Below are 71,755 nucleotides of genomic sequence, written 5' to 3'. Positions count from 1 at the left end.
TCTTAAATTAACCTTTATTAGTTGTAGCTTCATTATGCAATGTGACTAAGACCTCAGAAAGAATTCTTAGATTGGCTATTGCTGTTATACTTCTCTTGAGTAGTACCAAAGAGTGTAAGTCATCTGGTAGATGTCTAGTTTAAAATTTTAGTGATAAGCAGAGTGTTTGTTCTCACTTTCAAAGTTACTTTATCTATGTTAAAAAAAAGTCTCACTGTTTTATGAAAACTGTTTTCTGTGTGTTTGCTTTTCTAGCCCAGTCCATCACAGCAGATAAATCTTGGCCCATCATCCAACCCACATGCCAAGCCATCAGACTTTCATTTCTTAAAAGTTATTGGAAAAGGAAGCTTTGGAAAGGTAAGCATAACTTCTTTTTACTGTAATTGAATTGCTCTTCAGCTCATGTATGTGGTGATGCATATGGGCTGTGTTTGTGCTGCCTTTGGTGAATGGCAGTCATTTAGAGCAGATATGGGCAGTGCTGCTGCCCAGTGCCTGGCTCTTCTGGGCTGCAGGGAAGGGAAGCAGGGTGCTGCATTTCTGTGAGTCACAGTAGAGCAAGGGAGAGAGTAGGCAGGGGTGGGGGTTCTTCAGCTCAGGAGGGTATGTGTTTCCCTTCTGGAAGGGGAGGCCACTAACAGTAAAAACTAGATTTATCTGTGGGAGTGCTGACAGCTTTAGGCACTGTCAGCACAGAGCTTGCATGCTGAGCCAGAGAAGTGGAGCAGTGTTCAGCCGTTAACAGAAGGGATTGTTTTCTGTTGTGTTTACTCTGTTTTGTAGTTTAGCATTTCTCACTTCTGGGAATCTGTCTTCTTTCAGGTTCTTCTTGCACGGCATAAGGCAGAAGAGCAGTTTTATGCTGTTAAAGTCCTACAGAAAAAAGCGATCCTGAAGAAGAAGGAGGTGAGCTGCTTCTTAGTGTTTTTGTTGTGATGTTTGTCAGGTTGATTTTTACTGCTGTTGCTCAGCAAATACTGTTGCTGAACATTGATTTCCGTGTGTTCAGGAAAAGCACATCATGTCAGAGCGCAATGTCCTGCTGAAAAATGTGAAACACCCCTTCCTGGTCGGACTTCACTTCTCCTTCCAAACTGCAGACAAACTGTATTTTGTCCTGGACTACATCAATGGTGGAGAGGTAAGCAGTAAGAAAATCAGGTAGTATTTCCTATCATGTGTGCAGTAATAGGGTAGATTTTTTTTTTTTTCACCCTTCCTTTTAAATAAAAATTGCTCCAAGGGGAAAAAAACATGGGGAAAAGTTACTAGAATTAATGTTTCCGGCCTGCCAAGTTTTGGACTACCAAAGGATCGTTAGGCCATTTCCTGCCATTGTTCTCCCTGGCTATATATGTTGAGTCTAATTAAGCTCATTGTTAACAGGCTCTGGCGCCGCTTTACAGAACTTTGTTCTTTCTGTCTCCTGCAGTTGTTCTACCATCTCCAGAGGGAGCGTTGCTTCCTGGAGCCAAGGGCCCGATTTTATGCTGCTGAAATTGCCAGTGCGCTGGGCTACCTGCACTCCTTGAACATTGTCTATCGGTAAGCAATGTTGTTGGACTAAAACAAACCATGCCCTTTGTTTAATAAGCATTAAAAAGTTTACATCAATATTAGCCTAGAGTTTATCATTTTCTATGACTTAATGAGTAAACAATCTTCTGACTCCAGCTCTTCTAATGAACGTCTTTTGTTTTATCTTTTCCTACAGTGACTTGAAGCCGGAGAATATTCTGCTTGATTCGCAGGGGCACATTGTCTTGACTGACTTTGGACTCTGCAAGGAAAACATAGAGCACAATGGCACAACCTCCACCTTCTGTGGCACACCTGAGGTACGTCCAGTCCTCAACCTGCGGTCACAGCTCATCATTCCCATGTGCTTTTCTTGTGGGTGGGACACGTGGGGGTTAGGATGGGTCTTGTGATATCAGACTGCGAGGACCTGTGACAGCTTGTTGATGAGGGGAGAGTGGCTATCAAGCCCACTGCTGTTTTTAAAAGTACTTGCATCTTCTTGGTAGCTTAGATACTGCTGGGATTCAGTGAGGTGTTTTCAATCAGAAATGGGGGGGGGACTGTACTAACTAAACAGATCCCTTTTACTAATGTGCTTCTTTTCCTTCTCTTCCACAGTATCTTGCTCCTGAAGTTCTTCACAAGCAGCCCTACGACAGGACTGTGGACTGGTGGTGCCTTGGAGCAGTCTTGTACGAGATGCTTTATGGACTGGTAAGCAGTGTATCCTCACTGACAGATCAAACAAGCTCACTGTTGCGCTCTCAGAAGGCGCATACTCATGAGTCAGCCCCGTAACCTTGATCTCTCCATTGCTGTTCCCGCAGCCGCCTTTCTACAGCAGGAACACGGCAGAAATGTATGATAACATCTTGAACAAACCATTGCAGCTGAAGCCAAATATTACCAACTCTGCCAGACATCTCTTGGAAGGCCTTCTGCAGAAAGACAGGACAAAGAGGCTTGGTGCCAAGGAAGACTTTGTAAGTGCCAAACGAGCAGTTCTTCCTGTGTGCGCTACAGGAAGATGACTAGGTCATATTACTTACATTAGCTGGGGTCTGAATTAATCTATTTTTTTTTTCTCTCCCTAACAGACGGAGATTAAGAATCACATCTTCTTCTCCCCAATTAACTGGGATGATCTCATTAATAAGAAGATTACCCCCCCTTTTAACCCAAATGTGGTACGTATCACTTCTAATTATAGAATGTGTAAGGAAGTGTCTTCCCACATCTTCATGGGGTGCCCAGAAGCTAGAGGAAACTGGCCACATGGAGGTGTGGTTGGGCAGCACAGCTTTCCTTATGGCCATCCAGACAAGATTAAAAATAAGCAGTAGCTGACTTTTTGCTGATGGATTTTCTAAATTTAGATGGTTTTTTTTTTGGGGGGGGGGGCGCCCGGGGCTCTCTGACAAATAAGTACTTAATTCGTGTGGCTATTTTAATCTAATCCCCATGTTACCAAAGGGGAAGGTAAGGTGCAGAAAGTTGGTAGATTCCCATGCATAGAGCAAAATTTGGCTTGTCAGCTAGTAACTAAGTGCAGGCATCTGGTTGTGAAGGTGGTTCTCTTTTACTGTTTGAGCATTTATTTTTCTCTAGAAAATAGGAAGGTCTGGTCTAAATAGTGTGTTTTTCCTTTTGTCTCCTTCACCAGAGTGGCCCCAATGACCTGCGGCACTTTGATCCTGAATTTACAGATGAGCCAGTCCCCAACTCTATTGGCCAGTCTCCAGACAGCATCCTCATCACCGCCAGCGTCAAAGAAGCTGCTGAGGCTTTTTTAGGCTTCTCATATGCCCCACCTGTGGACTCTTTCTTGTGAACATTTTTTCTTTCTTTCTTTCTTTATAATAATAATAACTATTATTTTTATTTTTGTTTGGCCTTCTGGTGGAATTGCCAGTTGACCGGTCACCTTGAAACAGAATTTGCACATTTCCACCATGGCAGCTTTGCAGCCTTAATTTCAACTACACTGTTTGCTGGAAGCTTTTTTGAAGAGCACATCACTCTCTGAATGAGCTTTGCAGGCTTTTCATTTCCATTTTTTTTTTTCTTCCCCCAAAGTGGTGCTGTCTCCTTGGGAAAGAAAAACAAAAGTGACTGCTGCGATAGACTGCTATGGCAGATTGTAGAGTAAGAATGAGCAGTTTTGAAATCGAGCTCTGAAAAGCCTTGCCTGAAGATCTTTCTGAATGTGATAAGGATTTTATGAAATGTGCCTTTTTCTGATGAGATCTTGTTAGCTCCAAAGCTTTCCCTGTTGCAGAGTGTGTTTCTCAGTTCATTTATGTGGGTTTACTATGTGAACAAATGGTATGCGTGTGGTCTGCGTATTACAGATGGACTTAGTGTAATGCATCAATGTGACACTTGCAGGATACCACAATGTGGGGCACTGTTTGTTTCTTCCATATTTGGAAGATAAATTAAGTGTAATTTTGAAATTTTCTTTTTGTAAATCTATACAGTCAACTGAAATTATTGAAATGGGCTCTCAATTACTTGTATCCAAATGCTTGAAGAAAGCATTGCTGCTATGAACAGATTTCTATTTTTAGAAAGGGTTTTTATGGACCAAAATGCCCCAGCTGCAGTCAGTCGAAGCTGTTGGTTTCTCTTTCTTTTTTTTTTCTTGTTTAAAAGATGTCATCTGTAAAATGGGCATTATTTATGGTTTTGGGGGTTTTTCATTCCTGGTTGTATGTATTGTAAAAAATATCTGTACATTCAGTTGTAACTCTAGATGTATATTTAAACTTAAAGACTTAACTTGTAATGTATACCATCATTGTTATGTAATATAATTAACATGGTTATATGTATCATATTTTTTTGTGACCAAACCCATTGGTTTGCAGTAAAATATTGAAAAAATACATCCCTGAGTTGGTCTCTGATGTAGACAAAGCATACCTACACTTCAAGAACTAAGTCACTAAGCCAATTGCATAGTAAAGACTAGATTTATTTTGCCACTGTGCTGCAGTTGTATGCTAACGCAGATTTTACTGAGGCCAGTGGAAATTCCTTATCTGGGCATCTGTCTTGGAGCATCAAACACTGCTGCAGAGTATGGTAGGGTGCAAGGTGCCTTGAGCTTGTCAGTGGTGACAAAAGCTACCACAAGGGCAGATTTCACAAACTGACTATATGCTTACTTGAATGGGGTATATCTGAATTTAAAACAGGTGTTAAATACTAACTTTTATTACTGACTACTGCTGGGTGGCTTGCAAGAGGGACCTGCTGTCAACTTTCAGCTAAGAATGAAGATAGCTTTTGGAGTGATCCCATTCAATTTCTTTTTTTTCTGGATGGATTGAGTGCTTGCACCTTGTTTACAGTTTCTATTTCCTCTGGTTACTGCAGCTGGTGTTCCTTGCAATTTGAATAATCAAAATAAGCAGTTGCTTGGAAAAACCTGGATAGAGTCTGCTGCAGCTCAGGTCATTGCAATAGTTTCACAGGGGTGATATTTCTGTTCACTATGTTCCTGAGATACAAGTGTGCAGTAACTTCCCATCTTTCATTATTGGATATAGGAGAGAAAACAGTGTGTTGCTTCAGCTATGAACTGTGTGTTTGGGAGATCACACTCAAAAGTTGAAAATGCTAATTTATATCAGCCAGGAAACCCCTCTCCTTTCAGAGCATGTTAAGACAGGAAAGGGATGCAGCCACCTTCCCCCTTAAATTCAACAACCCTTGAATTCATGTCATCAGTAATTCTTTGAATAGTGTTCTGATGGGCCTTGCAAAGTTTCCACAGCTATATAGTGTGCCTGAGACATCTTTTGTGTTGATGGCTCCTAGGCCTCTTGAAAGACCAAGAGAAAATGAAACTGGACTTGCTAAGCCATGAAATTGTGATATGTTCTATCTTTGCCTTCCGTTTCCGTCTCACTGGCAAGGTGCTGCATGTAGATATGCAAGCAGAGAAGTGCAGCCCAAATGTAACAACACAAAATATACTTTCTACTGTATTCAAGAAAAAAAAAAACAAACCACTGGAGGCATTAATAATGAAGAAACGGAACTTCAGTGACTCAGAGATGTACACTGTGTGCATTTAATCTTTGCCAAGTACATAGTATAATTTTAATGGGTTACATTTTAAAAATGGTCTGATTGTAATTTTAAGTAATCTACCATGTATAAACTTGTTACATTGCTACTGCTTTGTGCAAAAGTCTGTGACTGTTAGCAATGAATATTCAACGCACCACCTCCATTTTTTAGCGTAGGAAGGGTGAGTAATTTGCCTGTGTTTTCAATCTGCCTGAATCTAACATACTAAAGGCATGCCTGAAAGGAGATAGTCTACTGGAGTCAGCTGTGCTACAACTGCCATCGGCTTGGGAAGCTTTAGTTAGCAGGGCAATTGAGAGAAATAACCTGAAACAAAATATCATATTATATCCCAAGTAGTGAGCATGGTAGGATCCTTCTACACTCATTGGACAGTGTGTACTGATGGTAATACAAACATAAAAATGCACAGGTTCAGATATTTTACACAGTCCTTTCTGTATGATTTGTCCCAATGCATTACAAGCCTTGCTTCATTTCATGAACCTTAGGGAGTTAATTGAAACTTATTGGTGATGAGGGCGTTCTTCGTATACTCTCTCTGCAATCAGCAGAGTGGCAGGCACTTCTGCAGAGCTATCTGTATCTTAAGTTAAAGCAGGAGATGCCTCTACATGTTTCAAATGCTGTTATAAAGTAGCTTATAACCATCTGCCATTCACTTATTTTAAAGATCTTCCAGAAAATAATTAAGAACAAGACTTTTGTATAGCTTTGTACCTGAAGTGAAAAATTTTTACAAACACTAGAAAAAAAATGGAGGGACATGGCTCAGAAAAGAGATTTGATGGTGGTCCTAATTAGGCTGGGGTACTTAAAGCATGATGACGTGGATCAGGGCCCATCTGCAGTATTCAACATTACTCTCCTATTTTGCTGTAGCACTAGCTCTACAGATACTTTTGTGATACCATGTGAACAGTTTTCCCCAGTAGAGACAGTAAAATAGTTTATGTTAATTGCGGTTTCTGACACTCCCCACACCTATTATTTTTTTTATGTCAAAGCCAATACATAAAGATTGGGATAAAATTTTCCATGTTGGCTGGGACTATCTCTGGAAAGTTTTCATGGAAATGCTTCCAAAACTTTTCTTTCTTTCTTTTTTTTTTTTTTTAAAAAAAAAAAAAGCAGATAAGTGCCGCACATAAGTTTTGAATTAGAGGCAATCTGGTCAGCAGATTCTTTTATTGTCAGGTAAGGCATTAGATAAAAGTTTTTTTTCTTCAAGAGATTGAAGCTTAGTAATTTATTTCCTCACTGTAAAGGTAGGGTAGGTACTCTACAGTACTCTTATACAATGACTACAAATTTCCACTCGATCACCTGCAGCTGTGAAATAAGTTTTCCAGCTTTGCTCTTTGGAAACCCAGAAGAGAGATGGGGTCTATTGTTTATTCAGGAGTTTCCTCCCATGTGTTTGAATATATAAAAGTGATGAGAGGGAAAAAAAGAAGAGTGAACCTCTGTTGTTCTCTACAGAGTAAGCACAGCCTAAAGAACCCAACCTGCTCTCACCTTGTGCTGCACTGCGAAACGGCCTTTGCACGAATATCAAAGGGCCATAGCCATGTCTGGAGAAGGCAGTCAGCATCCACATCCATTCAGTCTCTGGTCTTTGTACATGGTACCATGAGAACGGTGATGGTGGAACTTTCTTGTGTAAGTGCTTAGCTGTACCTCAATGGGAAATCCTTTGAATTATCTCACCACTTATGCCAATATTTGCTTCTGCACACAGCTGGAGGCCTCTCTTCAAGCCATGCTGCCCTGCTATGGGCTCTTTTGGGTCTCGGTGCAGGGAGGTGGTCTGGGCTCAACATAAGTCTGGACCAAGGGTGACATCGTGTGGTCAGGTCGTGTAGTGTCTAGCTTCTGAGTGGCCGTAAGCACTCGGTAGTACAAATATCTGTTAGCTTGTCTATCTCGAGATAGCTGTCATTCTGCACCTGGCTCATCAATTGCTTTAACTTGCTATTAAGAGATGAGAGTGGTCTCAGAACTCCAGACCTTGTTCCACACGGGCTTCATCTTCTGATGACAGACTGTTTTCTTTCCTGAAGCTGGGCAGGCTGCAGTCTGCCCAGACAAACCCCTCCCTCAATCAGGTGCCGTCCCCTCTGTAATACCTAATACCCCTCTCTAGATCCACCAGCCTTTGAGATGCTCCCATCTGACACAAGTGTTCCCTCCATTTATTTAATTACTCACAAGTGTTTCCCGCATTTTAGTGTTTTGGTACATAGAATGTCAACTGCTACAAAAACTGTTTATTTATTGCCTCCCTCCCTGTCCTCTAGCAGGTAGGCCCAAGCTGTGACAGCAAAACAACATGCACTATGCCAATGGACTCCTTCAGCAGCTCCTGTGTGGGACAACTGAACTGTTCAGTGAATGGGCTGTAGCCTGCACTGGTTTGTTCAGGGAGGATCTGTTCACTGTTTTGGTCCTCTCCGCTGTGCAGGGGAATATGAGGAACCCAGTGGTTTATGCAAGGCCTCTCATTTATGAAGAGAAGATATCTCACTGCTCAGACTATCTCTTATGAATGTAATGTATGAAACACATGAATAAGTTGTTATTAGGATAAGGCCTAAGACTACTTCAACTTTATCCTTTTTTTTCGGTACTCATAAACATCCTCCTTGATACTGAGATTTTCTGGTCTTTTGAGTTTGAAAACACAGAATTAACATTAGTATATTGGAGATGTAGTACAGAGATCAAACTGTTTCAAAAATATATTCTAAGTCAGTTACTTTTTTGCTGTTCCCAAGGAGATCAGTTCATTAGTTCAGGTAAATGAATATGTTGCTGTGATGACAGCTGAGTAGATATCTCCAAGTACAAAGTATACGCTATTCAGTGAAGTTTCCTGCTGAGAACTGTGCTGTATCAATTGCATTGTATATGCCAAAAATAGCCTTTAAGTGGATTTGAACAGAAGTAATAGATGCCATACAGCCATAGTTGAAGACTGACTGTAAAATAGCCTTTAAGTGGATTTGAACAGAAGTAATAGATGCCATACAGCCATAGTTGAAGACTGACTGTACTAAGGCACACTGAAATAAGAAATAGAGCCTATGTGTGAGTATATAGGGACTCAGCTTTTCCAAAGGGACAAAATAACATGCTGACTTCTTTTAATCAACAGTCACACAACATGCTATGGGAGATGCTTCAATGAATAATGGTAAAGAGGGTCTCAGATGTGACATGTTTCCAAATTTGGGCACAAAGTTGCTCAGTGCTCCAGGATCACTTGGCATCAGGGTTAGGAGCACACTGCGTATCCTGGGGTAGATGTCATCCTTAAACTCAACAACCAGAAGAGGGTGGTATAGTTATAAGCAATTCACCCGCTATCATTGGTGACTAGAAGCTATAGAGGTATATTGATATAAAAAAGATGCAGGACTGGAAATCATGAAACTCACTAGGGAGCTGAAGTATTTTACCATTTCAGTTGCTTGCAAGTCTTGTAAGTCATTGAAACAAAATTAACAAAGAAAAGCTACATTTATTTAAAACATCACTGCAAGCCAGTAGAAGTCGCATCAAATGTGACTATGAACATACTGGAAAAGCATGGGTTTTTAAATTCTGGTTTATAGGTAACTAGTAATATATTACTCCTTATTCCATGGTCACTAAAATGAAATGTCAGCAGCTGAGAACCAGGAGAGAAGGGGAACAAGTGTTCTATAAAATGAAAAGTGCTGGAGAACAAGAAATATGAAAACACGGGGAAAACATATTTTTGAACTTTCTAAAGCACGTTAGCTGCCTGCCCTGAAATATATGTGATAAATCAAAAATTAATCACATGACACTACATCTTTTAGCATGTTTCCATCATGGAAAATATTGTGACAGATAATGGTGGAGTGCTGGAAATAGGTAAGATGCTGGAAATAAATAAGATACTGCAACACTCCATTAGAAAATCATTTGCAGAGCTTTCCATGGAGAAGTGAAATTATGTCCAAAAGTGTGTGCAAACATTTAAACTTCTTCCTGCTACTTTTTTCATACAACATAACAGTGTTGTTAGAGAAGCCATACTGCTAACACCAATCAAACTAATCAAACCAAACATTTGATGAGGGCATGTTATTACCATCTGGGTCAAAAATAAATTACCAGCTGTTCTTAATAAAATGCTTGAGTAATTACTACTAGCCAAATTATAGAGGTTGCCAATATATCACGCACACAAAACACTCACTCCAGTTCTACCTTTGGTGTCAGTGAAGCTGTTTACATGAACAGAAGTTAACATCAGTGAGTACTTGCTCCATCACTGAACATTTGATAGCTCTGGCTGATGTATTCAAATAACCTTTTTTCGTGTGTGATTCAATGTTTTTCTGCATTCCATCTCAACTATGTGTGATAATGGATAAGCTGGACAACCATTGATTTTCATGTCACTTTGATTGCAACTGTCTGAAAGGAAACATTTGATGACAGAACTTGCGAACTACCTTGCCTTAATTAAGTATTGCCTATCAAAAGAGCTGTGGTAACCTACACTCTGTCTTGCCAGAAGCTGCATGGTGAACGTTAGAGGGTTCTTTAACAGTTCATTTAACCAAAATGGGAGGGCTCCTGTAAGTCCTCCTTTCTGTCATACCCTGGGGCCAGCATAGAGGTGGGGAAGGGAAGCTGTAATGCAGAGCCCAGGCTCCATTTTAGCGAAAGTTTTTAAATTGGCTCACCATTCTCATGGGTCTGCTACTGATGGTTTTCCATAGGCTATGGAAAACTGATCCCTTTGAATTCTCTGACTGTGACTTGAGATTACAGGTGGCAACTATGGGATTTGGTGGGTGCCAGCTGTGGGCACCAGCAGGCCTTTCCTTGTTTCATTTATGAGTCCACTTATCAGGCTCCGGGCTGTGGACTATGACAGGAATTTTGCAGCACATACTAGCAATTCTGATGACCTCTGCAATATTTTTAATGGGTTCCCATGTTTGAGCTGTAGTCCTCACATGACGGCCCTTGGGGAAACTCTATGATCTTCTAAATAAGTATAAATTGAATTTAGATAATCTCTTAAGTGTGTTCATGCATCTGAGTTTTTTTTCCCTTCCATTACACAGTGAGGCCTTGGGTCACTCCAGAAATCTGGGAATGCTCAAATTAAGTGTTGGTATGCATTTTAATTTGCCAAAATTATTTTGAAAACCTCAATGATAATGAAATAAGGAGAAAAAAAAACCCACAACAGCAAATGAGCTTAATTCTTGCTTCTCTTTCTGATAGTTTGATTCTGGCACAGCAAGGGTGTCTCTTCTGAAATTAATATGAGATTCTGCTGTGCAATAAAAAAATAGACCTACAACTCTTTTAAAATTTCATGCAGGTTGTTATAGTGAGAATAAATTTTGACAAGATATACTTACCTTTTTCTGCTAGAGACAGTTTTATGTGACAGATCGTAGTTTTAAAGGAGACAAATGCCAAACCTCTGTGAAGTGTGAGAAATTGCAAACAGGCTACTTGCATCTATTTTATGAGTGGATTTGAACCAAGTGGTAGGTTTTTTTCCTCACATGTAGCAAAGTATCTAGTCTCTATGTGTTTCTTCCATTTCAGTTATGCTCTTTCATACGTTGCAGCAAGTATACCTTCATATTATCTTGTCATTTTATGAGTCCTTTTCAAGTTTAAAAAAAAAAAAGTGAACAGGTTCCAGAATTTTCTTTCTGTAGAGACCATTTAAAAACAGACATCAATACCCTTCTCTGGATGAGTGTTCAAGAACTCAATTTTCACTGCTGTTGTACTCCTGGTACTGTACTCATGGCTGATGGATGACATTCACATATACTGTATTATTCATGCAGCTACACACAGTATCCAAAGCCATTACACATGGAGATAAAATATGCCTATAGTTTAAAATGCAACAGCTATGTGACCACATATTAAAAACAGGACCTATTTTATCTCTCTATTTATCCAGCATCTAGTAGCAAATTATTCTATGAAACTGCAATTACAGTTTTGTTTCACAAAGATTACACCTAAAACCCCATTGGCCCAGCTGTCTGTGACCCTCTGCACAGTCTTTTGTGTGTCAGATCCCAGTCTCTCTGAATCCTCAGATTCAGGCAAGGTTATATTCTACGGTGCAAGGAAATATCTTCTCATAGATAGTGCTGTAGTTTCTTACACATTACAGTGTACTGCAGATAGGTTTCTTTCCGAGGCTTTTGATTCAGGTCCTCCACTGATCATGCATGGCACAGCAAGCCCTAACAGCCTGTTTTTTGTTTGTTTGTTTGTTTGTTTTCTTTAAGCTGTAGACAACATTTTTAACAATATGCTGCCAGATATGTGAAGTAGGAATTCATATATTTTCATGGTCAAAACAGCTTTTCCCACATCCTTTCACTTTTTACTTATAGGGAAGATTTTATCCTGCTTGAAATTTCATGAAACTGGTAGTTACTTGCTGTAGAATCATTAAGTTCCACGTTAGTCCAGAAAGCTTTAAATCCAAACAGGAACTTATTCCTATGTGAAAGACTACAAACTTTGTTTCAGTCATTTTTTAACTGGCCAGTTTTTAAAAAGGTAGACATTCCACTTGAATTATAGTGACCCCAATGAGTCATCAGAGCTTACCTGGGGTTACACAACTGAAACTGAAAGCAAGGTTTGGCCATCATGGTCATTACTACTTAATAACTGAGTCCTGCTGAAGAACAAAATAGCCCAACAGTAATCTGTTCCCACGATACTATCTGCTTTTGCTTTTAGCTCTAAGTACAATGCTTTCCATTATCCATCCTAAATTTAGAATATCTGTCTTTACAGGTTTAGAGTCTTTTCTTATGCTTGCCATAGATCAGGATTGTTTCGCAACAGCCCTAAATAAAGTGAGGCTCTAATGCTAAATTACTCACTGCCTAAGGACAAAAATACACCAATTACATGATCAGGATATAAAAAGGATGTCAAGAATCTTTTGATTGTAAGTGTGGTATTTCCAGGAAGCTTAGCTGTCTATACTGTGTCTTCTTTTTGTTATTGAAATCTGCACTCCAAAAAAGCAGCTGGAAAAGGACTGTTACGAAAATGAAAAATTACTTCAGAACCAATCTGATGACATCATCCACTTTCTTCCTTTGCACAGTGTCAGCCTGCCAATATATTCTGGAGTGAGGATTATTGATTTTTCACACTATAAATTCTTGATCAAAAAGGCATTTTTATTCTATTTGTTTAAAATACTGTGTATTGGCTTTCCCAAATTAAAGCCCCTTAATGACATCTCCGTAATAACTTGAATGACAAGTTAATTCATGTTCCTAAATTAATGAAAGAGAATTTTTCAATACACATATGAAATCATTGCAGATGTACTCTAATATTTTCTCATTCTCAGCATAGGAGTTTGATCTTCTGCCTTCATATCTCAGCAATATTCAGAGCCACACAACCAGACAGTTTTTCTCCACTCCAAGAAACTGAGATGAGAAGATTCTACCTCATGGAGTTCACCCAACACTACATGACAAAACTCTCAGTTATTTATTTAGGAATAGGCATGGTATTGCATCATAGAAATAGGAAGTCCTATTTCCTAACCTCTTACTTGAGCCTCACTCTGGGAGCATGTATACCCTGCAGCTGGGATGTGACTGCAAGAGTGTATAGGCATCCTTGAACTAGATTTAAGGTACCTGCAGGCTGCTCTTTCTGGTAGCAGGCTGCTTGGCTGCTCAAATACGTATTCTGCTTCTAAACTGGGTTTGGCAGTCTGAATTAAATTCTGTCGTGGGAACATTGCTAACTTGATTGATGTTTATCCTACACAACTCTGACAGGAACTGCAAGCAAGGCGTGACAGCCTGGCTTTCAGTGTGGGCTCAGCAAACCTACAGGGGACATGCAATGCTTGCTTCAGCGATGAGCCTGTGCAGAAAACACGTGTGCTGTTCTTCACTTCTGTATATATTAAAGTTGACTAGATGAAGTTCTAACCAAGTACATTTCACTGTCCTGTCATCCTACCTTCATCTGGCAGCAGACTTCTCACTTTTGCTGATTCATAAGAAAGAGGGGTGCCAGATCATACCTCACAGTTCATGTCTTCATGCCAGTTCCTGCCACAAGAGGACAGTATGGGAGCTGGACTGTGGCCACAGACTGTCTCTGCTCCTGGACTTCCTTTTTATCTCTCTTCTCCTCGATGACCTTAGAGTTGTCACATTAAGGAAATAGTGAATGATCAGTCCCTGCTATCCCTCTCAGCGTCACTTGTGATTTATAGGCAACCAGCTAAAGGTGAGAAAAAGCAATTACCAAGGGGGTGAACATCCACAGTTTCGTGAGAGGCCAATTTTTCTCCATCCCAGAGTCTTTAGCCATGTACACTACTTTGTTTTTTTTTTTCTTTTGCCTCTGAACAAGGGCAAAAATGATGTTGGCAAGGACTGAGAGAATGGAAGGAGTGTCATGCTCTTTAGCAGATTTTTCCTGAACTACACAGACTTCATTTCAGAGATACTGCTGCTGAGAAGTGTTAGCCGCCATTGGTTAAATGCAACTGATATCTGTCAAGTGCTGTAAATAATAAGGTTATTCACATTCACGGTGGCTTAGCTGTTCCTTTTAAAAAAATGTAGTGCACAGTGCAGCACTGGAAAGAGTCTGCTTCAATTCCTTCTTCAGCTGTTCCAAATGTGAGTGGCCCAGCTAAGCAGGTGGGGGTTTTCCCATTCCTGTCAACTCTGAACCACTTCTTGCTGCCAGAAATGCCTGGAAGCCTTGCAGCTACCTTCTTGAGTTCTCTGCCATGCTCCCCTTGGAGCTGCAAACTGCAGGGAGTGAGATTTTCTACATTCTGGCAAACAGTATAACCAGAAGCAATACAGTCAGAACATTTGGTACCATATCATGACCCATTATTACTTGACACTCTCACTTTCCTGCAGGCAGAAGTTGAACTGCTCCACAGTCACAGGACTGTGGTGACTAACAGTTTCAGGCAGACAGATAACCCCTTGTCTCTGTGCCTTCTTGGTGGAGCATGGCCAGGGCAATGCCCATGGAGGGGATGAGGATGGTAGACCCCAAAATAGACTAATAAACAGGAAATTAATGGGGTTAAGTCTTTGCAAAGAGTTGAAGGCAAAACATGGAAGAGGGAAATATCTGCAATGATGCTTATAAACTCACTAAACATTCTGTGCAAGCCATTGCTCGAGGAACTGTACAAAGTTTGGCAGCAGTGTTTGCCATTGATATCAAGTGATACATGAGCAATACACAATTTCTGGGAAAAGACTCATTTTGTTTCAAATTGCATGGCCTGTGACACAGTCTGGCAGCAATGGTGCACTCAGGGCTGTGTATCAGGACTGTGGGATACTGTATGCCATCATCTCCTGCTGCAGCATGATGTGTGATGGCCTGCACCCCCCCAGAAAAGCATGCCAAGGCCTGAAATTTCATTGTTCATGGAAAAATACAACTTCCTAGTAACCAAACCAACCTACATAGCCTGTGGCTCTGCATAATGACCTGATCCTTTTATAGGATGAGGTGTCAAGGCGAGGCTATGTACAGGTCTTGAGATAACAGGTTAAATCAGGCTTGAACCTGACACTGTTACGACACCAAAAGAGATAACTGTGCCATGCAGCTGTGGGGAAAGAACACTGCAGTATTTGTGTTGCAACAGGAGGAGAACCATGGGTGGCCTCAGGCTGCTGCAGGGAGCAGCAGGCAGGTTTGGTGCTCCCAGTGCAATGCTCTTGTTGCTAGATGTGTTAGAGACATGGGGTTGCAGTTAAGAACTGCTACTGCCAGCTCTTGATCTGATCACCCTTGTGTTACATAGCATATCACATAAATTTGGTATTAGCCAGCTGCAAAACCACCAGCAATAGAGTTGTGATGATCATGAGCTGAGCACAGCCCTCAGCCCCACAGAACAGGCACAACAGCAAAAATGGTTTCTGATCGAGTTTGCCCCTAGAGGTCAGATTATTGAGACAACTCTGCACTGCTGCAGGCCTCAAAGTGGTCTTGAGGATAAACTCAAAGCTGGGTTTGAACAATTGTTCCAGAATGATTCCTTGGCCATATTCATCATAGAGTCTTAAGTGAATTTCTTAAACTGAAACAATTCCTGTCTTTCCCACAGCCTTCTTTGTAAAAATATTGTGCTGGTGACATCTAGTGGAATAAAAAAAAAAATATATAGATACCTTTTGATCCTTTAAGACAGACCCTAAAATCCCTATTAAAAACAGTGATTTTTTTTTCCCAAGCTTTATTAATCTGAACACCATAAAATCAGAATTTATTTCACTTCTTTTGTGTTTAAAAAACTCAAATCAACACTATGAAACTGCTCTTGGGAGCTCATAATCCCAAGTGATTCATGTTACTGGTAAGATCACAGTGTTATTATTAACACAAAGGAGGTATGTGACATTTATAAAGCACATTTAAACTCTGGGTAAAAAGAGGGAATTCACAGAGGATGATTCCCTCAAAGCCTTTTCGGTGCTTGCTGTTGTTCTTCTCTATGGCCAGACGGTGGAGAACTCGTGGTTTCCCTCTCACAACTGATAGCAGGCGAGGCACTGCGAACAACTCAGCCGCTGTTGAGAACCAACTGCAAGCTTTCTGGTAACAACCCAATTAATATACTTAACAGAAAGAGTTAGTTACCTTTTTCCGTCCATTACCTCAGAGGTTGCCAATGGCTATTGTAAACGTTATTTGGCTGTAACTGTACAATTATGCCTTGTTTTGTTTGAGGCCTTTGAGCAGTGATTTTCTGTTCCTACTCTTTACTTCTGGCTGAGCATCTTGTCCGGGCTCCTTGATTGCCTGCCCAAGTCTTTTTCAAGTTTCCTGGGCAGAGTGGCAGCCTGGAGCACCACCCGACTTCCCTGCACAAATGAAGCCCTGGTGTATAACCAAGATGTTATAATCACAATATAATTGTGTATAATCAATAGACATCAAGATGTTATAATTGCAATATAATCAAGAGAATAAGGCAAAGCAGACAACGATCACAAAAAGAGAATAAGTGGAAGAGCTTACCCTTGGGTTGAGCTCACCAGAAGATACCAAAAGAGGGGATCTCCAGAAGAGATCCTTCCTCTCTGGTAGCCAGCTCTTAAATAGGTCCAGGAATTGCCTTCACCTGTGCTCCTCTGGCTGACTCAAGGCTCACCTCAGGTGATTAATCAGAGGTTCAGGCTGTGACTCAGCAGTTCCCATACACCTGGTGATCAGTATGTACACTTAAGATCTGCTCACGGTGTAACAGTGTTCTCTCCACAAGCAGTGCTAGGGAAAAAAATGTGTTTGCCAATGATAGAAAATATGTTTACTTAGAAAAGCATGACTGCCACGTCCTCCTCCCCCATTCTGCCACATACCAACTATTTGAAATTTAGCAAAAGTAACTTTTGTATCAAGAATGCATGGTTTCCTGCAAAAAGCTGTTTGGATTTGGTCACATTAGGAGTTCGGACATGTACAGGTGTGCAAGAGCTTACAGGCTGAAGTCTCTCAGGGTGCTATAGAGAACAAATAATTGCACCCTTCCATCCCAGTTGCACCTTGCCCATGTCTCTCTCTGGAAGGGAGAGCTGCCCCTGTCCAGCTGCCCAGCAAACAAGGCCAAGAGGTGCCTTAGCCTGGAGGTGGATAGAAGTTGAGATCTGACTGCAGCCTGTGGCATGGAGTTGCAATGTGATGAAGAAGTAATGCCAAGCTTTCTGCAGGAGTTTATTTCCAAGTGCCTCGTTTCTTAAATGCACAGTTAGTAATGATAGTAGGATCACTACTTGAGGAAATACTGACAAATCATCATCAAAATGTACAAAAACCTTTTTCAGCTTCCACCATGAACTGTCCTGAGTCTTCTTCTCTTTCCTGCTTTCTGTTCCACTGCTTATGTCATTAAAAGATGCACATATTGAAATTGTGTGGGAGACAACAAAGAACATACGGCTGGGAGAGGAGCTGCAGGCACATGGGAGGGCAGGAAGCAGACTGCAGCGAGTTGAAAGGAAGAAATAATTCAGGTAGGAAGACCACAGAGATTTACATTTAAGTAAGAGTAATTGATTTTCAAATTATAAAAAGGGACCTGATGGGATGGATAATAGTTCTGCAAATAAAGATCAGGGGTTACAGTGTACCCCAAGTTATTCATGAGCAAGAACATGATACTGTTGAAAGAAAAGTGGAGATCACTTCTGGGTCATATAAACAGAAGTAGCAGGAAAGAGGCACAAAGAAATCTTTCTGTCTTACACAGCACCGTGAGCCCCTGGTGCTTTGTGTCCAGCTCTGGGCAGCATTCCCCAAGGAGAGGTGTGAGCCAGCAAGCACTCCAGGGGCCAGCAGCAGATCCTCAGTGTGATCAAAGAGCAGAGGAACATGCAGTTCTGTATGTTCCCTGCAGACAGAGCAAGAAAAGATGGACTGGATATTGTACAGAGGGTTTTGTCTAAACACCAGTCTAACAAGAAGCATAATTAGGAACTGGAAGAGACCTGCCTCAGAAGTCAGTTAAATGTCTATTTTTAGGATTTTTTAAGAACAGGTTATGCAGGAACAATTTAACTATGGGAATATCCAGGGAAGACAGCTTTAGCTGACCTTTTCTTAAGGCAGGAGGATGGGCTAGGTGGCCTACAGTGGATCCTTTTCTCTTTGTAAGAGCTGAGATTCTGAAGCTTTATTTTTCAGCTTTGTTTGAGACTCTCAAGTGCAAAGAAAGTCAGTGCACACTGCCTTTGAGCCTATTAAGACTTGCTTAGTGCTCAAAGACAAGAGCAGACTCTAGGTTTTCAGACTGAGCACCTAAATTTAAGGCATGTTTTTGTATTTTAATAATATGTCTCAGTTCCCCAACCCCAAAACTGAGATAATGCTGTCTACTCATCTTAATAGCATGTTGTGAAGACAGATTAGTTCAGGCTTACGATTTTTTAATTATTATTATTTTTTTTTTTTTTACATATATTACAGCACCATATAGGATTTTATAGGGAAGCTGTTAATCATAACTCCATGATGGATTATCCCCATTTGACAGCTTAGGACCATATGGCAGAACAAATAGAATCAAAATAGTGAGTAACACTGCACATTATAAGGACAGCAGAAATCATTGCAATTTTGCAGTCTGAGTTCTGATGTAACACAATTATTAGCTAATTGCTATCTGCTCTACGTAGTAAACAAGGTACGGGTGTATGAAAGAAATCATAAGCAGTAAGGCTATTAAACAATGTACTGTGCATATGCACAGAAGAGTTGAAGTACAGAGGCATGAATACTCTCTAAGTTTGGGATTTCCTAACTTCTGCATAACTACCTTTTATAATAATCTTTCTAGGTATCTGAGTGCATGGAATAAACCTAAGCAGTACTTGAACATAAAGAACAGATACACAAGATTTATTGAGAGACCTGCCTTTTCATCACTAGGCAGCCTAGACAGGAAATATTTACTTCTTTCTCCTGCTCAGATGAAGGGGCCCAAAGAGCAGCACAACACAATTGTTGTTGAGACAGCTGCAACACTGTTCCCTATGTTCCCCATCTCCCAGAACAGGAGACAATGTGCAGAGGGCTGTGCAACCCGGTCAGGAACCACATCCATTTCTGTGGCTACTCAAAGATCTCTCCTCTCTGAACTTAGAGCTGCCAAACCTCTTTTTGGTACACAGTCACTCAGGGAAGAAGCAGAGGAATGGAATGACACAAGAGGCCTCAGAAAGCAGCCACAGCAAATACAAGAGTCTGTGCAACCTCTGCAGCTACCCCAGGCTGTAGAGCCGGGTAGACAGTTAATATCATGTTTTGCACCTGACCACCTGCAGCCATAATTCTGAAGGATTAAATCTCTTCTAGCTTTAGATTTGCTTATCCTCAATTTTAATGTCATGTATATTCAAGCTAAAGATGAATTGTTAAACTTTTTATATACCTTTCTGAAAGCCAAAATCAAAGGACTGACCTACACAACTTGGCTGTAAAAAATGAAAAAACAAACAAACAAAAAAACCACCTGAATTCTTTATGATCATAGTCTCATTTTTGAGTGTCTATTGAATGAAATTAAACTAGCTCAGGCTTTGAAGATTTTACCACTGAGAGAGTGGGTTGGGTTGCATAAGCGTGACAACCATAAGACTGCAGAAATTAGGCACTTCAGCATGTTGGTTATGTTTTCAGTGGCATGTTTGAGAGCTGGCCCAAGTGCATTTGTTTTTAGAATTTGCAAGGGAGCTAAATCCTACAATGATAGATATAAGAAGACATAGAGAACTGGGAGTCAGAAAGTCTGAGTGTGTGCTTGTGGGAGTGGAGGTGTCTTCACTGAAGCATAACTGAAATTTCAGAGCTGTCTGTCAGGAGAGAACAGACACCCATAGCAGAAAGACCAGGTGCAATTCAGGAGTCACAAACATGGAAAAAAGGACATTTCTTTTGGTCAGGATAGTATGTATTTGTCATTACCTAGGAAAGAGAAAGATATGAAGAAGGCAGAGCTTGAGGAAAACGCTCCAAGTTCATTGCCTAACAAGGGAGAATGTGAAGGTAGTGCCAAAACTCCTCACAGGCTTCCCCAGAAGTCAGCAAGATTTGCGTCATCTCTCTGTGATGATACTGGAGAAGGAAAAGTGTTACTTTGCTGATCCAAAGAAGCTAGGAAAAGCCTCTCATGTTCCCATGCTCTAATAAAGGCAGCTACAAGTAAGCAGCCACCCTACTGCTGCACTGGTTTATGATTGCTTTTTGTAATGAGAAAATAACCTTCAGCTGAGTGAAGTAATCCCTGCCTATTGACTCCATGTGCACAAATGCTTTCCTGAGCCTTGTGTCTGTTCAAAGCACCACGCATCTTGTGCAACACTTTGTACCACTGATAGTCTGCTGGCCTTTGCCAATTTCTTCCACGTTAATTTAAACACTTAACGATAAATTTTCAGTGATTAACCTGAAACAGGGAGCCTAAGGCCAAATTTAGCAGCACAGAATCTGAATTTGAACAAGATATGAGAAAGAAAGGTTTCTTATAGATGAGGTTTGTCACAGGCTGGCAGACCAAGACAAGGAGAAGCCAAATGGGTGCACCAGGACTGCTGCAGCCTGAGGGGAAGTTCCAGCCTCAGCACTGATGTCTCATTGCACAATCCTTGGGCATAGCTTTGTGCTTGTGATGGGGGGGGGGAGCAGTGCCCAGGTGTCTGGGAGGAAGCCCAGAGCACCTCAATGGCACTGTTTGCAGAAGTCACACCATTAAAGCAAAGGGAAAATTACTGTAATATTCTCTGGACAGAGCTTGCTTCTACCCCAAAGGTAACTACATCAGCTGTCCCAGAGGTGGCATGGGCCTGCAGCTTTTAGAAAACCAAATAAAAAGCAAGCTCCTGAGCAACCAGCTCTACACCTATACTGATCAGGTCACAGGGCTGGGTATTTGACCTTCATTATTTCTTGCATCTACCAAGAGGAATCCTTTTATTTTTAAATTGAGAAATGAGGCCACAGTTTCCCTGCTCCTCCCAAGCTAGTCAAATGTATACCTGGTGCAGGTATATATGTATATATACATATATACATACCTGGGCAGCAGGGACAGGAACTCTCCATGGGGCCACCCTGTTAAAGCCCTGACAGGCTCTTGCCTCCCCAACTGGCACTGAAAAGACCAAATTTCTGTGGGTGAAGATGCAGAGAAGGATATTGGGACAGAAGCCTCAATTAGTTCTCAGTCATCCCTGGTTTGTTGTCCTGGCAGATACCAGAGCTGTCAGCCCGTCTTTTGAGCTTTAAGTTTCTCCTGCTGTGGGTGAGGATGCTAAAAGACAAACCCAATGCAACTTTCTTCAGCAGCCACATGTTTGTCTATAAGAGCTGCCAGAGCTATTTTCTTTTTGTGTGGTGAGGAAAATGCCCCAGGAACTCACCTCCTTCAAAGCACAACTGACAACTCATGGTAACATCTTGGCAAAGCACGCTGGGAGTTGGTCTCATTCCCCATCTGCCTGTGATGGTCTCAGTGTTTTGCTGGGCTTTCGAAAGCTTTACTCTGACATTTGGTATTAATGAATGCCTGTAAGACTCCTTTTGGGCTGCCAACTGTGGTAAAAAAACAGCAAGACATTAAAGAATTGAGGCATTAGTGACATTTCGTTGTTTATTTTTGCAACAACAAAATTTGCAGGAGAAAACACAACACTTTCTCAGCAGAAATAATTAAAACCATGAAAATGACTGCATTTCCTATGTGACTGACACAGACCACGCGGGATAAAATGTTTCTCAGCAACCAGAAATACATTATAGTGGCTCACATTTCTCAATACACAATTTTTTCCTTAACCAAAACAAGCAAATTGAACTATAGGTTGCACATTTTTAACAATTCCTCACATGAGGAAGCAGAAATATCCTTTTCCCATGGAGCTGGAAAAATTTCAAAATCCCCCTAACTCTAAAAATAGACATATTTCATAATAGTCTTTCCATTCACGCTACCTGTAACCTGAGTTTATAGCATGACATAAATAAACTTTGTTTATTTATTTATTTATTTATGGTGGGAAATCTTCACTGCTGTGAAAGTAAAAATCTAAAGTAAAAATCTCTTTTTATTTCTCCTCTCCTCTCCTCTCCTCTCCTCTCCTCTCCTCTCCTCTCCTCCCTTCCCTTTTCCCCATCTCATTTTTTTTTGGTATTGTACTTGTCAACCTCCCACTCATAACTTCAGTTTAATTTTAAGCCTTTGCCAAAACATAATTCTTAAAGTTGCTGGCCCTGGTCATATTGCACTTCTACAGAGTACTTTTAAAGAAGATGTTAACAGAAGAATAGCAGGAATAAATAGTTGTGGAACAAATCAGTAGGTGTTCTTGAAGCACTGGAGGGAGTTGTGAAGTGCAATGAGCTCTGGACTGTATTCATTGTTTGTGCTATCAGAAGAAATCAAGAACTTTTTTAGAAGACTTTTCTCGTTAGATAAAAATATGTTGGTAAAAATCAGTGCCTCTCAAAAAGTAAGGACTAAACATAAAGAGAATGACCTACCTTTGGGGGGACTCAATGATCTCTTGCCCTCCAACCCCTGCTATTCTGTAGTTCTGTGATAGTAAGTAAAATATGGAGCTGGGAACGAAGAAGTTTGTGTTCTCAGCTCTGACATGAACTCACTGTATGCCATCAGGCTATTTCATTCATTTATTTCCTTAACACTATCCATTTATTGATATATTTTGAGTTCATTCTTTTGTAAAATGAGGCAAATTAAATAACATATTATCACGTTTATGAAATCTATCTTACATTTATAAAAAAGGCTCTTTGCACTGCCAACTCTGAATTGCAATTCATTTACTGCATAATAGTGACAATACTTATCTTTTCTGTATTCAAACCATCTTAAGGACGGATCATTTCATTTTCTGAAGATTGTTCTCTCTATCTCTTTAATCAGTTTTCCATTTCTTTGTGACTGAAATGTTGGTAATTTTTCTCCCTTGTGTGTGAGTGTCCATGTGTCGACACAACTAATGGGAAGACCACTTTCAGATTAGTCCTTTTTTTTCCTGGAATAAATGGAATTTTTTTGTTTGTTTGTTTATTTGCTCTGCTTCCTTTTCTGCTGTGTGTCTTTTTCCTCCTTTCTTCCTCCCAGCCTCTCTCACACTGTCACTTGCTGACTAACCTAGGAAACTCATTTGTAAACACTGAACTATTTATCCTGAGAAGAAAGTCCAGAAACCACAGATTCAGGAAACATAACTTCAGCTGATATGTCAACTAAATCTCTTTCACAGTTCTGCTCCTAATCTCTACTTCCATATTTAAGAAGAAATGAATTGGAAGACTTCCATTATCTTCTTTTCATGAGTCATAAAATCTACAGAGAACTAAGATGATATTCCTTATTCCACCACTTACAAAAATGGCCTGAGAAAAATTGATTTAGAAAGCTGTTCAGCAGTTGGTACATTCCCATTGGCTAAACACTGACTTTTCCATCTCTCCACCATCCCAAATTTGAAGTATTAGTTCACTGGAAATGCAGACAAACACAGATGAGGACCAGAGAATTTAGAAAAAAAGGCAGACTTTAGCCTCATATGTTTTCTGGGAAGATTATTCAGCAATTTAATGTGAATATCTTCATTTTTCAGCCTCATCATGTTTCTAATCATAAACTTTTAAATCAGTTTTGAAAGCAAGGAATTCTACGAATATAAGAAAGATGATTTCTTGCCAAATGCATTTGGATATAACAAACAGAGGAATCTCATGACAATGTTACACTCACATTACTGGACTGTCTCCTGACTCTCTCATGTTTTAGGCTGTTTTATCTTTTTCACTCTTTTTTATTCTGAATGGTGTGACCTTCTTCTCAGCTTCAAACTGCACAGTTGTGGAACAGCTGCTTATATATTGCTTGGAGTGTCACTGTTGGTCTCTCCTGGTGTTTGGAATCTTTCTGGAGTATTCCACAGTCCCTATTTCATCAGGACTCCTTATCCATGCAGCAATGAGAGGGACAGAGTGGTGTCATGATGGATGTTCTCACTTTGCAAATCCTCTAGCAGCCCTTTGCCACCTTATTCTGTTTGTAGCTGTTGTGCTGAACTTTTGCTTGGCTGTTTGCTTGTTTGTTCCTACTAGAAAATAGAGTGGGGCTCAGGAACCACAGTGCTGGAGACTACCAGTAAGTGTTTCACCACTGCTGTGTCTCAAGATCCCTGTGCAATTGCCTTGGCTACAGGACCAGCATAAGCTGTTTGCTTTCCTTCCTACTGTCTGCTTTTGTTGGCTACAACCAACCTATTTGCAGTCCATTTTATGGGATGCCAGTTAATACCAAAAATATTAATATCTCAGCTTTCCAGACATAATTGTGAAACCAGACTCCTGCACCTGCTGAGCTGCAGCTCTTCATTATCAGAGGGCTACCAACGATGATTAAAAAAATCCCTCCTGTCAATTTCACACAGCAGATCTCAAAGTATTTCACATTTCTACTTGCTGGGTACATTTTCCCCCAAGACCTCTTATAGGAAAGTGTTTATCATCCTCATGTAATGTGTTTTGCATGGGGTATTGCTGAGGGAGCAAGTCAAAGCCTTGAAGACTCCCTGGTGCCTCTGCAAGGTCATAGAATCACAGAATATTCCATGTTGGAAGAAACCCACAAGGATGCAACTCCTGGCTCCACACAGCACTACCCAAAATTCAAACCCTATGTCTGAGAGTGGTGACCAAAACCTGCTTGAACTCCAGCATTTGGGATTGTGCCCACTGCTCGGGTGAGCTTGTTCCAGAGCCCGACCACCTTCTGGTGAAGAACCTCTTCCCAGCCTCCAACCTGACCCTCCCCTGACCCAGATCCATGCCATTCCCTCATGTCCTGTTGCTGTCAACAGAGAGCAGAGATCAGCACCTGTCCCTGTGCTCCTCTCATGAGGAGTTTGGAGGCTATCATGAAGCCTCCCCTCAGCCTCCTTGTCTCTGAGCTGCACAAACCTGGGGGCCTTAGCCACTCCTCATACTTGCTCTCTAGGCTCTACACCATCTTCATAGCCCTCCTTTGCATGCTCTGTAATAGCTTTATGTCCTCCTTATACTGTGGCACCCACACCACACTTGATCCTCAAGGTGAGGCTGCACAGCATAGAGCATAACAGGACAATTCTTCCCTTCGCACGGTGGCAGTGCTGAGCCTGGTGCACCCCAGCATATGGTTGGCTCTTTGCACTCCCTGTTCATTCATGTTCAACTTGCTGCCAACCAGAACCCACTGATCCCTTTCCACAAGGCTGCTCTCCAACCTCTCATCCCCCCATCTGTACATATACCCAGAGCTGCGCAATCCCAGGTGCAGAATCCAGCACTTGCTCTTGTCAAATTTTATGCAACTTGTGATTGCCCAGACCTTCAATTTGTCAAAATCTCTCTGCAAAGCCTCTATCCTTGTGGGAGTCAACAGCTCCACCCAATTTAGAGTCATCTGCAAACTCTCTTAAGTATACCTTCAAGTCCTGTATCCAAGTCATTGGTTAAACCACTGAAGAGAAGCAGCCCTGCACAGCCCTTCTAGTGACCCACCACTAGCAGGAGAGGCTCAGCATGGTAAGCATGCACTGCTCTGGATGGCCAGGCTCAAAACACCAGTAGAGTTCTCTGCCCTTTCAACACTGCCAACCTGTCAGTATCTTCCTTCATTTCTGGCTGGTCATTGTGATCTGTGTTCTATACTGGCTTCTTAACCATAAATAAGAGCTCACTGTCTCCTGAGTTTACTTGCTGTGTGACAGCTGCTAAAAGTACCATGAAGTAAAAGCAGAGTTAGGAAGGAAAAATAGAGTATGAGGTCTTAATTTTGAGAAGGTCAGTCTCCCAGCTATCTGAGTAAACACAGAGGTAAACATTTCAAAATCAGCCCAGCCTCTGGTTTCCGAGGGGTATATAGATAGCACTGAACTCCAGGCTGAAATGCAGTTGCAACAAATCCCACTGTTTGCCTAAAATATCTTTTTTTTTTTTTCTTCCATGTCATTCAAAAATGAATGGAATGCACCATGTATTTACTTAACATTCATCACTTAAAGTTTTTTCATCACAAGATTTGGAAACTTGATGAAGAGCAACCTTTTCTTTGTATGACTCCCACGGGTAGTATGCCTTTGATGATAAATTCTTCCCAAGTACACAGGTGCTGACAACTGTACATAACCAGTACATTTAGTTGGAGGAGAGGCTGTGAACATTTGGGGGCTGTAGTCACATTAGACCTTCACTTCAGTCAAAATTAGTAATAGCCTCTAGCTGATTAATCTGATTCAGCTCACAGATGAAGCACGCTCTACAAATGTGATGGAAGTGAAGACATCCGCAAAGGCAGTCCTAGACTTTTTCAGGAACATTTATGGGTGGAGCAGAGGAATGAGAGGACAAAGGGAAACTGTAGATCTTCACAAATGTGAGGACTGTTACGTATTTCCAGTCCTACAGATGCTATGCTGCAAACTTGTCTAGATAGTTCACTCAATAGTTCCAATTTCCAGCAAAGCAGCCTCCCATCGTTTGGATGCCAAAAACTAATATTAAAAATAAGTAGTCAGTTCTTGCATATCTGATTATCTAAGGATGGCGAATATTTTCTACGTTGAAATACATCATTTCAGGCTGTCCAGGATGCCTAACATTCCATTGGGTTTTTCTCCATTCATTTTGCCAGAGCTCTCTTAAGAGCCAGTGAGCCTCTCATCACTTCTCTGTGAAACTGAACCTCTCTTCTTCTGCTGGCTCCTTGGTAGGCAGTGGGAATCACTGCCCAGGGAGATCCCCACCTGGGCAGCAGCTCTGGCCTGGGGAGTGAACATTCTTCTTGGAAAGCATCCTCCTAGGGCAAATACCTGAGAGGACATGGCGGTCCTCTGACTTCTCCAGGACCACTACACGGAAGATCTCTAGGAGGTGGGAACAACTGTAGATACAGTGTTAAATGAGTTTCCAGATAGCATCACTTAAGCCAAACTATGGGTTATATGAGGTATGGGCCATGAGCCAGCAGTGTGCCCTTGTGGCCAAAAAGGCCAATGGCTTACTGGGGTGCATTAAAAAGAGCGTGTCCAGCAGGTCAAAGGAGGTGATCCTCCCCCTCTACTCTGCCCTGGTAAGACCTCATCTGGAGTACTGCGTCCAGTTCTGGGCTCCCCAGTACAAAAAAGACCGGGCTCTCTTGGAAAGAGTCCAGCGGAGGGCCACAAAGATGGTGAAGGGCCTGGAGCATCTCCCCTATGAAGAAAGGCTGAGTGAACTGGGTCTGTTCAGCCTTGAGAAAAGGAGACTGAGAGGGGACCTGATCCAGGTCTATAAATATCTGAGGTGTGGGGGGCAGAATGGCGAGGCCGGACTGTTTTCAGTGGTGAGTGGAGACAGGACAAGGGGAAACGGCTGGAAACTGCAGCATAGGAAGTTCCGCACAAACATGCACAAGAACTTCTTTACAGTGAGGTGACAGAGCACTGGAACAGGCTGCCCAGGGAGGTGGTGGAGTCTCCTTCTCTGGAGATGTTCAAGACCTGCCTGGACACCTACCTGTGAGACCTGCTGTAGGGAACCTGCTTTGGCAGGGGGGTTGGACTCGATGATCTCTGGAGGTCCCTTCCAACCCCTGCAGTTCTGTGATTCTGTGATATAAGGAAGTTGATCACAGATTGGATTGTAACAGAGGAATCTTGTTATAGCTGAAATTTAGGAAAGAGTTCCTCTCCCCTAGTCTGAACAGCCTCTCATTTACAATATATTCTTTAGAAGATGAAATTGTTTATTTCTGTGTAACACATGATGGAGGTAACATCTCTCCGGAAGGGGCAAGAAGTTGTTACCAGCCCGGATAGCATCCTGTCCTATTTGACAGGTGAGCATTTTACATGGAAAATACATCACACATTAGAGGAGAGGTAGCTATACTCATTTATCATCTCTGTACCAAAGGTGCTGCCACAACCAAACTCCCTGGAATCCATACTCCTGCGGCATCACTGGTTCTCCAGTATCTGAAACTGACAGCAGTATATCTGTTAGAAGGGGAAGTATCAGAGTATTTTGTCACATTTTCTTGTTAGGCAAGCACTGATAAAAGGCGTGTCATGCTTACTCCAGGAAAAAAAAAAAAAAAATGTTTAGCACTCCTCCTTCTTAGAAATACTGTCAAAGCTACCAACTTTCCACATCTTCCTTCCCTCCCACACTGTATGTAGACATCACTGTGTTAAAACAAAACCAACCAAGACAAAACAACAAGTCATGGAAGAAAGCAAGAGAACAAAGAGCCTGTAGTGCTGCCAGATTATACAACAGCAGTTCCCACTGGGGTTAACTTGGATGACTTGCCACACTGAGGCCTGTTTGCTGAGAGCACGCAGAGGCTCCTGCACAAGGAGCAGGAGCAGGACCAGGATGAGGCAGGCAGCCCCCAAAGGCAGCTTACTTCCCCTGCTGTAGCCTTCCTTGCTCATGTGGTCCACTTCTGGTCACTGACTCTGCTGAAGATAGTAGGCATGGAGCAACTCCAGCAGCTCTCAAAATCAAGCCTTTGTCTCCCTAAAAATGAGACAATCTCAGCTTTTCCCTAAATGTTACAGGAGAGAGATTGGCTTGCCATTATATTTGGTTGTAAAATAGTGTGTGCATCTATGCTATGAAAACCTGCCTTCTATCTTCCTGGAGTGCAGAGGAATGTCATAGTTTTGCTGCTGTTTCTCAGCACAACTTGCTCATGCCTCAAAAGAATGAAGTGACACTGCGTGCATGTGTGCTCAGCGCCTGAAATTCAGCTGACACAGCACACACTCCAGATCCTTCCCTCCATGTGCCTTCTCTGCTAAAAAAAACATGTGTATGAGCATGAGGAAGAAGAGAAAAAAAGAGATCCCTTAAGCTAGTGGGTAAGGAATGTGCGCCGTGCTGTGCACGAATGTCTGATGTCTCCAACTATTTGTTAAAAGGCAACAGCAATGCTTCCGACAGATGTCCCTCCCCTCGCCTGCAATAGGCTCCCAAGAATAGCAACAGCCTGTGTCACTGCAAAGGGCAAAGCCTTCTGAAATAGCAACAAAGTTGTGCACAAACCACTTTGCGGTCCGCATTTGGTTTCAGCCAGCTCCAGCAACTTGTTGCAATGACGAAAATCAGCTGGGCTTTCCTGTCCAGTCTGGGGAGGACATCCACCCTCTGAAAGGCTTCCAGCTGAGGCGACGATGGCACCCGTGCAGAGTGCAGAGGAGCTCGGCCAGCAGTGCCAGGCGATGAGAGCAGGGGAGGATGAGGAAGGTGGCAGAGGCAGCGGGCACCTCCGCCAGCTGCCAGCTGCAGCAGGTAAGGTGGCGGGACCGGGCACAAGCTGTTGCTGATCAGCAGCACATGTGTAGCTTGCAGGGTGCGGGAAGACAGCAGCAAAGCCTGTGGACTTGGACACACACCGTCCCAGTTCCTAGCAGTGTGAGGGGGGAAATAGCAAGCAAGGAGGGAAACACCATCTACAGTTTTGAGTGGTGACATATGCAGTACTTTTCCCTCAAGCCCTACTGTTCATGCATGAGTTGTCTGCTGTGTAAATCTCTTTCTTTTACGAGGATCAATTATCTGAGTAACCAGGGGACCCAATGCATCCAAGATAAGATAAGAGTGGTGCTTCAATCCATGCAAGCTCAATTCATTCCCAGGAGGGGAACTCCAGGAAGGCCATGTGAGAATCGCACCTGCTTGTGTAGAGGGAGTTTTTGGGATAGGGTGCCAGGGGCTCCCTCCTATTTCTTCTATCCAAGTATTTCATGAAGAAGCAGGGTTTCCATGCTGACACTTAGAGAAATTAACTGCAGAATTTCTTCTGAAAAAGATTTTCAAGTGCTGAAGCTAAATTTCATAACTCCACCTTTGCTGTCCCACCCAGCAGTGTTTGCAAGTCACACATGGTTTCGCATCTCAAAGCTCTTCTGCTGCCAATAAGATCTAGTGAAATGGCCCACAAATGTGACTTTTCTCACACAGAAGACAGCTGTGCCCAAATGGGAAAGTATCACTGCAAGCCAGAAATGACTGTGATGTCAGGAGCAAGTTTTGTTCACTTAAAAATGAATGAGCTGACTGAGCCATGCATACTCAGACACCACAGGCACAAATGCTTTGTTGGAGTGCAGTAACAGTCAGTCGAGCAGCTTCTACTGACAACTGGGAGCAGAGGAAACAGAGGTTAATGAAGAACAGAAAGCCAGTCGGCAGGCAGATGTATTTAACATTACCCTAGGGTATGGGGGAGCAGTGCACATTGTTACAGGATGGCGTTATCAAAGGGAAGCACAGCAGTTGCAATAACCTGAGACTGAAGCTACTGCAGCATGAGAGCTATAGTTAAAAGTGGATGAGCAAATTACACACTTGGCCTTACCCTCAGAAATTAAAGCAGTAATCTGAGAAATTCACTAGGAATTAAAGGAAATTGTTGATTCTTACTGGAAAATAAGAAAACACCAGATTCCACTGAATGTACTGAAGAGCCAGGCTGCCTGTTGACATAATAAAAATGCATGTCAAAGCACTAAGAAAGGTGCTCAGGCTCTGCATTGCACTCTTTCCATTGATTCTAGGATAATTTGCTCATAAAATATCAATTTTATTCACACAATACATTCTCCAAGCTTACAATGTATAAAGCACACAATATTTCCCACCATTGTAGGAATGAAGATGCATGAAAATGCGCAATACATTAGCTTCCTTCTGCCCCTTCTTTTCTTTAACTTCAGTTTAAAAAAAAAAAAAAAGCTTTGGGTTTGTCTCTCTTGCTAGCAAGAGTTATGTTTTTTGAACAGTTATGGCACTACCTGGCACTGATGCTATTTTGGGGTAAAATTAATATTTTATGACAATGTCCATCTCTAATTGTAACATAAGTTCATCCCAAAGCAGCATTTTATTTCTTCCCATAGGGTTTTGTAGAGTAACGATTTCATATCTCACATCAAACTTCTAGATAGATGGCTAGTTCAAAGTTATCCTAGATCATGTAAGTAGTGTATCTATTGAGCAAGTACTGGTTCTAAATAAATCTCAGACATTAGAACAGATCAGTGGGGTAACATATATCTCTTTACACTGCGCACTTGCATGAGATAGAAAATAATTATGACAGTGCAGCAAAGATCACAATGGCATGAAAATGGGAAAATCACCTTTGATGAGAAACAAATCTACAATTTAGTTATGCGGTGATTCCCAACATATGCTATTAAATATTTATGCTACAGAATCATGTGATCCACATGCTACTTATTAGCAAAATGCTACCCTGATGACATTTTGGGGAATTTTGAACACTATTTCCTCATCAAGGCAAATTTTTTGTCAGTCAATTGGCACTCAGATGCAGAAAAAAAAAAAAAAAAGTTCTTAAAAATAGCTTAAAATTTTCAGATACAAATGCTGTATTTTTAATATTTATCATGGGCAAAGTAGATGTCCTTGGCTCAGATCATTTATCCATAATGCCCATGAAGTACAAGTGCAAACCAAGTTTTGCCTTTGGAAAGAGTGTGCTTGAACAGAAGTAGAAAGGGGCACGCCCTTTTTAACTTGGCCCCATCCTGTCCCATCAACAGCACACTCAGCTATACTGCAACTGTTCTCGGTCTCTTTTTCAGGAACAAAGTATAAACAGTTCCAGAAAATGTTCTTGAAGACAAGTTTGTTTGCCACATAGTGCTGCTATTGACCTGAGTAACAGTTATGAAAAAGCATTTTGTTTACATAGGAAAACTAAACAAGAGACTTTCTAATCACTTGTCACATACCAGTCACACACTGGTTAGCCACAGGGCTTGTTGCAGGCAGGAGAAGAAACCTCTCTCTTTGGTGTAAGCCACCACTAAAACAGATTTTCCCTTGGGCTGTACACCACCGTACACTTTGCATGCATCTCCTGAAAATGAGAGGAACAAACATTTTAGGATAAAGGAATAAGGGATAAAGCTAAAGAAAAAGACAAAGAGAGGAGGAAAGAGAGAGAGAAGGAAAGAGAGAAAGAGAGAGAGAAGGGAGGGAGGGAGGGAGGGAGGGAGGGAGGGAGGGAGAGAGAGAGGGAGGGAGGAAACCTTTAACTGCCAGAAACATTAAAAATGACAGCTAAAGGACCGTTGAGTACAACTACTGTAACATGCTCTATATTGAAACATTGAAGCAAAATGTATCCTGAAGTCAAAGGGAACTTTGGAGACAGAAGAGTGGATGTGAACACAGTGAGGCTGTGGGTGGTGCATTTCAGCAGTGACAACACTGGGTCATCTTTGCTGTTGTGGTTATTTATGAGTGCTGTATACAGGCTCTTGTTCATCACTGGTGAAAATGCATAGCTGATGTTGCTGACTATGTGGAAAAACAGGTTTTTTTGTAGCCGAGAACTTGTTCCATCAAATAATGTTACTGTGCACTTTGTATTTGTTATAGTTTTCTTAGCAATAGTAGGAGGCATTACTTTCAGAGCAGATTATGTATAAGCAGCCCCAAACAATTCCTCACTACTCAGTGCAGCCCAAGCAAGTCAGAAGGTTGGATACCCATGCATTAGAACCTTCTTTCCACTCAGAGATCTGCTTTAGCTACAGTCAATGGCTACTTCTATACCACTGTGAACATGTGTCACCAGCAAGGATACCAGCTGACACAGTGAAAAACAAATTTGAAGACATTTACCAAGCTGCTTTACTTGGGGGATGCTAAACGTATGTATAACCTTAAGTCACACATATGTTGCTTCTCTAGCAACTCCCAGGTGCCCAGGCTCCATCTCCAGCTTGCGCAATCTCTCTCAGATTAAAAACAAAAACAAAAAAACCCCACCTCCATTGCACTGCTCTGAGGGACCAGGGGTTGAGGAGAGGACACCGTGAGATGTAAAGAATAGTGGTGGTGGCAGACTCCTTTAAATATTTGTCTTGGCACTGCCATTTTGAATAAGGAACTGGAACCATACCAGAGAGACGGTTGCACATTTAAAGAATTAAAAGCTGTGCAGAACACAGAGTTCAAAGCATAAATAGGAGACACTACCCAGGCTGCTTTGTTTCTGCTGGAGATCCTTAAAATCAATTTCTGTTCCTGTTACTTAATAGTTTTCTGTTGCCTGGAAAAAGATAATAACATTTGTGGGTGATAAAAGTGATGGGTGAATAATAAATGGGTTATATCACTGATTTAAGGAAATTTGGATGGCCTGACCTATTGACTGCAAGTGAATACCATGTCTGAGGCTCCCCACAGCTAACTTTAGACATTTGCATCTGAGCAAGCAAGGGATTCCTTTTATAGTCAGTGGAGAGAAGTAGGCATCTTACCTATTTCAAACATCTAGAAGTGCCTATTTTTTTACAAATAGTAACAAAAGAAATCTAAAGATGCTGTTTATTTCTCACAGGGAACCTGAACTTGTCCTCTGTCCTTTAACAAAGCCAAATGCTAAGTAATTTTCATTTGTAGTTAGGATATAAGATGTCAGGCCAGTAAAAAGGAAAGGCACTGAGTGCCTTGGAAAGAACTCAGTCAAAAAAGAAATGGGTGGTGCTGGAAAGTAACCAGCTGCAAATGAGTTTCTGTGCATTGCTGTGACAATCATTTGATGGGTATGGAGAGAAATCTGCATTAGGAGCGGAAGAGTTATAGAAGACTCTCATTTGGCACTGTGCAACTACAACAGAAGCACTGGATCCTGTTAACAGTTTAATAAAGAAGTTAACAACCTGGAGAGGGTTCAGTGAACTGGGTTTTGAATGCTTAAGAGACTGGGAAACTTATGAAGACTCACAGGCTAAGAAGATTATCCAGGAGATATCTGTGGGATGACTTGATGACAGACTATAATTTTTGTTCATATTGAATAAGGGTAAGTGAAGGCAAATGGAGAATGAGATCTGATGGCTGTAATTTGAAGATGCAGAAAATAGGGTTAGAAATAAATTACAGATAACTTAAAATTAAAGCAATTAGCCACAGGAACAATGTATGACTTAAACACATTTTAAAATTTTAAAATCAAAGGTAAATATCTCAAGTGCTCTAATTAAAATAAGAATACATTTAATTGTGTCCAAAGTGTTATGTTCCTGTTAGACTAGATGACCAAAGTGATCTCTATTGGCTTCTTACTATTTAAATAAACCAGAATCTTAGGTTAAATCTTCATGGGCTGTTGTTGTAAAATGCAGAGATGTCAAAACAAGCACAGATGTCAGCACTGGGAATTAGCCTGGACAGACCACTGTGAAAAAAATTAACAATCTCACTTCTGATACCCAAACATTAATTCTGCACAACAGTCTTGTATCCTCAGCCCTGATTTTCAGTCAGGATATACTGGACGGGTATGTTTTCCAGAGCTAGAAATATATAGTCAGCAAACAAGTCGAAAAATAGAAAGGAAGAGGGTGGGAGGAATGGAGAGATTAGATTTTACAACAATAAAATGAATACTGCAAGCATAACTTGACATAAGTCATATACATAACCCACTGCCTGGAAAGGCTGTGTTTACCCTATCAACGAAGTTGTCCAAGGCCAGGCTGAGATGGGGCCCTGGGCAGCCTGGTCTAGTGTCTGATTTAGTGATCAGCAAACCTGCCCATGGCAGAGGGTTTGGAACTTGATGATCTCTGAGGTCCTTTCCAACTTCTATGCTATTCTATGATTCTATGCTTCTAGCTCTGTTCGTAATCAGTGCCATGCTCATGTGCATGCACAATCATGCATTTTCCGCCTGTCTCTTGCCTAGCTGGCTTGTGTCAGAAATCGTGTGCCAGCAGGAGCAGGGAAGTGATCACCCCTCTGTACCCAGCTCTGGTGAGGCCTCATCTTGAGTACTGTGTTCAGTTTTGGGTCCTTCACTACAAGAAATTCCCTGGAGGCATGGCTTATAGTCAGGCTTATACTTATTAAATTGTCCTATGCTCTGAAATAACTCCTGTGGACTGGCTGCAGGGTGTGATGATGGCCTTGTGCCACCAGGTCACATCCAGGAATTGTTAGCAGAGTTCTAGGTGGCATGGGGCAATACTATGCCAGAGACTGTGCCAGCAATTTAATAGGATTCATTGGCCCCCTTCCAGGATTGGGGCCGGGCTGTGGCATTATTTGTTTTAGTAGTGCAAACATCCTGCTGGGGTTGCTCTCCTCCTCCACTTGCCTGATTTTCCTTAGAAATGTAATAACCTCTGTCAAATGGAGCTGATTCTCTCCAACGCGCTCAAAATTATTGGCAAGGACCTTCAAGCAGTCAGCATGAACAGAGAACCTTAATATCTTAGAAAAATAAGCTAAAAATAAACAGTCTGTGTATAATTTTCAGTTATACCATATAACAGGAGAATTAACTGAACTGTGGACTCTGTTGTGCTGCAAAAGCTACCTCTCCTCAGGCACATGTGATTTATCCAGCTAAGCAGGAAATCAGAAGTCAGTCTACTTTTTTCTTAGCTGTGTTGCAGCCAACATCATGGTGAGGGGAAAATCATGCTGGGAGAATGAACAAGACCAACAACAACAAACTGAAATATTCCTCAAAGTCTAGGGTGCAAAAGGCTTCACAGCTAGTAGAACATGATCAGTGAAATCTATCTTGTAACAATAAACAATGAATTGTAGTTGTATAAAATGAGTTTATTTTAAAGTGGAGGTTCAAAGGCATATAATCTCCACTTAGTTTATGTTTTTGCCATCTGCTCTTTATTCTTAACATTGAGGTTGTCCTAAGTATGTGAAATATCTGTTTCTGATATTCCAAAAAAAAACGATGAGCAAAGCCCATAAAGTTTGGAAATTTGTACCTCGGGGATTGGTTTCCCTTGAATATCCTGGCTGTATGCATCAACCTTGGTATGGCAAATTAAAAACACTGATATCTGCAGCTGTCATGGCATCCTTAAGTGAAACAAAGGAATTAATAAGTGGCGAAGGATTATTTTATTACTTATTCAAGTCAAGGTTGAAACAGTTTGGGTGAAAGATTATTGCTTTCCTTACCTTGAGAATGTCTCAAAGCAAAAATTGTTTTCCTATCAAAAGGTTGCATTGTCAATGTTGCCTTTTGTGAAGATATTCTGCAGAAGATTTAATTATTTAGGGTTCAACCAAAACCTTATCGACTTCAGATTAGGGATATCAGAAACTTAAATGCATTAAAATTAAAGAGAGTGTTATAGGAATTAAAAATTACACACAGTCATATTTAGCATTGTATACAGCTACTGCTTCTGGGTTTGTTTGTACCTAACTGTTTTGCCTAAAAGTTACAAAAAATGTTTAATGCTGGTTATATCTTATGTTTAGTACTGACTGTGAGTGCTGTGAAATCACACTTTCAATTTCTTTTTCCCTCTTATTTCAGGCTGTGGAACATTTACTTTACTATCTTCTGCCATTGCTGCTGTAAGTGGACTTCTAATGGGTTATGAGCTGGGCCTTATCTCTGGAGCTCTTCTTCAGATGAGTAGCATATTAGCACTCTCTTGCAAAGAACAGGAAATTGTTGTGAGTTCCCTTCTTTTTGGGGCCTTATTTGCGTCACTTACTGGTGGATTCCTGATTGATCGTTTTGGAAGGAGATTTGCAATCATTATTGCATCATCTCTACTTGTGATGGGAAGTCTGATTTTACTGCCCCACGAATCATATGGAATACTTATTGTGGGACGAATTGCCATAGGTATTTCCATATCATTATCATCAATTGCAACATGTGTGTATATTGCCGAGATTGCCCCACAGCACAGAAGAGGCCTTCTTGTTTCACTGAATGAACTCATGATTGTGATAGGAATTCTCTTTGCCTATATTTCAAATTATGCATTTGCCACCGTATCTCATGGCTGGAAGTATATGTTTGGCCTTGTAATTCCATTAGGTGCCTTGCAGGGTATTGCCATGTATTTCCTTCCACCAAGTCCACGTTTTCTTGTCATGAAAAATAATGATGAAGCTGCAAGAAAAATACTGGAGAGGCTACGGGAAACTTCAGATGCTACTAAAGAGCTCACTGTGATCAAGTCTTCCCTGAAAGATGAACATCAGTATAGTTTCGTGGACCTGTTTCGTTCAAAGAACAACATGAGGGCCCGAATGCTGGTAGGGCTTACACTAGTCTTTTTTGTGCAAACAACTGGGCAGCCTAACATTTTATTTTATGCATCAACTGTTCTGAAGTCAGTTGGGTTTCAGAGCAATGAAGCTGCCAGCTTGGCTTCTACTGGAGTCGGAGTGGTTAAAGTGGTCAGCACAGTTCCAGCCACAGTTTTTGTGGATAAAGTCGGAAGTAAAACTTTCCTGTGTATTGGCTCTTCTGTTATGGCAGTATCGTTGGTCACTATGGGGTTAGTGAACCGTAACATACACATGAATTTCACCAATATCTGTAGAAGCCAGTCTCCAGAGGATACCTATCAGAGTCCAGGAAACCTCACTGGTGTCACCAATGGGAGCTTCAAGGACCTCTTTTCTAGTATGGCTTTACCAGAAAGACTCTTATTCGACATACAGAGAAACCTTGACGTCACCAGGACAGGAGAACTGAACAGGACTACTCCAGCAGGAGGCAGAAGCATGATGGGATCTCACACAGAGAATGGGGAGGTTTCTGTTGTCCTGAAATGGGTCTCACTGGCCAGCCTGCTTGTTTACGTTGCTGCATTTTCCATAGGTCTTGGACCAAGTAAGTGTTTCTTTTCTCTGATTCTTTGTAATTATTTATTTACAAGTAAGTTAAGTGCTTGGATGACATGCCCATCAGGCAGTTTCCCACATGGGCAAAGTAGTATTTTCTGCTTATGTGCACTGGTATTATTACAGATTATCCTGATGGGCCTAGAGTGTGCCTTTTACAAAGAGATCCCACCCACTAAAATTATTGGATTTATCTAATTTATCTAGAACTAATTGTTCACCTTCAGTGAAGCTAGGAACTGGTATAAGACTTGTACAGAAAAGTTTCAGGGCTCCTGTCAGTCTTTCCTCCTCATGTTCTGATATTTCTTTACACTGGGAAGGTTGAGATGCAGACATTTACTTCTGCTAACCCATAAACCTAAGACAATGAAGAGCTCTTGGCCTCTGCAAGTTAAGGCACCATCAAATCCATGAAAAGGTGGCGTGCCTGAGTCCAGTTGAGGATCTGACCTCCTGATTGTATGACAGTCTTCAGATATAGTGGAGAAATTTAAAGCATCATAGTTAGTGAGCAAACTTCAGCAGCATCATCATTGCCACCTATGCTGAAACAGCACAAGTGGACGAACATGAAGGAGGGCTGCTGTGCAACCTTCTCCTGAGGAGAACATTTGTGCCATTTCCAGGTACCAGGAGCTAAATCTCTTCATTCTGTTTTCTTTCAGTTTGTTTCAATAGCAAGTGCATATTACTGTATTTGAAGGGGTTGATTTTTTTAATCTATGCTGCAAAAAAACCCCACATGCACAGAGTTCATTATCTATTAAGTGACTTTATGTGCTCCTGTGCTCTGGCTCAAACCTGACTTGCAAACACACTGTACGTCTGCAGTAAAAACAAGAATTATTCACAAGAATAAAGCCCAACAATTACAGTAACAGCAACTCCCCTGCAGTATTTATTTATTTTAAACATTGCTCACTGGGAGAGCTGTGTGAGATAAACATTCATTGCCAGGACAGCAAGCTTGGCCTTGTTATTGCAGTGTTGTTCCCTCTCTTGCAGACCCCGTGGAGACTGATCCTTTGTTCAGCTACACAAGCTCAAAACCAGGGCTGCAGCCCTGAAAAGAAATGTTGCTAGAGCTTTTTCTTGGGTGTTTCAAACACAGAGTTAACGACCCTCAGGGCAGGGATACAGACTCATGCTTGGAGTGCTGCTGCAAGCTACTTTCCTGTTGACCTGGCTGTAACTGGGTTCCTGGTCATTTGGGCTGGTCTGGTGTGACGCTATTGATAACAATGCCCGCTTCCCTGATGGCTATGGAAACCGAGGTGTGTTGCCAGGCTAATCTGAGAAACCTTTGAGGCCGTTGTTTGTTTCCTGACCTCTTTCTTTACTGAGAAAATGCCCTCAAACAGCAAACGGGTAAGAACAGGCACCATCTCAGCTCCAGATTGAAAAAATCATGTATGATAAAGCCATGGTCTGTTTGTGTGAAGTGAAGCACAGCAAAGTGAAGTGAAATGAAGTGAATGTAAGGTCCAGGAGAGGTACGGGCATTTCCAAATGCAGGTACACAGAAATACAGCGCTCATTCTAAACTAGCAATGTATAGAAAATGCAATGGTAAGATAATCAAGAAGTTGTTGGAGTCTACAAATGTTCTCTTGGTTCTCTTGTGGTTACATAGGCTGAGTTGGGGAGGAGGCCATGGTTTGTGTCTCATACGCAGCCTTCAACATGTGCTACTTAGAGTCCAAACACCTGTATTTTAAAAGCCTAGATTTCTTATTCTTACTCTGCCTTTTTTGTGTGAAGAATAACAGGGCAGGCTAGCCTCTATAAAATAAACAGTTTTAACATGTTCATGTTATTCATCTCAGTCCAATTTGTGGCCTAGACCAGACTGTTTGCCATCACCTGTTCTGCTGAGGGAGGAGGCATCAAGGCTCTGGCACTGCTTTCAGTGCTCACTGAGCCACAGCTGGGTGATGCTTTGTAGGCTGAAGTGCTGCCAACCCACACCTCTGGATTTTCTGTATTATTGTCTCCTATGCATGCTGGCTAGGGTGGTGGCAATACTGGGGATGTGTGATCTACAGATCTTATCAGGCTTTTTTGGACAAATTGCACAGAGGTTCTTGTGCTTTCTCTCCACCCTACTGGACCATTTCTGGAACAAATTCAGCCACTTTGTGTCCTTGCTGCGTTCTTCAGAGAAAAACAAGAATCTGTGTAGTGCCATTAGGAAAATGGTGCATCCTTCTTAGGGCAGATCATACAACCTGAGATCTACCAACTTGTTATAATTTTTTTTCCCTTCTTTTTCTGGGATTCTAGTCAAAGAGCAAGTTACTGTCCAAATGTGCACAGCAAACATTTGTAAATGCTGTATTTTTCCATTATTTAACATTTATCTCCAAATTAGATGAAGTAGATGGATTAATAAATGAAACATACACTAAATGTATTCACTGCCATTTATCAAAGCACTCAGGAAACATACTGATGAGTGTTCATAAATAGACAGTGAGAGATAAAAGCCATTTTTTGCATTACAAAAGAATTCACAGATCATTGAGATCTGCATAGTCACTTTTTTGTTTACAGGGTGTTCCGTGTTTATATCACTAACCCTTAGGCAAGATGAAAGGAGAATTTCTGCTGCTCTGTTTTGGATTTATTATGCTTGATGAAATGGGATCTATTGCTTGTTCACACTCAATTTCACACAATCTTAAGGATGTTTTGTAGGTACAGCAAATGAGTGTTGCATCATGCTGCAGAGCAGCACATACTGTCTCTTCAGGGGTGTTTGCAGAGAGCAAAGGGATCTTATCTGCCAGCTAGCCTTGTCTGACTTGCCTTTTTCTGTACATCAGAAAGGTCATATGAAGATGAAAGATACTTACAGAGACTACGAGAAATCTCAGTCTACATGAAGAGTGAAGAACACGAAGGTCTGTCTCTGCACTGCATTCCATGGCTGTCTGCAGAGAGGCAGGCTGCTGACACCACTGGAAATCTCAAAGAAGTAGACTCACCATGCCTTGCACAGGGAGCTGTGAGTGCAGGCAAATGAGATGAGTGCAGTGCAGAGGTAGATCACCAATTTGTTACTGAAGCTAAAAGCTAGGCGTGACCCTGGAAATGATTTTAACATAGAGGAAACACAGAGAGCTTCTATTCAGGGCCATGTCTACATGTGGCACAGATTAAACTGGAATTGCTGTAGGAATGAGGAAAGCCAAACTCCTGGAGTAGCAAATTTACTTAAAAAAAAAAAAAAAAAAAAAAAAAACCTGTAAATGTGGGACTCTTGGAGTTGGATGAAGTGTACGCAAAAGGCTTTTCATTCTTAACAACTGTAGAGCACCTTTAGCCTTTCTGAAAAAGAATGAGTATTAAGAACTTCTCAAGAACTTCAAGTGCTTCTCTCCCTGATGTAATAAACAACATCCAGATTTGGGTGTTGGATGGCACTTGTTTACCAAAGATCTGATCCTCTGTCCTCATCTGCTGCTTTTGCACCATTTAGGGTCAAAAACTAAATATCATGCACGTGTGGACAACTTGCCTCTACATTTTCTCATACATCCACAGATATCTTTGAAAGCGTAAACCCATGTCTTTGCACTGGATGATCTCACCAACAAGTAGGTGAAAGATAGATTGTAGCACCACGCACATTAATACAGAAATGCAGTCTGCCCTGGAGCTAATCCTCTTTATCCTGCAAAAACCAGAAGGGTTCCAGCAAGTCCTGTGGTGAAAAGCAAGTAACATTAACTGAGTATGCACCCAAATGGCATTTTTTCCTAGGCCTAATTTTGTTCTAGCACATAAAAAGAAACAATGAAACAGGACTTTGGTAGTACGTCTTACATGTAACGTAGGAGCCCTGCATGCAGTTCAAGGAAGGAGGCCCAGTGCTGCTCACAAGTTATTGGTTTTTTTGTTTGTTCGGTTGGTTGGTTGGGTTTTTTTATTTGCTGTGGAGTGGGGAATGCTTTAATTGAGAGACAGATGTTGAATGCACGTATTTGGATTGGATGTACAGCACTAGTGTCTTGCTCAGAAGAGCTATTTCCTCCTCCTCTGCTAATCCTGCATAACTGCAAAGGTATTTATGCAGTTAGCCAATGAACTTCACTGCAAACTTCATCAGCTCTGTGGAGGATGTGAATGCAAATCAGTGGAAATACCTACAAGTGGGACTGAGAGGAATTGTCTTGAGAAGATCCATCCTCAAAACCGTGTAGATGCATAAAGTCCATAGGTACTTATCTCTTTGTGGTACTGGGACATAACATGTGCTATTACTACTTATCCGTGAGCTTTGTGCAGCTCTTCAGAGTCCAGGGATGGACTCTCAGAGCTCTGATCTTGAAGGGCATCACAGGATCCTCTTCTAGGAGACTTTGCAGATCTGCTGGGATGTCCTGACCCTGGCATTCAAAGCCCAGATGGTACACACATAATTCTCCCAGGGCAGACTAGTCCCTGCATCTGAAGGAATGTCTTCTAGGTCTCAGGGCTTGGCACAAAGGAAAACCCCAAAGGAAAAAATAAAAGAAGTGGTTTTTTTATCTATATATATTTTTAGTGGACAAGTAAATGCATAATGAGGCTAAAGGGAAGATAGAACTTACAGTAAACTTTGTTTATCCACATAGCTTTTATAGCCCCATCAAAACTCCTTTAAGTAGCTGCTTGTAGAACTTTGGTATTAATATCAGCTGAAGAGTGGAATAAGTTAAATATGAGGTGCGTGGGACCCAGATTTGAGCATCCATCTGATACTGGAGCAGGGAAAGATGGCAAGTTACCAAGATGCCTTTTGGTTTCTAGTTTCACACAGTTGAAATTCCTCCCATACGAGAGTCTGCAGTTTCATGTCCTCTGGTATATGTGCCTCCAAGAGTGAGCAGTGACCCTACTTTTCAGCAAACCCTGCTGGGATGCACCATCTCCATGCAGCTTTCTGTGTGGGGCTGTCAGCCCCACGAAGAACAAATTCCAATGGGGACATCAGTGAAGATAAGCTCCTGTTGAGAACAAAACTTAAGAGCAAATTTTTATAGATGAAGCCCTAATTTGAGTTGACAAATGCCTGTTACTAGTTTAAAGCTGGGAAGATTTGCCCTGTTGAGTGTATCAGAGTTTAATCAATGCTTTAAATTATTTAAATAATTAATATATTTTTTTTTTTTTCCTGAAAGGGAACCTCCAACCTGCTTGGACATTTAACTGATATGTGAGCCAGATTCCTCAGATAATTAGCAGAGGAAGATATTCTCTCAATCTATGGGGAGGGTTTCAGATCCCTGCTCTCTGACTTCTTCTTTGGAGCAGCCCTCCTTTCCTCAGTGGCTATTGAGGGATTTTAGGGTGCTCAGGAATCTATATTGGACTGTGAGATTACATTCCCATGTGAAACGCACCTGTTTTGTCTATATTTTGCTATGAATTGTTGACATCATTCAAATGCAAAGTTTTATACCTGTGCTGGGGACAATAGGGAAGATGGAAGAATGATGGAAGTTCAAAGATTCTCAAGAAAAGTGAAATCCGTGGAGGTAATGAAGGAAATAATTCCTTTTTTCAATCTATCTCTACCCTTATTCAATTTTATGTGGCTGTCTTTCTTTATATACTTTATTGTATTAGACAAGCCAAAACCCAGACCTGGAACATTTCTCTGGAAGTCCAGAGAATTATGCTGGAAACAGATTTGGTCAACTGGACTTTGCTTCTGTGATTTTTAGATGAATTGGCTACCTAAGTGAAGACATGATTCATTAGATTGGTTAAATGCAAAACCTTTTATGTCTTTCTCCTAAGTTATATGTATCTCTAAGAAAACCCAGAACAGATGGTTTCACACATGATATTGAACAGCCCAGGGACCTGACCACAGAGGTCATGTCTCCTGTCATGTTTATGATCCAGACTGTGTAGGGCTGTTTTTTTCTCTATAACACAATGCTCCTGGACATATACTAGGCCAATAAATGCTCTACCAGAAACTAGAAAACCTTGTGGATGAGAGAGCCATCACTAAGAAAATGCAAACTCTCAGTTGATTTAGTCAGTTTTCCCTATTGTTTTGGAAGCCATATGGCCTTGCACTAACTTGGAAAACTACCCGGAGAAAGAAAGGGGTGGCTACAATTCACATCAATATCTGTGGTGTTAGAGCAGTATTTCAGGTTTCTACAAAACATATGGCTATTGTCCTAATTTATAGTGTGCATTAATTTGACATTAACAGGCATTCATGCTCAGCATTGCCTTGCATGACATTTGTTTGCAATGCTTTATTTTTGAGCTTCTACATTTTGCAGAGCATCTGTGGCTCAGCCTTATATTTCACAGAAATGAACAGCATTGGTTTCACATTGTTTTGTCATTTGCTCTGGAAAAGAAGATAGCAGTGGGGAGTATACCAAGAGCTCAAAAATAAGCAAATGCTTAAATGCTTTCTTGGATTTGAACCAGAATAATAAACCTGGAAAATGGCAATGTTGCACTGTGAATCAGTATAGAAAGTCTTATTTTACTTAATTAAAAATGGTCTTGGATTCTTTATTTTAAGCGAAGATTCCTATCACTCTACATTTGTACTGAATCATAGTTTAATGCATGCATACATGTGGTTTTAATATGACACCTCTAGAATTTATCTGGTTCATTATTCTTGTGTTATTCAAACACTACTTTGTGCGGCCTTTATTTCACACTGTCTGCATCAAGCTGCAGTAGAAAGACAGACATACCACAGTGAAAAATAGAGGAAGAACTGTGAATTGCCCACTCATCCTATTGCCTTGTCCTGGACAAGCTTTATCTACATCCTTTTGTTAACATGACACTTCATTGAAAAATCAGGTTGTGTCTTCATAGTATGATTAATAGAAGTGAGGTGCAAGCCAGTTAAAGATAATTTTGGATAGTTCGATGTTGAATTACTGAATTTCAAATTGCAAAGGGGGGTTCTTTAAAATACCAGCCAAATGGGTTCATTTTATCTAACTTACTGGGATCTACAGTTCTGGGAGGCCTTTTTAAGTGTGAAAAATTTCATTAGGCAAGGATGTTTTTGTATTACTGAAGCATGGCAAAGCCAGCAAGAGTTTCTCCTCAACTATTTTAGAGCTCAATTTTTGCAAGGAACAGAATAGTCTTGTTTAACCGTTACACTGAAATTTGGCTGTACATTGAGGTGCACAGTTGAAAACTGGGAAGTCATTTTCACTGGCTTTGTTTCTGTTTCACTGACTTTGTTATGTTCATTATTGTACTTTCAAGAAGGTGAATGAGGGAGTCTCTTTTTGACGAAGGGCTTTTCATTCCGAAAAACAGAATTTTCAGAATGGATGATGACACCATGCCCCAGCATGGCATATTCTTATGCCTCCTCATTGACTGTGCTTCCATTTTCACTTGCTGAGCACAAAATCTGGCCTGAAGAGAACTGTCTAGAAAAGATAGATGGCTACATATCTTTTGACATAGTATGTTGGATTAAAACAGTAATCAAACTCAATATTCTGATCTCAGTGCACTGAATTACATAGACATGTCTCTGCTAATGGTTTTATGTTAATAAACCTATAAACACCAAGAAACTACTTGGCTTAAGAGGAACAGCTGTCATGCTTAAAATTATCCATACCAAAGAAGTACCTGTTCAATTCAGGTTAGTTAGTAGCTGCTGGCCAAAATAAGTGCTGTATCTTCAAAAAATCTGCATAGTGAATACTGCTGGGATGCTAACTAGTAACTGAACCTAGTAATTCGTGTTTGTTCCATTAAGACATTTTCTTCAGCTAAGTGGTGCACTGTCAAAGTGAATCTAGCATACTATCATGTAGGAGTTTTCCTGCATTCATCAAGGCTGTCTATTATCAACCATATTTGCCATTCTTATGTTGAAGGCCAAGAGTTACATCTAAGCATTCAGTAAACAATAGTGGCCTTTGGTAAACATATCAAAGATAATGAAAGATTTTACATTAGTTTTCCTTGAGCGTGTTCTTGCAGGGAAGATCATTGTTACAATGGGATCTGTGAAAAAGTTCATAGGGCATATGTCAAGCTTCATAATATCCAGTTTCCATGGAGAGAAGGGGCTGGGACAAATTTTTAAGAGGCAACCTTATCCTGGGCCAGGTTTGTGAAAAAAAACTAGAACTGTAAGAAGGATTTTGAGTGCAAAGACAATATTTTATTTCACTTGTAGAGGCCATCAAAAAAGCATGCATTATAAACTATGAGAAAAATATATACCAACAAAGTAAAATTGGGCCACCACATAACTTTCAGTCAGTGCTGAGGAAGGTGGAGACTAGCAGACAAAATGCAGGATGGCCTGGTGGGTAAGGCACTGCATGGAGTTAGGGGATGGTTCTTCATTTAGGCATCTGAGTTCCTGGACCTTATTGAGTTATGGGAGGAAACCATGGAAGATTTCCTCAAAAGGAAGGGGAGCACAAAAAGGCACCCAGTTTCTGTTTTGTTTGAAAATCTACTCTTATGAGTGAAGGAGCACTGAAAGGTGTCATGTGGTGGGTGAACCCAGAGTCTTCAAAATTCCTCCTTGATCCCTCTCTCCAGCACAAACCAAAGCAAAGCATGAGCAGCAGTGAATAGAGATGGACTGAAAAAATGGACCACTGTGGTCCTTTCAGTAAATAAGTCTTTATTTTAGAAGGCTTCTTACCCCTTCCACTGGGAGCTTTCTGAAGTGTGTATACAAATCTCTATTTTGCAAGAACAAGAGTTTAAATTTCCCCCAGTTGTTATGTCCCAGCAGCACTTTTCTGTTATGCACCTCCCAAGGTCCAACATAGGTCCTCAGACACCAGAAAAACAGGTTCATTTACCCCCACCCAGTTGGGTAATTTCTCCCCTTCATACTTTTCAGAAGTGAAATATGTGAAAATACAAATTAATTCATGTTCAGTTTTCTTGTGGATTAAGGTCTCTGGCTTCTGCAATCATTCCTCTGCAAATGCCTTACAGGATTATCCTGGATTCAATATTCTGAACAAATAAACACCTCTAAGCAGGAGTACACATTTCAGTTTTTAATTAAAAGACAATTTTCAATGACTGTATGTGATTTATTATAGTCAATCATGTTATCTCTTGAAAGATTGTTTTCATGTTTCCCTCTTCGTTTTTTTTTTCCTTTCTGCTTGCCTTTCAAACTTTTCTGTCTTGATGGGTACATATGAGTGTCTACACAACAAAGGATGAGAGACAGAGATGCTGGATGTGAAATCCATTTGCAAACAGAATTGTCATCTTGTATGCCATCTTAAATCTGTTTCTATTGGGGGACCTGAAAAGAGGTGTAGATAATGATATACCTGTCTACACTAGAGCTATAATGTATCCTTCTAACGCACTGTTATTGGTTAAGATGGGCTCCAAATCACATTAACTGAGACAATTCCACCACTCTTAGATCCTTATACACCTCTCTGTTCTTGACTAATAATCATTTGGGTAGGAATCACTGATAATAGAAATGTCTTCTAGTTTTCAGCACCTTTGAAACTGCAAGCAGATGGACAGTAATTGAGTATCACTGAAAACGGACCTAGGAAAATATTGAACTGCTTGCATGAAACAGGAAAACACATGCTGGACAACATGTATTTTTTCAAGTTCACAGAGATTAAAATTGCAATAGTAAATAAAAATATGTGTTGAAATGCAAGTTTAAAAGCAAAATCACAATGGTGAAAAACAGTTTATGGGAGAAAGACACTGGGAGAAAATCAGAGGTGATGCACGTCTTGCTGCCCTCCTCCTCCAATGGCCCAGGCAGTAGGGGAAGGAGTCAGTGCATTGGAATCACAGTTTCTTCCCCAAGACCTTCCTGCAGTTTGTACTCATGTACATGAACGGAAGGAGGCAAGAGTGAAGGATGAATTCCCTCTAACACTGTGAGGCCTGTTTGGGCCGTCATTTAGTGATGCAAATAGTTTGAACTGTGAATAATTATTTTTATGTACTCTACTACATCCTCAGAGATCAAGTCCCACTTGTATTACCATATGATACTCGAACCTAAAGGGTTAACCATTAGAAATAGAAATGTACTGTATCAGAAGAAAAGATGAAGAATTTAAGCTCTGCCATACCATGCTGGCTCCTTTATATCATCAGCAGTGTTAGGCCTCAGAAGCTGTAAAGTTGCTTGGAGAGAAGAAATAGTTGAACTTTACAGCACCTCAAAAGCCATAGAATGAGGTAGCAGCAGAGATGGGATCCAGCAAGAGGTATGAGATCAGCTGTGGATTCTCCTGGCTTTCTGTCCCTCAGTAGTAGAAGCACTCAGCTCCCTTCCATGTGGACACAGAAGAAGCAGATACTCTGCTGGCTGCTCACCTGCTCTCCGAATGAATACAGCTTTGCATTTTACTTTGTATTTGCCAACTATTAGTTTTGAGCAGCCTCTTCAATCTCACGTTCTGAAGCAGAGCCATGGAGACAATTAGCTTTCATCAAATAGATGCAGTGTCTGCTTTGGTCTCTGGCAAAAAAATGTGGGCAGAATTTAATCCAGAAACCACATACGTGAAAATCTCAGGGAAGGTCATGAGCCTGGAAAAACTTGTTGTCTTGGTAAAGACATGTCCTTTGAATTCCTTCTTCTCATGGCAGCTCCACAGTTGCTTGCTTGCATTCTTGCTTAATTTTATTAATTTGTTACATGTTCTTAGAGGGCCTGCCTGCATTGCTGATAGGATAATCCCTTCCTCCTCTTCACTTGGACCTCTGGTTGCTACACTCCTTCCAGAGCCTTATGTACTTCTGGCTACTTCCCTGCTAAGCTGTAAACCCCCTTAATCTCGTTCTAGGGTTTGTACCTCAGCAACTTGAATTCTTTCAACAATTCCAACAGCTGCTTCTAAATTTCACCACATAGAGCTTGTTCTCTCAGAATACAGGTACAGGAAAGGAAAAAAAAACGCTAAGCAGCAAATGAATAGCAATGGATCTAATATTTCATTAATGAGAGCTGCTGAGCAGTTTCCAATTTGCTTCTGCCTCCTGGCAGGGATGAGGACAAAACAAGGACATTTTTCATTCATGCATCTTGAATGTTGAGTAATCTCAATCTCACAGCATTGCTTAGATATTCTCACTTTTCTTCTTCTCTGAAGTAAGTCTGAGATTTTTTAAAAATTGTTATTATTGTTTATTACTTACCGCATAAATAGAATAAGGAAGAAAACGCACAAGGGTCCAAGACACCTCTTTACTTATGGCCGTAAGGTAAATCTTATTATATTTTCTACATCAGCTCAAACAAAAGAGCTTCTCAAACCATTACCCATCTCCAGCTATAGCCAGCAGCAGATGCTGAGGGACCATATAAAAAGAAGGCACCTGCAACATGCACAGCAAGTCTTTCCAGGTCTTTGAGAACAATGCTGGAGATTTATTTCTACTGTTGTTTGACAGTCCTGATGGATCCTTTTCCACACACATAGGGAAATATTATTTAAATATCCAGCATTTCATCATTTTAACTCAATAATAATTTTCGCATATGAAGCATCCTGTGCAAGCCAGTTTTGCAGTTAATATAAGCATTGGCAGGAGAAACACATCCTCCTGTCTCCCCTAACAGCTGTTCCTGCTGACTTCACTCAACTTTTCCTGGTTTGTGTCTTTTAAAAAGCAACATAAACCTCTCTCCTGCTTGCATTCACAATGTTATAAGCTTCAGGTCTATTTCCCTCCACTGTTTTCTAAGCTGGAGTTCTCATCTGTCTAATTGCCATGTTCAGAGCCAATTCCACAGCTTTCTATGTGGTACTTTATAGCTCTGAGCTTACCAAACCTGCACACAGCAAGTCCAAGTCAGGCATACGACATTTATGGGAGGCACTACTGCATTTCTAACATCTTTCTTCACTCAGTTGTTTTACTGTGCTGAGATATTTCTTTTACTTTTATTCAGTTGTATCTCTCTTTTAAGCCTCTAATCAGGTAACAAACATTCTCCATACCACCACTAAAGCACCCACTCCAATAGCCCTGTTATTTCCTTACAGAAATCATGCTTTTTCTAATACTGTTCTCCATTTGAAACAAAATCTTGTGAGAGGCTCTTTTCATTTCTACAATAATTTTGATTTTGATTTTGAAATACTACAGCCAGTAAAACAGAGCATCTTTGGGACAGTTATACCTTGAACAATCTGTTCAGCTTTAAAACACAATACATTTTTATTTTCTCATTAATTATCAGGTAAATTGCGATCAGGTAACTTGCATCATCTATGCCATATAAAATGTAGGCCCAGCAATGTACCTCGTCTTGCAGTTTATGCAGTCTGAACAGGAGTAGCTGAAATCTTCCACCACCATCATTATAATTATTATTCCTTTACAGTCTCTTGTACTTTGTATAGAGATGAATGTCCCAATCCGCCAAATGATTGTGTTGTACCTGCATCCTCTGCTCTTCCCATGTGGGTAAGGAACTTCAGTGCTTGGAGTTTCTGTGATACTGGAACAGTTAAAATCCTTCTAATGCAGATCAATGTTTTCATTGAATTAACCACATCCACAAACCACCAGTGGGTGGTTTTTCTTCTCCGGATTTTGCCATAAGAGATCACTCAATTGTACAATTTCCTCACAGGTCAGTGAGGTGAGTGCTACATGCAGCCTCTGCGTGAACAAATCCTCTTGCACAGAGACTCCTGCTGGGCTCTGAGCCTCACCTCTTATCCCACCTGAACTGGAAGGCACCAGCTCTTTCTCCATCTATTCCACTAACAGCAGCTGGGGCTGCTGAATCAGTCACTGAAAACTGTTGTGTGTGTGCAGTGTGGTTCTTACTGCAGTGTCTTTCTGCAGTAATGCTGGATTCCCTAGAAGACAGAGAGGTGGTGGTGGTGGTGGGAGGGGATATTATTTGGACCCTGGTTTCAAACAAGGGCTGTTTTCTCCTGTACAACGCAACTGCTTAGGTTGGTGGGGGCACAGAAGCCAGTTCTCTCTGTGGAGACTATGGGAGCGTGCAGGTTAAATTTCTGAGGGCTGCATGCACACGGTAGCAGCAGCCATTGTGACTGGAAGCAGAGCCTAGTTCCCGGCTCCCCAGGAGAAAGCCACATCCCTCTGTACCTACAGCAGCTGCTGCTTTTTGGCAACAGTACAAATAGTAAAAACAATCCCGGGGAGGTGCTAAAAGCAAAGAATTGATCGTTATCACTGCCTCAGCTTGGGGAAGGGGATAAACAGAATGTAATAAGTCTCAGATTTCTACAGTTGTTATTTCTCTCGGGGAAATAAACCTTTCCACTCTTAGCCAGTTAAGAGGAGGTCAGAGGCATGCCAGAGGAAGCAGCTACCATTAGCAGACATGAAGAACAGATCTAGTAAGCCTGCCTGCACAAAATAGATTGTTGAAATGATAATGGCTAAGCACTACTCTAGCTGATGCAAAAGCTCAAGAATTTTGGTTTCTTAACAGGAAAGCATCACGTTTTAGCCCCATAGATGAATCACATTAAGACAGAAAGGGACAACCTATCCTTGCAAAAATGCAAGGTATTGGAGCTGCTGCAGCATTTCAGCTGTGGTACAGTGCAGCCCCTCATGCTCACCCAGCTCAGGGTTTGCCCTGCTAGCAGAAATGGAACATGGTCCATCTTCAGGGCCTCTGCAAGCAGGCACTGTCAAGTGCTTGAATGCAAGAAAGCCCTTGAATGAGCAAAAACAGAGCAAAATACCCAGGGAAAAGGTTTATTCCTATCCCTGTCATCTGGAGATGGCTTGTCCCCTGCAGAAAACGAATTTGAATTATTTCAGAATCTATTTTAACCCTGCACTATGAATATTTTCTTTGCTAGTCTTGGTGTATAATCAATTTCTCCGGTGTTGATCAGCTTCTGGCCGTAATAATATCCTACGGTAGTGAAGCCTACAGGCTGGTTACCTACTGCTAGAAACAGTGTATTGCATCCTGCTTGCTCTCTGTTGCTTTGTGGCTGGCACTTCCTGCAGTGATGTGTTGTATCACTGTGGCTAACGATCTGTGCTTCAGCAGCCCTGATGCTGAAGCAGCACAAAGCACAGCAGCAAGGTTGTTATGCATTGCTAAGGCTTGACTTTTCTCAGGAGCCAGACAGCTGGCCTGACAGTGAAGAATACCTGCTTCAGATGCCAAGTTTCTTTTTACTTGCCCCTCCCCTTCCGTATTCGTAGAGACCACATAGAACTTCAGACTAAACCATTTATTTAGATGAAAGTTAGCTTTCTCAGCAGATTGTATTGAATTTGCTGTGATTCAAGTCAGAAAACAGAAGTCTCTCTACAGCTTTCTCTGTATGATGCCCATGTGTCTCTGTAACAGCATCAGGCTCTTATGCATCGTGGTCTTGAATGCTGCTCCTATACCTGGGCTAATATCACCACTGTGCTAAGAGGATCATAGCATGAGAGGGAAGCTCTCTCTGTAATTCTCCATAAAACTAACTAATTAAATAAATCTGAGTCAGCTCCAAAAATTATTACTGAATTTGAAACAGTGGTACAAAGAGATCTAAATTTGAGATTGCTGGAATCTACTCTGTTGAGTTAAGGCTCAGGTTTCTTTCCCTTTCAGTTGGTCTTTTATAGTCTCCTCCACAGCATTTTTCCTTTCATACCCTTGTCACTTCAGTCACAGAAGAACCCTGCAATCATCCAAAGGGACAACACAGCATTACACATGCTTGGCCACAGAAAGTCAAGTTTCTCAATATAACTTTCTGCCAAGTGTGTGTCTCCATCTGTTATCATGCAGAAAACATGTATCAAAGAACCAACCTGTAATGTCCAAGGGCCTGAGGATATAGTTTGTCTGCATGCACCTCTCTGCCCTTTTGCCGGTTGTCTGCTAGCCTATGATTTCTCCACAAAGCAACTTTGAGAAAACGCATCTTGTTAATGAGCTAGAGAAGTTGAGTTGGTTGTTTTAATCCTTGTTTTAGTAACGAGGAATGGTGCAAAAATGTGGTGTCGTCGTTTTTTTTTTTTCTTGCCACCAAGATTGCTATTCAGCCAGCTCTATATGACTGAATTAATTTTTTATCGACCAGAAACACAAGCACTGAGGTCACTCACATTATGCTGTGATATGAAGGAGCCAAAAATCAGGACGTCTGCCTTAATTTATCCCTCAGCGATCTCACTGATTCATAGCAGAGAGCTGGAAGAGTGAACTTCCCTCAGCATGGTAGGCTGATTTATAAGGTGGAAGAAACACCCAGTGCTGCTCCGAAGCCTAGGATTACTTTGGTTTGCTGCCCCAGCTGCATCAGCATTATGTCACTGAGTTGTTTATAGTGCTCCCTTCCATGAGCAGATGTGCTGTCTGGGCTCACTTACTTTCCAGCCTTTCCTATTTCCCAGGTAATGTCTGGAAGGTGACAATGTTCCCATCGCTGGTATTTCTCAGGGTGGGCCCTCATGGGGCTGGGCCCATGCACGCCAAGCAACCTTATTCTGCCAGGTGGCTCCAACTGAAGCCATCTGAAGTAACAGCAAGTCATCCTTTCAAAGATATTTTACTTTTTTTTTTCTCCATTTCAGTGTCTTGGCTGGTCCTGAGTGAAATTTTCCCTGGTGGGATCAGGGGACGAGCCATGGCTTTGACATCTAGCATGAACTGGGGAATAAACCTTCTCATTTCCTTGACATTTTTGACTGTCACTGGTAAGATTTCTCTGTGTTCTCTCACGCTGATATTCTCCTCATGGACATAACAGAAGTCTCAACTATGCAAATAGTACTGCTGAAATTGCACCCACTGTGCCCAGGAGACAGACTCAAAGACTTACTTGGGTGCTCTATGTTAGTTTCCTTCGTACCTTACTGAGTCTGCTTGTGGCAATTCTGTGTCTCCCACAGACCATTTTTAAAAAGCCATTTCCTTAGAAAGATGAAAATATATGATATTTAGGATTTAGCCCTGCTCCTTCTGAAGTCAGTGAAAGTTCTGCTCTATATTAAATCACAGCTTTTTGGATCAGACATAGTTTTCCTCACGAAGAAAAAAAAAAAAAAAAAAAAAAGAGAGAACATCCTATAGAAATCAACCTCTTTTTTTGCAGGATTATCCTGACTTTAAGGAAATTTCATTTAGGAAAAGGTGTCTTTGGAAGGTGAAAGTGTTTCATGTTTTAATACAAGAAAGTAGACTGTCACAGTATAATTTATAATCAAGGGAAAGCCTTAAATTCCAAGTTGGAAATTCATTGATTGGCAAATAATCTTTTTCTAATTTAATTTCATAGGAAGTATTGCAAATTTTGGTTTACAACCTTTCTCTGAAGAAAATATGGGCTGAAAGTCAAACTATATGAGAGAACTGAAATTCCAAATTTACTTTAACTCTGCATAACTCAGCAACAGATGAAGAGGCAGGCAAGCAACTGTTATCAGACCCACAAAAAGTTGAGGTGATTTCATCCTGTTAGATATATTTTTAAATTGAATATTTAAATTAAGTGCGATCTATGACTAAAATGAGTTTCACATTGGCATTTTCTGAGAGAGAGGGGGAGAGAAAAAGTTCTCTTTTACCAGAACTAGGGCAAAATATGCCAGGTTAAATTCAGTGTGTCTATATTGGCACTTTAGCTTCTTCAGAAGAAATTTTTCCAGTTGTCTACACTTGTGACACTTTGGTCTCCATCACAGAGCAGTCCTGAACCGCTTTTCAACAAAACCAAATGGGAAAATGCACCATGAATGCTCTCTATCTGCCAATACGTGTCCAGATCTTGGACCACACTAGAGCTAAGGAGATGTTCCTGAAATCAGATGGTGTGCATCTTGAATAATAGTTGACCTGGAATTACTTTTCTGTCATAAAGCACTACTTGTTAATGCATACATAGTCATTGCTTTGGTCTCAATTATGGTGAACGTAGATCCACAGCAACTTTGCTGGTTTAGCAGATGTGATCTGGATTTCTGAAAGTGTAACTATATGCAATTACAAGTTCCTAATCTGGGGTAGAAAGGCAGAATCGGAAAATCTGTCTTCAGACAAATTTATGTGGAGGTCAGTATGGCCAGCAAGTATCTGATGTGTAAGATAGCAGTTGGAACAGAAGCTTCAGCTGCAATTTTTAGCTCATGATACAACTGACAACTGTCTCAGCATTCTGGTCTAGTTTTAACAGGGAAGAACACTAAGGACCTGTCTATACAGAAGCGTGTATGAGGTGAGATTTCCAACAACATGACAGTAGTGGCAGAGTCCATTCCTTCAGCCTGAGGTCCTCTCTGCCGCCTTAAACTCAAAACAAAACAAAACAAAACAAAAGAAAACAAAACAAAAAACACAAAAACTTTGAGTTTTTAACTGGCTCCATTAGGAATTATCTTTGGGTCTCTTTTTCTCTCCCAGAAATGCTGGGAACTGACAGCCTGGTGGGATTAATTGAGACAACTGCCACAGTGTGAAAAATGCTCTTATTGCTCCATGAAAGAATTTGCAAAAAAAACCAGACATGGGTGGAATTTCAAGGCGCTTGTGACCCCCAGTGCCCTGGCATGAAACAGCAACAACGGTTGCTCACTGTTTCTATCCAAAGTGACAGCAAACAAAATAAATCAATGGGTTTATGCTAAATGGGTCAATATGAGTTGCTTAGTTGGTTGTTTTTTTTTTTTTTTCTCATCAAGACTGAAAAAGCAAAAACATTTCACAAATGAAAAAGCTAAGAATAACAGCCTGTTTTCTAACATCTCCTTTGTGTTTGGGGCTGTATCCTATAGAAAGGTTGCAGCAGAAAAAGTAATATTTGAAAACTGAAGAACTCTTTTTTTTTCCTTTATAGAGCTTATTGGCTTGTCCTGGGTGTGTTTCATTTACACAGTAATGAGCCTAGCATCCCTGGCTTTTGTTATTGTGTTTATACCAGAGACGAAAGGATGCTCATTGGAACAAATATCCATGGAACTGGCTAAAGAGTAAGTACAAAGCGTGACTGCATCCCCATGGTGCCAGAGAGACAAAGCCTCCCAGAGATGTGTACCAACAAAACGGGAATACAAGCTGATATTTTTTTAGAAAAGTCATGTATTTTCAAGGCTTGAGCTTGCACATGCTAATCTCTCTGGCAAAGTAAAAAAAGTAAAGCTTTGCTGTTGTTGTGGGAGGACTGACCCAGAAGGGATGGTGGTTTCCAGCAACACTAATAACTGCCTGACTCCCCAGCACATTTGCTGAGTGGCCTTTTGAGGAGGAGGGAGCCCTGCTCTCCCACTTGGGCTGTACGCCTTTGGTTGCAGTTAGGAAAAGGGAAGGACAATGACCCTCTCTCCAGTACTTCAAGCCTCCATGTAAGTTTGGGTAGCTTTATTAGATGGGGGCTTTTCGCATGTGTTTACTGAATCTGGTGGCCCTGTGGACTCAATTTTTATTATCAGTGTGATGCTCCTAATTTCCCCATCTTTTTCAGTTCTTTTTAGCTATTGAATATATATATATATATGTGCATATATATATACACAAAAGCAGAGTCCCATAATGTGTCCAAAGAGGATATGTACCTACTTTTTTACCAGCCCAAAACTAAAAGACAGCATAGCTCCCACACTCTTCTGGCAGTGGCCCAGGGCATGGGCCTTGCAAAGCCTGTAGGGGTGGTGGTGGTGATTAGGGGCAGTCCTCTCGTGCAACGTGTCCTACTGACACTCAATAGCAATTTTTTATTATTTATTTATCTTTTTTTTAATTATTTTTATTTTATTCTCCAGTAAATACACAAAGACCCCCTTGTGCTGGATGAGCCAGCGCAGGGAGAAGCTGGTGCCGGTGGAACTACCCAACAGGGAGAAAGAACAGTTCTACTAGAGCTGAGGCAACCAAGGCAGCCTTTGCCAAAAGACTGACTCCGAGAAAAAAATACTGACACTACAATGGGACACATGGTTTCTTTGTTATACACAAGATAATCTCTCTCTTATTTCTTAGTAGACCTTCTTTCAGTGGTAGTTTATGGCCAGCATTAAAGATTGTTGTAGTTTGTAACTCACTGGAACACCAGGCTCCATCTGTTTCAAACCAGAATCCCTCACCTCCCCTAGGTTACTCTGACACACAGGAGGTGCATGGAAGCCAGAATGCTGTGCACAGTTCTTGTTATCTATACTCAGCAAGTGCTCAGAGCTGCAAGGAGCTACCGGGTGCCAAGGAGAAGGAAGAGTCTGTCTCACAGGAGGAGACTGCCAAAGACTTACGTCACTCCAACTCTTTGTCATTTCTCACCAAATGTATCCTAAATTACTGAACCAGCCTTAAAAAAGGGTTAGCTGTATGGCTCCCATGAAATAACTTAAGTCTATTTTTTCCTAAGAGGTTAATGAACCTCTTAGGAAAATAATGAATAATGAATAGATTAATACTTATTGGCAGATAAGTAAATGGCCCAAGAACCTGCAAACACTTTAAAAGCATATTGACTGTCTCAGCAGCCACATAGTGGCATTTCTCTCAGCATTTAATAGAGGGAGTAAGACTGACACGCTCAGCTGGAATACTGATACTACTTTGGACTACACACATGATCCCATTTTATTTACTGTCTCATAGCATTAAGACCACCTGACCATGTTCTGCACTAAAGGAACTTAACGATCAAGGTGAAGTTCTACTCCTGGACAGATTGAATCAGTTCTGATCAGATTCTGAGACTGTCACACATTTACACACTAATTTTGTAATTCTAGAGGAGAACACCTATTCATACAGTTAGTGTGTGTTCAAAACCTGAAAAGAAACTATTGACGCCAAGGCCATGATTTACCAAAGTCACTAGAAATTTAGCTACCTCAGGACTTTAGCTATCTACTGGTCAAATCTATGCCACAGCTTGCTTACACTGTAAGCTTTTAGGGAACTAGTGTCAAAATCTTGTTGGACTTTTTGTACAAAGATCAGGCAAGTGGTCATCACAACACAGGATTTTTAACTGTGAAGATCTTGTGTCATCTAAAACAACCAAAAATCTTGCTGAAGCTTTTCCACCAAACTTCTAGGTGATTGGTGAGCTATCTGGCTTATGGTTGCCTTATTTTTTCTGTTCTGATCCAAGAGCCATCAGTGCTCACACCTCATGAGTGTTATAAGACCTATCTGCTTTCAGAAATGCATATAATAGTGCACATAAGGCTCAGCAAGATACAGATTAAGGCACACACATCAAACATTAGGTAAAATCTTCCAATAAGGGTACATATAAGTACTATTGACATAGTCCTTAAGAAGCAAGAAGAGACCAAGCACACACAGGCTACACAAACAGTGGGGCCGTGCACCTAATTTTGAGGTGATTCAGGGTGAAGCCTCCTCCAGAAGGAGTAAGCACAAGGACTTCAGGTTCACATTGCAGAAAGGATTAGCCAAGCTGGTAGTAATGTACAGGATTCCCATCCCAAGTTCCAATCCCACTCTGGACCAGACGTACTTCCAGCTTTCCCATAGATGTGGAAGAGTTTCATTTCCATTACTTTGAATTTTCCAATAAAAAATGAAGACCTGCCCAGAATTTTGTCTGAGCACTACAGTCTCAATAAATAACAAGCTGTTAGAAGAGGCATCTTTGCCACTGCATGGAAGAGACCCTGCAGCTAAGAGTCTCCTTGCATTTTCCTGGCTGCACCAGGGACAGACTACTCAACACTGCAGCAGTGACAGAGGTAAGTGTATTCCTGTAACTTCTTCAAACAGTCACAAAAAGGATGCAAAATGTGTGAAAGCTCAGTCACAATGCAAGGATAGCTGGGTTGGAGCCATGGTGAAGAATAGTTTTGACAAATATTAGTGCCTTATTACTGGAGAAAAACAACAACAAAACATTCTATTACTGAAATGGAAAGATATTAAAATATTGGTTAAACTGTTGGTGCCGTGTAGCGTCTAATGAGTGTGTGTGAAGCCTACTAAGCACTAGGAAAAAAGTAGAAGATCCAGGAGATGTTCTCAAGTACCTATAAGGAGCTACTACAGTTCTGCTAATACTGTAACATTTTTTTTTTACATCAACACTAGCATTTTTTTTAATAAAACCTACCAGTTACACCATCTGTTCTAAACACTTGGCAAGTCATCTCGTCAAAAAAAAAAAAAAAAACAAAACAAAAAACAAAAAACAAAAAAACCCCACACCTGACTGGATCCACCATCTTTTGAATTCTGTGTGTTGGCAATTCCCATGTTGCTCGGCACTGAAGTCTACTGAAACCTCTCCATCTGCTGGTGGCTGCGTTTCATTCATGTGCATTGTACTAAACCAGCCTTGCAAGACACCTTCAGCCGATTCTGGGTAGTCTTTCAAATATGCTACTGGTTTATCACATTCATTCCTATACTAACAAGCATCTGAGATTAAATCAAGGAATAAAACGTAGTTTTAGTGGCAGCAGGAAATTCCTGCATCTGTGATTTGACGGTGATTGTCAGTGCTTCCAATAGCATTACTTGCTCTGGTTGGTACTGCTTTTGGATAGCTGAACATACTTTTGCACATGCGATCCAAGCCCACATTGGCTTTTAATTTCTATTACATCACACTGAGTGCAATGAGCTTCTGTAAAATCCTGCTAAGCATCACAGCTTCCAAAATAAATTTCTGCTGTAACAAATTCTGTAAGTGTTATCACAAAAATAAATTTAACTTGGAATATACCATGGGAATTGTCTTCTCAGAGACAGAGATTTTGGCTTCATGGTGAGCTATTGTGAGCTTTCCCCACACACAAACACTTAGTGCAGAAATAAATAAGTAAAAAAAAACAAACAGTATTTTTGAAGAAGGCATAGTTCCAATGCTGTTTAATTGCAGATTCTAACAGTTTCAGGTACCTCTAAAGGTAGTATTACGAGGTCAAGGGCCTTTTTTACTCCTCACAGCTTTAGTCTTAATTGTAATCACTTAATTGTAGTGATGTAGACTTACATAGCCTAGTAAATGTAGCCATAATTATGCCTCTCTTTTATAACAAAGCCTGCACATCTGATTACACAGAATTAAGAGTTACAACTTTCAACTAAATATTAAAATACAGGTGTAGCAGAAATGCTAAGTCATGGCCTAAAGCTGTTTGAGCACCTGGTGGGAAGGCAGGGCCAACCCAGGGGAGCTCAGGTGAATGCAATGCACCTCAGTGACTGGAAGGGGTGAAGCCAGGATCTACCCCTTCCCAGACCTCATTTAAGGGTAGGCAGCGGAGGTAAGAGCATTGTCTGCTGGAGATCCCTGCCTATCTGAGGCCTTTTAAAGGTAGGGAGCTCTTTTCCTTAATTTCTGCATTTGCTGTGCTTGGGCTTGTTCTCATTTGCAGAAGCTAAAGACTTTGCCACCCTGCTGTTATTGTGATTTGATACTTTCCATCTCATTATAGCATTACAACAGGGCAAAAAGAGGCATCTTATGCATCACATCCCTCTGAAGGCCTACCCAAAAAGTTTCTGAAGATCTGGAATTATTCACTGACTTGATTAACAGAGTGGATTACAGAACAAATGTGCTTATTAAATTTGCAGGCAGTGTTAAAGTGAGAGGGACTGTGTTAGAACTCAGAGCTTAGGAAAGTTCTGAGAAGGCTACGAAAAAAAACCAACAGTGTAATTGCAGAAGGATAATGCAAATTTCTCTGATTATGCTGTCTAACTACAAGTCAGTGAATGAGAAAATGGGGATCAGAACATGCAGTTAAAGATCTAGTGGCTATGGCAACTCAAAAGCTAGCAATGAGTCAGTTCTCATTCTGCTGCAAAAACGAGTCCTTAGTAGGTTGTATAAATAGAACTGGCTGTTCTCTCAAAGGAATGTGAGATAGACTTCTTATGGTACTGCTAGTGCTACAGCTGAGCACTGTGCAGAGATTTGTGTGTGATCCGAATGGAGAATCTAGGAGAAAACAGGTAGAACTATGGAAACCAAGGCTATTGAGGAAGAGCTGATCGACTGACAGGTTTAATCTAAATGTAAGGAGAGGCATTGTGTCTGTATGTACAGAAATAAACAGCATCAGCAACTCACAGCTGGGACCTGCAGTTTCCCAGTACTGACTGAGAACACAGTGATATCCCTGAAGATGAGTGTACACCACCAACTTCATCATCTGTGGTTTTAGGATGTTTTTGTCACAGACTGAGTCTCCCTTGGAGATAGAAATATGTATTTCAAGAAATCTTTTATTTACTATCATTTTCTTTCTTAGTGCTACCCTGTCTGCAGGTTTGGTAGGGTGCTTTTTGGCTCACTTACTGATTGTTTTTACGGTCTCAAACAAAACTAAATCAGCACTACAGCTAATTTAGCATGAATCTAAGAAACACATTATAAGAAACTATTCCTATTTTAGAATAGGTCCCTTAGTTGAAAGATACCTACAAAAATCATATCCTCCAGCTGCTTGACCACTTCAGGACTAACCAAAAGCTAAAGTGACCAAGGGCATTATCCAAATGCGTGTTGAACACTGGCAGGTGTGGGGCATCAACCACCTCCCTGTCCATTTACCATCCACAGGGAGCTGCAGAGGGTAAGGAGAGGTTGCCTCTGAGCCTCCTCTTCTCTAGACTGGACAACTCAAGTACTACCTGCCTACCCTCATAGGGGACAGGTCTGGGAGGCATGTCCTGCTTTGCTGCTCTCCTCTGAATGATTTTGAGGACCTTAACATCATTTCTATATTGTTCAGTCCAGAGCTGAACAGAATATTAAAGATGAGGCCACAGCAGTGCTAAACATAGCAAGAGAATCTCTTTTAACTATCTGGCTATGCTGTTAACCAAGACTGTCATCTTGGTTGTTAACTCATGTTGAGCCTGTTGTCACCAGCACCCTCAGGTCCCTTCCTGCTGATCTGCTTTCTAGCCACTCCTCTCCCAGTCTGTCCCTGTACCCAATATTGCTGTGTCCTTGCTACAGGAAATCACATACGGCCCATGAAGAGCTCAAACCCGCTGACACACTAACAAACTGAGCTAACCAGCCCAGCTGGACATACATTGTAGGCTATAACACCTTTTTCTTCCTACAAGAGGTGGATTTCTTACTACACCATGATGTTAATTAGAAAAAGTTTTCTTTCATCATATATAAATTTAGGAGACATACGTGCTTCATAAAATCTCCAGAATTTCACTGGTATCATTCAAGTGTTTCAAGATTTGATCTGAAAGAGCCAAGCCTCACCCACTGTACCTACTGTAGGTACAGCGGCCAAATTCTCATACATCAGTATAGCAATATATTTTGTTACTGAAAACCTCATACCATTTTGTTAATTGTTCAAATGCCTTTTTAAAAATCATACTAATACAAGTTCAGTGTTCCCTAATGGTAGTTTGTCCACTGCTGTGATGTTACACAAAAATACTGTCAGGAGTGCTGTGGTTCACGCTGTCTTCTGTACTAACTGGAGAGGTCACACATAGCAAGCATTCCTTTGCATATATTTTAACAAGAGTTCTGTGACTGTGGAACTCTACTTAGTATTTCATAGTCACAAATCCTTTGCTTTGTTACCTTCACTGATCTAAAAAAGGCTTTTATGAGTATATCACTGTTGTTCTGAAGGGTATTGATTGAGCACTTCATAAACAACTCTTCCCATAATTTCTGCATGGAGATGCAGCAGATACCCAACTTCTATACCACCCCTCAGACAGTATGCATTATACTAGGCATTTACTTTTTCAGGATATTCTGCCGGTTTCCTTCCACAACACAAGGTGTCTGCTAGTATAATAACAGTTAATTGTTCAGTTTGCAGGACCCACACGATCACATATTACTTGCAGCACAAGCTGTAGTGTTAAATGTCTTCATTCAGGGAAAAAAGACATACATACATTTATACATATTTATTTTAATTTTTTAAAAGTAGCATTTGCAGTTTCTTTTAAGCATTCACCTCTCTTTTGCTTCAAATGTGCACTTATTGAAACATCTACTGGCTTCCATGTCCAAGATTCATACCTATAATAATACATGCCAGAATCAAGCTTCATTGCTTGTTGGCAACCTCCTGTCATGAAAATATTATACAGTAACTTGAGTGTGGGAAAGGCCTATGTTTGTCATCAAGCAATAGGCTGGGACTGGATTAGTCTCCTTGAGTCCAAGGGTAACAATGCTTTCCAAAACACTGAAGCTCACATAGTAACTTTTGTTTCCTTTCGTATCCAGTAAGTGAACAAGGTGGTTGATTTTTCCATGGTAGCTTCTTTAGTTGGTAAGATTTCCTCAACATCTACAGCAAAACACCAGTTGTAGACTTCAATTATTTAGAAATGTCGTCTTTTAACAGCAAGAAAATACTTGATCTGGCATGTAGTTAAGCGAACTGGGAACAAACCAAATTTCATCCTCAGATAAACATATGTAACTACTATAGATTTTGATCTAACCCACACACAAAATTTTACACATACTACAAATAGAAACAGAAGTTATCAGCAAAAGACTATCTTACATTGTTTCAAATTAATTTGCAACTATACAATTTTAATGTAATAGAAAAAGGAAAGGAATATAACAGAACAGGTATGAAGAGAAATATTTTCCAAACTTTTATTTGTGCACATTCATCAGGTGAAAAAGATAACTTTTACAGCTTCTTTGGTGCCCAATATTCAGCATACAAAAATGTAAAAGACTATTCACAAATAAAACACAAGCTCAAACTAAAAAAAAAAAGTTTTTAAGGTAGTGCACATCGTGACAGCTTTGCTTATGAATACACAGAAATTACTGCAAAAATAAATAGAATGTCTTTTTAAAAGCAGCAATTTCATATCTTGTAAACTTCTGTTTTTACAATACAGCACTGTTAAGAGTAAAATCCAAAAGGACTGGAGTTTATACTGTGGCCATGAACAAGAAAAAAAGTCTGTATTCCTCTGCTATAGTTGGTCCAGTTTTCCTTTTTGCTTTTAGTCCAATGTGCAGCAGTCTTTAAAGGTGCTTGGTTAGGGAACCTAACCATCAAGTGGTGAGTTATAAAACTTATTTTCTGCTTTCAAACACGAAGGGGTAAATCTGCTCCACAGCACTGGCGACAGCCTTTACGTTTGGCCCTGAGATATATTAAAACAAGGAGAAAAAAAAAAGCAATAGGAAGAGAAATAAATCAGACCATCATGAATTAAAACAACTGTCTTTAACAATTTTAGCTACCATAACTTTAGTTTGTAAACAAGAACAATTTCTCCCAAATTAAGAGTATTTTCCTCCCATCACTTCTACTTACAAGAGAAAGACTCTAATGTGGATGCTGTAAGATGTTCCACTCTGGCCAATGGCTAGAGTACAAATAAACACTATTGATTTCCTTACAAGTTTCATATTTCTTAATCAGTCAGCCCAGGGAAGATTGGAGTAGCTGAGTGTCAGAAATAAAGGAAATAATTTTACTTACACTACTCTTCTAGGAATTTGCACTACCCAGATTTGTATGAGCTAGCCACACTTAATTCTTCTTTTAAATAGCCACCAACAAAAATTAATGCTAAATAATGCTGCATTTAATTTAAGTATGTTTCAAGCGAATTTATCTTTGAAAACTTTTCAATCTTGATTTTGCAAATAGCTCCAAACATTCATCTCAGAACATCTGCAAGCCAGAGAGTGATTATTATCTCAGGATGAAGCAGCTGTAGGGTATCTGATTTATCAACATTTGAGGAAAGAAAACGAACTACCAGTGCGTTTTAATGGAACTAGATTCTTTTCACAACAAACATTTGAGGTCATAAATGAACAAGCAATGCACATGCCAAAAGAAATTCATCCTGGATAGAAGTTTGGTGATGCATGATAAATGAAATCAGCTATTTCTCAAGTGCTTCAATGCCTAAGAACGCAATTTCTTTTTACTCTCCTTTTGGACTTCAGAAGTTAACCTCAAGTAGAAAGAACCATTCAAAATGGCTCCCCAAAATCACAAATAACTGGCTACACCTTATTTATGTAATCTGGGAAATACTGTTTTAACTCACGTGCTAAGTTAGGAAGAAAATGGAGAGGACCAGGATTATTCTTGTTTTCAAACTGAATTTAAATGTTCACTTAAGCTTAGGTAAAAGCCTATAATATTCTCCACCTTCTAGACAGATGCTGCACCTTTCTCTAAGTTGTCTGCTACTGTACAAACACAAGCTCAAGAGACAGCCTTCAGGAAGCAGCACTGAGTAGACACAAACTTACAGAAAGGCTACATCTCATTAAGAAGATGATGTGATGTACTGAGTCTTCTAAGACTTCAGGGAAGCTCAAGCTTCCAATTTATCTTAAATCTAATTTCTAGTTTAACCAGTTCAGAATACATGCTTCAGTGTAGCTTACAGTATTATGAAGATTTAAAAAAAAAAAAAAAGGAAAAAATAAAATACAAACAAATGAAGCCCCCAGACCTTGTCCACTCAAGGTAATTTTTAAGCCTATCAATCATAACATCTTCTACGTAACTCCTCTGGAATTTGGCTCTGAAACAATTTAGATGAAAGCACTGGGAAACAAAATCCACTCCATCTACTCAACATATCTTTTGACTATTTTGAACATCATCTTTTCCTAACTAACCGTCCCTGAAGTTAAATATTCCCAACGAGTTAAATATTTATGGCATCAAAATACCTGTAACTGTGATACTGCCAGTTGAAAAAATCTGTAAGGTAGCTCTGAGAGTTTTTATTCTGTAGCACACAGCAGGATGAAGTTCTGGTTCATAACTAGAAAACAAAATAAGAGGTCAAAACTCAAAATGAAAAGCTTAAGAGGTACACAAGCACTGTTGCTCTTTAAAATCCTACCGTACCTAGCATGAGGTCTGTTATTCTTCGTAAATTCTGGCAATCTGATCTCAAAGGGCATGTTGCACACTGCTAAAACATTCACAACTTTAAAATCTGTGAAAATTACCTTTTTAAAAAGAAAGGAAAGAGTCATTAAAAATTCAATTCAAAGAAGCAGAGATGTATGCATTGCAAAAAATCTTAAACGAGTACTATAAGAATACTAGCTAATAGTATTTCGATCAATGTGATTAATGCATTTCTGATAAGAGTTTAAAGAGTACTTAATGGATTCAAATCATTTACTTTATCCTTCTATAGTATAGTAGTTGTTGAACTAGGTATTTCACAGTTCTACTATGTGGTTTTAGTACAATTTACTTTAAGAATGAGATGCAGGAACAACTCATCGCTATCCTAAACACATCAAATTTGAAAGCAAACTAAAATAATTCATGAGACATTAAAGTAAGCAAAAAAAAAAAAGTTTCATTGTTACAAGAATTCTTTGCAATATGGAAAAGTGTCTTTAGTGTTTCATTGCTATAAATGATTTTATTAAAGGTAGGAATAAGAAAAGACAAAAATTTCTTCATTTCAAATCTCCGCTCTGGCAACCTCTTCTTTACAGTCTTCGACCTTCTGCAACCTAGCACAGACCACTGACATTGTAATTCTCCATTCATGGATATTCTACATTAAAGTAGTCAACAGACAATACCTAAACAAGTGCAATGATCAATAGTCAGTATCAGTAAGATCACTGGAGAATATTTCAGTGTATTTGAAACAAATTGAACAGAAAGTGATCATTCCTCAGTCAAAACTTTTAAGTATGAGTGGAGGCAAAAAACCTTACAAAAAAGTTAACTGTTACTTCAAACCTTAAAGTACATTCCACTTAAACCACTCACTTTATTATAAAACTTTGTGCACCTACACTGGAGGCACCGTTCATCTCCCAATAATCCAATGTTCCGCTCTAGCTTTTAGAGCCTGGTTCTAATGTATACATTAGCAATAAAATTGCCTAACTTCTGCTTGGGTTGAATACAGCCTGAATGGGATAGCCTGTCGGTAAACACAGATTGTGGATAAACAGCACAACTGGCTATCAGGAAGTTTTAAAATACATTTTCATACTCTGAGTCATTCATAACCCTTAGAACACAGTTGAAGGAGTATTTTTGACTAGTAACTGTAATTCAAATAAAAAAGAGGAGCTTCATGCCCTGACTTTTTCATTTGACTTAGTTTCAGCTGTGCAATCTCAACACAGCAGCATTTCCCTCCACTGCAATTAACAGGGCTAAAATGTGCCCTAAACAAGATAGACATGCATTTGCTGTTCCACCATAAATGAAGGAAATAGTCTTCAAATGACAGCTTGGTTTATACATTTCAGCACTTCTTCCAAATGAACAGAAAAATACATTGTAAGATTCAAGAAACAATTGGGGGTGGTTCATTTAACAAATACTGTTCATTAGCCAGAGAAAAAGCACAATTCTAAGCTGCCAAATGAAACTCAAATCCACTAAGTAAGACAGATTCTCTTTGATAGCATCTGGAAAATGTATTCTGTAACAAAAGGGGCATCTGAGTGAAAACATGCTGGTTGCCGGATTGTTAAGTTCCCTCATATTTTTTTTTTTTCCAAAAACAGTGTTTACCAGCATTGCTTAAGTCACACAATTCCATTTTCATTAGAATTACCTGAAAACCTAGTTTCTGTAGACAACGAGCTAATCGTCTGGCACCAAATTTAGCTTCTTCTTCACTGTAAAGCAGACAATCTAGCATTAATAGAGTATATATTTATGTTCACACATACTACGTAGATAATCAGAGTATAAAACCATTATGCAAGCATGAAGTGTGATCACGTGGACAGCTGTTTATTTCATCCAGCTGTACATATCAAATTCTATTTTCACTGTCTAGATATTCAGTCTTCAAATATGGTATAAAGAATTCTATTTCACCGCTCAGTTCGAGTCAGTAGGAGCTGCAGTGGAAGTCATACTTTGATCAAACATAAATGCTCCTAAGAGACAAATATGACCACAAGCAGCCTGAATTTGGCCATCCTGACTTGGTGGTTACTTTTCATCCCTCTCTCCTTTACAATGGGTGTGTTAACTTGCCTGGAGGTATAGAAAAGAATGCAGCGTTTAACATTCCTACTAGTAGAAAGCACAACATAAAGTTTAGGAGAAAAGCTCACCATACAGTTACATGGTGTGCAGGGTGAGAGGAAAAAAAAAAAAAACAACTCTATCATTTGAATGGTAGTACTGACCAAACATTCTCCATTTTGAGATGGAGAACATACACAAAAAGCATACAGATTTATCATTGTATCTTATCCACAGTGTGGACACATCTCAAGAGGAACTTAGCCTAATGAGCCTTAATGGGTTCAGTGAGTTCCTGTATCTGAATTAAATTTGCTCTTGCTTCTTTTCAGTCCCTCAGTAGTATATAACCTAATTAAATTCAGGTAGGTTTTCATGTAGTAATAAAAGACATTCCTTAAAAAACATCATCCCTTTCTAGATTTCAAGTTCTGGCTTAAAACAACAACAACAACAATATATATATATATATATATATATCTTAGAGAGTTTTCAAGAGAAATCACTAGGATTTTTTTTTTCATAAAGTAGTTTTTCCAACTGCTCTTCCAGAAGGCTGAAATGAAGTTTCTTAAGATTTCAATTTGGTCCAAGGCAGACACTGCATAGATAAATTCCTCCCAAATGCTTAGTTGGCAAGAATGTGATACAATGTGACGGAATATTAACAGTAGCAAGCACTGCCTCTTGCTAACTTCCTCATCTGTAACATTATGTTTTAAAATACACATCAATTTCATCCACAGAAAAGATTTTCATGAACTCACCTTGTGGCTCCTGTGCAAATAACTTTTCCTGAGGACCAAATTGTGGCTGTAATCCTAGGTTTTCTAAGTTTCATTAATACTTTCTGAAAAGGAAAATGAAAGCGAAGCATTGGGAATTAGTTCAATTTCATACTAAGGAAAAAAAAAAAAAAACTTACACTAATAATATTCTCTTTATTTTTTGTAAGTCTTGAACCGTTCCTTTCATCTCTTTCAGCAATTACAAAATAAGCTCCTGAGAAGAGCTAAATAAACATGCACCGAATTAGCCGTTCAATTTTAACACAACAGATTGAAAGTTACTCTCCCCTTAAAAAAAAAAAAAAAAAAAAAAAAAAAAAAGCTGAAAGCCACAGCACCATTATTATTATTATTATTATTATTGTTATTATTATCTCAACTATCATACTGCTAATTCCTTATCAGGATAAATTTTCTGAGAAAAGAAAATCGAATTTGGAGGAGACAAACTAGATCCGAATGCATAGGAGGTCTCATCAGATATCTTAATAAACAGGCTTAGCATTTGACATGACTTGTTAAGCATTCTGCATAACTACAGAAATAAAATTTCTCTATCCATCATACGTGGATATCAGATACATGAAGTTTTAGCTTAAGGAACATATATATAAAAACAGATAACTGTGTTACATTAAATCTCTTACCCCAACATCACGCTTGTATATCACATTTGCTCCCTCTAATGCAATCTTTCTCAAGTTTAAATGACATCTTGTTCTAAAAACACACACTACATTTGTGATTAAAATGTCCAATGCAACATCACTGTCTGCATCCATTGGGGTGATTTACAACTCAGTTCTCACACCAGTTCACCATGAAGATCACATCCTGAGAATGAAAACAACAAAATTAAGCATACCAGTAGAAAACTGTCTATTAACACTGTTTTTGTATACACTCATCCCTTAAATGAGACAAGAAGCAGAAGTGACTACAGTCTGACTCATTTAAGTTTACTGTGTGTGGGGGGGGAGGGGGGGGGGGAGGGATGTCTGCATCCTGTGCACTATAAAATAGGAGGCTGCTTGTTTGAAGCCACGTTGCCAGACTTAACAGACATAAAATGTATGTACTTCATTTTTAAATCTACTGGTTAAATATGTTACAGCTCTTAGCAACTATATTAGGACACTGCAAAGCTTATTAAAACATTTTCCATAGCTTCAAAGGATAAATGAGAAATGAGCTGAGGAATGAGTTGACGATGTCACTAGACGCCTCGGGAAAATGCATTTCTCTCACTGCTTACATTGATAATTCTGAACAGCTTATCATTTGTATTGAAATGGATGAGCCTGCTGAGTAACTGAAACTCAGAAGTTACACACACTACAGCCTGCAGACAGTCTGCAACCAAAGTTTACCCACTTCTCCCCCAGCATTCTAGGCTAAACTCTCCAAATGTAAGAGCATCGGGTGAACTATACAAACTATCCTGATGGCAGCAACAGGCCATGAGACATAGGAGCCTCTAATCCCCTTTTGCTCTGCCACAGGAATGACACAGAACAAGCATACGCTATGCACACAGAAAAATCAAATGTTTCTAAGGAACAGCATGAGTGTTACTATGAAGGTACAGGACAGCCACCCAGCACACAACACAGCAAACCTAACACAGCAAGGAACTGCTCAGTCTGCCTATGCATGCCAAGGGTGATGCTCCTACCAAACACTTTGACTAGAAGAAGACTGTGAGACAGGGGCAGGCATATTGCTCAATGCCATCCTGCAACTGATGGCATCGCTTCTGTAAGCACACCAAAGCCAAGATGGCTGGCATTTCACATAAATTCCAGATGAAGTGGAATTCCACCTTTTCGAAAAAGGTGGGGGAAATAAAGAGCAAGAACATTGGTATAAAGTGAAAAGGACTAATATACAAAAATATCAGAGCTTATTAAGGAATTTTTCTTTGTATAAGAATGTAAAAATGTTAGTTCTCATCCAGGAGAATGAGGTTAAGCACAGAGCAGCCTGAGGGTTAGAGGCAATAGTACCCCAGATAGCTCTTGTGCCACTCATCTAAAATGTTAGTAAAATTTCACCCCAAATGAATCCCTATAGAAAGCAAAGGCCAAAATCAAAGAAACTGTCAGATACGCAACATGCTCTATGCAGTCACTGCCATCGAAAAAGCAGAAGACTACGTATCAAAAACACCCATACACATAACACAATGCAATGCACATTTATAATCTTATAAATCTTTTGGTTTATGTATCAAATCTACAAGACACAAACTTACCAATGTTATTATGGATTATATTTATCATTATTTCCACCTTCCTAAACGTCATAATAAAACTCACTGCCAACACAGAATAATGTACAGTGCAGATGTGTGTAATGCACGTGATAAACTGCTGTGACAGTCACCTTCTCCTATTGAGCAGCTGGCTCCCAGCTAAAAGAATTATTCTATAATTATTGGTTTGTCCAATATAAGAAAAGGAGAGGCAGGTGACTAACACAGAAATCGATGAAGAAATGGCAAGATAGGGAGGAAACCAAAGGCAATGTGTGGGGGAGAGAAGGCAGAGAACAAACAGTTACTAATTAGTATTCCCAGATCTTTTTTTTTTTTTTTTTTTTTTTTTAATTCAAAATTATATGAATCCTATGTAGTTACAAATGACTTGTTCCATCTGGTTTTGCTGGACTACTACAGATTGGGTTAGCAATTTATGGCACTGGATCCAAAGATAGCACATGTGCAGATTTTGAACAGCACGCAGGCAGGGACAGCGTAGAGAGAGGAGCTGGAAGCCATGGCATCCTGAGAGAGGCATTTGTTTTCCATCCTGGCTCCATGTCCTGACTTTTGCTGAGATCACTTACTGGAACCCAGGAACTAATGCTAGGCAAAGAAGATAGCTGCAATGGACACTGTCTCCCAGATTTCACCATGTTCCTACTGGCACATTCAATCTCCACAGTCTGTAAGAATAATGCCATCATGCAGATGAAAAGGTTCCTAACTGCTAAGCAAACTATAACACTGTATGAGAATATCCCCATGAAACACTGGCAGTTTGTCTTAAATAGAACCTAGGAGAAAAGCTTTAAGGACAAAAAAAAAAAAAAAAAAAAAAAAAAAAAAAAAA

General features: G+C 40.4%; 3 protein-coding genes across 6 annotated transcripts in view; 2 read left to right on the top strand and 1 right to left on the bottom strand.

Moving 5' to 3' along the window:
- SGK1 (serum/glucocorticoid regulated kinase 1) overlaps positions 1 to 4,414 on the top strand; it is a 7,410-nt gene extending 2,996 nt beyond the window's left edge. For both annotated transcript variants that reach the window (XM_042881575.1, XM_042881568.1), the window contains exons 4-12: positions 256 to 360; positions 826 to 909; positions 1,013 to 1,144; positions 1,436 to 1,548; positions 1,718 to 1,841; positions 2,143 to 2,238; positions 2,352 to 2,507; positions 2,622 to 2,711; positions 3,188 to 4,414. In XM_042881575.1, the coding sequence (XP_042737509.1) occupies positions 256 to 360; positions 826 to 909; positions 1,013 to 1,144; positions 1,436 to 1,548; positions 1,718 to 1,841; positions 2,143 to 2,238; positions 2,352 to 2,507; positions 2,622 to 2,711; positions 3,188 to 3,355 (1,068 nt within the window). In that variant the 3' untranslated portion in view covers positions 3,356 to 4,414. The remainder of the gene's footprint in view (positions 1 to 255; positions 361 to 825; positions 910 to 1,012; positions 1,145 to 1,435; positions 1,549 to 1,717; positions 1,842 to 2,142; positions 2,239 to 2,351; positions 2,508 to 2,621; positions 2,712 to 3,187) is intronic.
- A 24,818-nt stretch (positions 4,415 to 29,232) lies between these two features.
- SLC2A12 (solute carrier family 2 member 12) lies at positions 29,233 to 58,813 on the top strand. The gene is made up of 5 exons (XM_042885997.1): positions 29,233 to 29,547; positions 36,599 to 37,918; positions 53,488 to 53,610; positions 55,746 to 55,878; positions 56,668 to 58,813. The coding sequence occupies exons 1-5, from the start codon at positions 29,430 to 29,432 to the stop codon at positions 56,762 to 56,764; spliced, it is 1,791 nt and encodes a 596-aa protein (XP_042741931.1). The 5' UTR covers positions 29,233 to 29,429; the 3' UTR covers positions 56,765 to 58,813.
- A 3,957-nt stretch (positions 58,814 to 62,770) lies between these two features.
- Positions 62,771 to 71,755, bottom strand: part of TBPL1 (TATA-box binding protein like 1) — a 13,156-nt gene continuing 4,171 nt past the window's right edge. For 2 of the 3 annotated variants that reach the window (XM_042890360.1, XM_042890344.1), the window contains exons 2-7: positions 69,290 to 69,476; positions 68,622 to 68,704; positions 67,433 to 67,496; positions 65,740 to 65,843; positions 65,559 to 65,653; positions 62,771 to 64,000 (exon numbers count right to left, since the gene is read on the bottom strand). In XM_042890360.1, the coding sequence (XP_042746294.1) occupies positions 63,930 to 64,000; positions 65,559 to 65,653; positions 65,740 to 65,843; positions 67,433 to 67,496; positions 68,622 to 68,704; positions 69,290 to 69,424 (552 nt within the window). In that variant the 5' untranslated portion in view covers positions 69,425 to 69,476 and the 3' untranslated portion in view covers positions 62,771 to 63,929. Of the gene's footprint in view, positions 64,001 to 65,558; positions 65,654 to 65,739; positions 65,844 to 67,432; positions 67,497 to 68,621; positions 68,705 to 69,289; positions 69,601 to 71,755 lie in introns of those variants that run through there. The other variant, XM_042890352.1, reaches the window with a different exon arrangement.

This window comes from Lagopus leucura, unplaced genomic scaffold (genome assembly GCF_019238085.1).
Source record: "Lagopus leucura isolate 7727_CA_CO unplaced genomic scaffold, USGS_WTPT01 Super-Scaffold_73, whole genome shotgun sequence".
Lineage (NCBI taxonomy): Eukaryota > Metazoa > Chordata > Aves > Galliformes > Phasianidae > Lagopus > Lagopus leucura.
This window is presented reverse-complemented; position numbering and strand designations above follow the sequence as displayed.

What these genes read in the sequence shown, in the direction of transcription:
- SLC2A12 (XM_042885997.1), top strand. Translation starts at nt 29,430, where the DNA reads ATGGCACCCGTGCAGAGTGCAGAGGAGCTCGGCCAGCAGTGCCAGGCG. An exon ending in TTCCATAGGTCTTGGACCAA is followed by an intron (nt 37,919 to 53,487) that starts GTAAGTGTTTCT and finishes TCTCCATTTCAG; the next exon opens with TGTCTTGGCTGGTCCTGAGT. An exon ending in GACATTTTTGACTGTCACTG is followed by an intron (nt 53,611 to 55,745) that starts GTAAGATTTCTC and finishes TTTCCTTTATAG; the next exon opens with AGCTTATTGGCTTGTCCTGG.